Genomic DNA, 68193 nt, shown 5'->3' with positions numbered 1-68193 from the left:
CAGAGAGTGTTTTGCCTATGTTCTCCTCTAGGAGTTTTATAGTTTCTGGTCTTACATTTAGATCTTTAATCCATTTTGAGTTTATTTTTGTGTATGGTGTTAGAAAGTGTTTTAGTTTCATTCTTTTACAAGTGGTTGACCAGTTTTCCCAGCACCACTTGTTAAAGAGGTTGTCTTTTTTCCATTGTATATCCTTGCCTCCTTTGTCAAAGATAAGGTGTCCATAGGTTCGTGGATTTATCTCTGGGCTTTCTATTCTGTTCCATTGGTCTATATTTCTGTCTTTGTGCCAGTACACACTGTCTTGATGACTGTGGCTTTGTAGTAGAGCCTGAAGTCAGGGCAGTGTTGATTCCTCCAGTGCTTTTTAAGAAAATAAATTTTGTTGTATTTTTTGATCACATGGACCATTTTGAGAGTCTTTATTGAATTTTTTTTATAATACTGCTTCTGTTTTATGTTTTGTTTTTTTAGCCATGAGCCCTGTGGGATCTTAGCTCTTCGACCAGGGATGGAACCCACACACCCTCATCAGAAGGCAAGGTCTTAACTGGACTTGCAGGGAGGTCCCCAGTGATTTTATTTTTAATTAGAGGGTAATTACACTACTGTGATGTTTTTGCCATTCATCAACATGAATCAACCTTAGATATACCTGTGTCCCCTCCCTCTTGAACCGCCCCCCTTCCCATCCCTCTCCTCTGGGTTGTCAGAGAGTACTGGCTTTGGTTCCCTGTGTCATACCTCGAATGCCCACTGGCTACCTTTTTTACATATGGTAATGTGTGTTTCCATGCCATTTTCTCATATCATCCGATCCTCTCCTTCCCCCACTGTGTCACAAAATGTCTGTGTCTCCTTTGCTACCATGCCAGTAGGATCGTCAGCACTATCTTTCTAGACTCCAAGTATATGCATTCATTCAGAATGTTTGTCTTTCTCTTTCTGACTTACTTCCCTCTGTGTAATAGGCTGTAGGTTCATCCACCTCATTTGAACTGACTCAAATGTATTCCTTTTTATACCTGAGTAATATTCCATTGTGTGTATGTGCCACATCCAGTGCTTTTTAAAGTTACCTTTCCAAGCAATAATTCCAATTAGCTTTTTTTTCCTACCAAATTGTGACTTAGCATGGAATAACTGACCCATAATTCCAAACAAAATAGGAAAACCACTTTTGTTTGTTTTGTTTGCTTTATTTGCTGACTCAGTATTAGACTGTAGTCTGAGACGATGATTACCAAATGTAGCTCTGTGAGCCCGTGAAGTTTTCCCTAGTCAGTTGCCAAATGAGAAGCACACACACACAGTCTGCTCGTGTAGATGTCTCTTATCAGGGGGGAGAAAATGGTGCTTTATTCTGAGGTGCTCTTCCTCCTTCCACAGTAAGATACTAAAATCTCTTTCCTTAAGTGAAATCATGATGATGGTATATTTTGTTTGTTTTCATACCCTTATTGGACAAACTGAAAAGTAGTGGAAGCTAAAAGTCCCCCCAAATTGTTTATTATATCTAAACATTTTTTGTGGCATGCAAAATCTAATAGTCCAGTAATTCCTGGTCTACAAATTTTTCCTTTCTTCCTAAATAACTCAAGAATTCTATTGGGGGGGGGGGAGAAGCTGGAGAAAACATTTAATTATTTCATTAAATTTTAGTCCTTGATTTAGCAAAGACAGTTCTGCATTAACTTAAAGTAAAATATAAGCTTCCTGGGGGAGGAGATTTTATGTTTTTGTTTTTTTTTTTTTTTTCTCACTGCTAGCTTCAGAGTCGTTCCCAGGTGGCTCAGTGGTGAAGAATCCACTGGCAATGCAGGAGAGGCAGGTTTCATCTCTGGGTTGGGAAGAGCCTCTGGAGAAGAAAATGGCAACCCACTCCAGTGATATTCTTGCCTTTTCATACTGTTCATGGGGTTCTTAAGGCAAGAATACTGAAGTGGTTTGCCACTCCCTTCTCCAATACTTTGGCCACCTAATGCAAAAAGCCGACTCATTGGAAAAGACCCTGCAGCTGGGGAACCCAAGGGCAGAAAGAGAAGGGAGAGCAGAGGATGAGATGGTTGAATGGCGTCACTGACGCAACGGACATGAGTTTGAGCGAGCTCAGGGGACAGGGAAGGACAGGGAGGCCTGGCGTGCAGCGGTCCACGGGGTCGCAGAGAGTCAGCCACAACTAAGTGATGGAATGATAGCAAATCATTTTATCTGATTTAGTGTTTTATATCTTCTGGTGTTACTTTGTCAACAAGTACAATTCATAATCATAGTACCATGTGATATTTATATTACATTCACAATGAACACTTCATAAATACACCTAAAGACTACACAACCAATGCAGAAGCAAAAATAGCTATGCATCCTTTCTAAGAGAATTCACCTCTGTTAGCTCAAAATCATTCAGACATTGTTGTCTTTCCTTCTTGGGGAAAAACTCAAAAGCAGATGCCTTATCAAAGACAACAGAGTTACAAGTATCTCTTTTGGGAATAAAGATGAAGGAATGTGTCTCTTTTCTGTATTATTTAATTTTACTCCAGGGCAGCAAAATTGTACAATAAACACACAGTAACATTACAGTATGATTATAGAGGGAGGCATCAAATCAAGCTTTGAATTTTTCAGATCTTTTAAAACAGTCTATTTGCTTGATTATTTTTGGTTGTGCTGGGTCTTCATTGCTGCTTGTGGACTTTCTCTAGTTGCGGTGCATGGGCTTCTCTCTGTGGTGGCTTCTCTTATTGTGGAGCACAGGTTCTAGAGTGTTCAGGCAAGCAGGGTCTTCCTAGACCAGGGATCAGACCTGTCTCTCCTGCACTGGCAGGCAGGTTCTCAATCACTGGACCACCAGAGAAGTCCCCAAGATCCAAATGTTTGAGAAAATGAAGTGGACTTTTATTTTACTATTTTTTTATTAGGGAATTTTTTTAAAAAAATAATATTTATTGACATGAATCAGCCATGGATTTACATGTGTGACTTTTAAAAATAACCTTTGAAAGTGTTAGTTGCTTAGTCCTGTCCGACTCTTTGCTTCCCTGTGGACTGTCGCCTGCCAGGCTCATCTGTCCATGGGATTCTCCAGGCAAGAATACTGGAGTGGGTAGCCATTCCCTTTTCCAGGGGATCTTCCCAACCCAAGAAATGAACCCAAGTATCCTGAATTGCAAGTGAATTCTTTACCATCTGAGCCACCAGGGAAGTCCCTTATCTAATTATAAAAGTGCTACCTGCATTACTACATTTTAGAAATTTAGAAAATGCAGAACAATACAAAGAAGGAAATAATTGTTATTAATCTTAACACTTAATTTTTGGAGCATTTCTTTCCAGGATTATTTTATGAACATTCACTCTTTCATTCTTCATGTCTTCAACATTCCAGTGCAACTTCTACTTGGAATTAGTTCTCTAACCTCCTCACTCTAATCCTATCATAATGATTGCATCTTGGAGTTTGCAACTTACATCTTCCCCAAGTTACTAGAGAGTTACTTGGCATCTTCCTCAGTAAAACCTCACTTGCATCTTCTAGTTTGTCTATTCTACCTCCAGTCCCGAACCCATCACGTTTCATTGCCCATTCTCTTCCTCCTGCCTTTGTTTCCTCATTCAGATTGGATTTCATGGGGACGAGACTGTAGTCACTCCCTTCCAACAAGCTCAGCTCCCTTCCCCATGCCTGCTTTGCTGTTGTTGGTGTTCAGTTGTGTCCAGCTCTTTGCCACCCCATGGACTGCAGCAGGTCGGGGTTCCCTGTCCTTCATCACCTCCTGGAGTTTGCTCAGACTCTCCGAGCTGGCAATGCCATCCAACCGTCTCATCCCCTGTCGTCCCCTTCTCTTCCTGCCTTCAGCCTTTCCCAGCATCAGCATCTTTTCCAATGAGTTGACTCTTTCCATCAGGTGGCCAAAGTATTGGAGTTTTAGTTTCAGCATCAGTACTTCCAATGAATATTTAGAGTTAATTTCCTTTAGGATTGAATGGTTTGTTGTACTCATACAGAAAAACCCTAGCCATAGCTGAGCCAGACTGTGGCCTTCTCTGGATCTGTCCCTGGTTAGTTAACTTTCCAGATTTCCTCTTTTTTTTTTTTTTCAGATTTCCTCTTAAATTAACAGCAGACATCAAATGGACACTAAATACATTATTTTTATTATTATTTGTATGTGGGTCTCTGTCTGAATCAGGCAGATGAACTAGTCAATGTGTGGGTTTATATAGGATTTTAATAATATAATCAGTGAGCTCAAATATATAGATTGATAAAAGTATGTTCTCTCCAAACAGAGACTATTTAATTACCCATGGCATCTGTGAAACATTTATATCAATCATTAACCTGGGTAAACAAACAACTGAACAAATTCTTCAAAACAGAGATTTTTACAGGGAACGTTCTCCAACCAGAGAAAACGAGCCAAATCCAGGAAGCTGAATGACCCCTCCCATGCAAAAAAAAAGAGTCTTAACTACTTGGGAATTAATGAACAGTCATCGAAATCTCTAAATAAACCATACATTATCTAAGATCTATAGAAATTAATAAAAGTAGTAGTATTTTTATATGTACCATATAAAAATATATGGTACATAGCTAAAGGGGTACTCAGGGAATAATGTATAACTTTAAATTTAGAATTACACAAGTGAAAAGAGAAATATTCAGCCTCAGAAAAACAAAGAAAAAAAAAAACAGCAAAACAATTCAAAGAATGTGTAGAGTTGAAACAGTCAAAGATAAAATGGTTACTAATAAAAAATAAATTAGAAAATAATAAAATAAAACCCAAAACATAGGGATTACCAAGGAAAAACCCAAACTTAATATAGGAACATACATATCCCCCAAAACTTTAAGTATAACTACACATGAGGAGGAAATGGCAACCCACTCCAGTGTTCTTGCCTGGAGAATCCCAGGGACGGGGGAGCCTGGTGGGCTGCCATCTATGGGGTCGCACAGAGTCGGACACGACTGAAGTGACTTAGCAGCAGCAGCAGCAGACATGAGGAAGAGCCAAATTAATTGTGAGAAAATGTTGTATGGTACCCAGTGAAAATACATTTGAAATTCTACAGAAAATATATATTTTAACAAAATACAAATTTCACAACTGATTTAAGAGGAATCTAATACTTTCAAATTGTGGTGATGGAGAAGACTCCTGAGAGTCCTGTGGACAGCAAGGAGATCAAACCAGTCAATCCTAGAGGAAATCAACCCTGAATATACACTGGAACATTGGACGCTGAAGCTCCAATACTTTGGCCACCTGATGCAAAGAGCTTACTCATTGGAAAAGACCCTGATGCTGGGAAAGATTGAAGGCAGGAGGAGAAGGGGACAACAGAGGATGAGATGGTTGGATGGCATCACTGACTTAGTGGACATGAGTTTGAGTAAACTCCGGGAGTTGGTGATGGACAGGGAAGCCTGGTGTGCTGCAGTCCATGGGGTCTCAAAGAGTCGGACACGACTGAGTGACAGAACAACAACAATGGCTCTTAACAAACCAATAAGCAAAGAAGAAGTGGGAAAGTTTTGAAAGAGGTAAATAGATTTTGAGTTAATGATACGGGAATAATCATGTGTTTTTATCATTTCCTTTTCTCATCACTCCAGTGAAACAATGGCAAAGTTTTAAAACATGTAAACTTATGGCAATGAAGAGATCATGAGGGAGCCATCTGTACATTTTGGATTTCAACAAATTTATCTGTCCCATATTTTTAATGTTCCCTTGGTAAGTTTGCTTTCCCATAGAAAGAAAGAAAAGAAAGTGAAGTTGCTCAGTCATGTCTGACTCTTTGCCACCCCACAGACTGTAGCCTACCAGGTTCCTCTGTCCATGGGATTTTCCAGGCATGAATACTGAAGTGGGTTGCCATTTCCTTCTCCAGGAGATCTTCCTGACCCAGGGATTGAACCCGGGTTTCCTGCATTGCAGGCAGACCCCTTACCATCTGAGCCACCAGCTTTCCCATACTAATATAACTAGCTTTATTTTTTTAATTCTTTACTGACAATAGAGAAGCATCGGAGGGAACCACATCTACGTACCTACTTGCATCTGTACTTCTCTTCCTTGGCTCCACTCAGGAAACTGAAAAAAGTGGCCTTCTTCCTATCAAAGATGAATTTATCATTGTGTTCAGAATTCTTTCTTTCTTTCTTTTTTTGTATTTGGAACATGAGTTTTTTTTTGTCTTATGAAAATATAATAACACATTTACAGGAGACTTGGAAAATACAGAGCAAGGTTATGTATCGTTCCACTATATACTAGTTCCTTTTTCCTTGTTTATTTACTAAAACATTGTTTTGGGTTGCATTGGGTCTTTGTTGCTTTGTGCAGTTGTGGTGAGTGGGGGCTGTCTTGGATGCGGTGCTCGGGCTCCTCGATGCGGTGGCTTCCCTTGTTGGGGAGCACAGGCTTTAGGTGCTCGGGTTTCAGTAGTTGCAGCTTGTGGGCTCAGGAGCTGTGGCTGCCTGGCTCTAGAGCTCCAGTTCAGTAGCTGTGGCATGCAGGCTTAGTTGCTCTGCAGCATGTGGGATCTTCCTGGATCAGGGATCAAACCTGTGTCCCCTACATTGGCAGGCAGATTCTTTACCACTGAGCCACCAGAGAAGGACCCAACAAGTGTTTCTTGTAAGAATTACTTAAAACATATGTGAAAGAGCTCTGAAGCTATTAAAAGTCATCAAATGGAAGATGTGCACATTAAGATACTCATGATTTCTAATATCGGTAAATTTTATACTTTATTAATAAAAATTATTAAAATTCCATTTGTTACATTTTCAGTAACTAATGACAGTAAATATATTTAATATTAATCTTTTCATCTATACCCTTCTTGCTGTTCTTTCTCTCTTTTTTCCTTGTTTGTCTTTTTCTACCACTTTAATCTTACCTCTCACATACAATGTCAGTAATAAGGTCATTACATTTTTCTATTAAAATTGGTATCTTGGTCTTAGTTCTGGCCTAATTTAAACACTAACATTATAGATGCATGCTAATTAGTCTGAGTGGCCAAATCTCTCACCAGTTAAGCAAATGGAGACATTTCAGGTTATTTCAGCTACCTGGTGTTAAGGCTAAGAGAAAAATGTGTGTTATTTCATGGTAGGGCTATTTCTTATCATTATGGTATCATGCATTCAACATGTTCCAACTTTTTGCACTCTGAATTTAGATGTTTGTACCATAATTGCCACAAACTCTTTATATTCCACTTTAACATTGAGTTGGGTCTCTGTGAGGGATAATTTTCTTTGTCCAATAATGAGTCAGTTTAATTTAAAAAAAAAGTTGATACTACATGTAGAATAGATAACTAGTGAAAATCCATTGCACAGCTGCCGAGCCCTACTCAGCGCTCTCTGGTCACCTAGGCGGGAAGGAAATCCAAAGAGAGGATATATGCGTGTGTGTGGCTGACTCACTTTGCTGAAGCAGAAGCTGACGCAACTTTGTAAAGCAAGTATCCTCCAGTGAAAATTAATGAAAAACACTCCCTTAGTTCTTTGTATGAACACACATAAAAGCATTTTATGTTAACCCCATCATACAGAGTGTCTTCACTTTCCAGTCTTAAACTTCCAGATGGACTGAGCCCTAAAAGTTCTCCTGTTAATTATCTATCAGTAATCTGGATGTGTTTATCAGTGCGATTAGTGTTATAAAGGGGTTATTACATTCCCAGGCTAGCCCCTCATGTAGTCAAACACAGCTCCGGTGGTATTAATCTAAGTTCTGATTTCTGGAGCAGGAGAAGGAGGAGGAGAGGAACAATGGGGAAGTGGTATAGCTGGGCCAAAGGTAGAAGGTGGCAAGGCAAGAGATAAAAGAGAAGGGCTAGAAGGAGAAAGCTTTCCCTGGATTTAGGCCTTGTTCTCAGCAACAAAAACCCCAATGCACTTGGTTTTTGTGACTTCCAATTTTCATTTCTGCACCCCCCCCCCTCGGGACCCTGGTGTTCTCATTCAGCCCTAAGGTTCCACCATATCGGCCAGGCTCCAACCCTCCCTCCCCACCACCGTCCCCCACTCCCCGCCACTGAACACACTCATGAGACTTCCCTTTCTTAGTGTGAATGTGCTTTATGAGATGTTTGGAAAATACCAGTCTAAGGACCTAATCATTTTGAGGGGCTCCTTGTCCCAAAACCACTGAAGTCTGTCATTCTCTACATAGGGGAATTCCAGCCTATGTAAAAACATGAAGGGGGGGAGAATTGCTTTTTAGCAATGTTTTGAAGGAAAATGCTTTTCTTTTTTTTTTTTGATGTGGACTTTTTTTTTTTTTTTAAGGGTTTCCTTGGTGGCTCAGATGGCAGATGGTAAAGAATCTGCCTGTTACAGGAGGCCCAAGTTTGATCCCTGGGTCGAGAAGATCCCCTGGAGAAAGAAATGGCTACATATTCCAGTGTTCTTGCCTGGAGAAGTCCATGGCTAGAGGAGCCTGGTGGGCTACAGTCCACTGGTCGCAGAGAGTCAGACAGGACTAAGTGACTAACACTTTCAGTTCTCTTTCATTTTTTAAAAGTCTTTATTGAATTTGTTACACATTGCTTCTGTTTTATATTTTGGTTTTTTGGCCATGAGGCATGTGGGATCTTAGTTCCCTGACCAGGGATCGAACTGGCACCCCCTGCATTGACAGGCAAGTCTCAACCACTGCATCACCAGGGAAGTCCTGGAAGACCCTTTCTTTAGGGTTCATCCCCTCTGCTGAGCTCCACTAAGCAGTCCTTGAGGTGCACTGATTTGACACTTCCCTACCCTCCCTTAGTAGCAAAAACCTAGCCTCTAGCTGGCCCCCAACATATGCTTCTAGACTGAATCAAGTAGGTTTTTTTGATTATTTTTATTTTGTTTTCCCAGGGCCAGGCAAGGGTGGAGCAGGCTGGCTCTGTGTGAAAGGAGGCTGGGGGAGAGGTGAAGTTGAGGCTAGGAATACCCATGACCTTGTTCACAGATCCCTTGTTGAGATGATCCAGCAGGTGCCAAAGTCCCTGGAGGATGGGCACAGCTATGATGTTAGTAAATGAACGTGACAACATAGCTTTTGTTGTTTAGAATTGGGAAGGTTTTAAGGTGGGAAAAGTAGGGGAAGTTGTTGGCCAGGCTAGCAGAGTTTGCAACACTGTATGATTTTAAGGTGGACACCCTGTTGAACAGTGCCGTATCTAAGAAGGAGATATACGTACAGGTTTGCCAGCCTTGCTGTAACAACGTGGGCTTCTCTCTGGATTCGCTCTCCCTACCGTCGTGGATGAGTAAACTCTGTTCAGGGGAGGGATGCTTGGCCTCCATGCTGACCCGAAGCCTCTCCAGACCGCAAACAGCCAGGTACTCAGTGGGGAGAGTGTTGGTACTGCATAGGGAAAGCTTCAGGTCCCGGACCAGCGTGAAGTTCAGCAGAAGCCCCAGCGCAGACGTGTCTGTGAACCAGATGGTCAGACGGTCACTGTAGCTCGTTTGCTCGACAGCAAGAGGCAGCATGGTTTTACAGCTGCACATCAGGTTGGCCAAACTGTAGTCACAGTCCCGGACGTCTGCTGAGCAGATGCACTTCCGAATGGTGTTTTCCTTGGTGAAAATGAGTGTGCCGTTCCTCTGAGCCCTGGTGAAGCAGTCAAGTGCAAAGACGCCCAGCGCGCTGATCAGAAAGAAGCTGTGCCCAGAAGGAGGTGCCATTCTCATCTCAGCGTGGGCTGGCCAGGTTCCCCTTCATGAGCCGATTCATCGAAACTCACCTGAAAGAAAATACGCAGTTTTGTTATCACAGCCTCTCCTTAGAAATGAGCAGCTTCTGGGGAAAAAAGGAACCCCCTAAATAACACGTCGTAAAGTTTCTCACTTGCAGTTCCAGCAAAGGCAGGTGATGCTAGGAGCCCAAGCTCAGGGCATGCTCTTTTCTAAGAGCCTGGGGTGGGGGTGGAGGGAGGGCAACAACCAGGCCCCTGAAATCTGAAAAAGTGAGCTGGAAAACTCCCGGTGGTGTCTGTTGGTGGTGAGATAAACATGCCAACAAGCAAGCAAAGAGCAGTTCCCGGGAAAGGAGACTTACTGCATCCTGTCTGTGGACGGAGAATTGGTGTGATTGGAGGCTACACATCCTCCAAACATCCCGTTATCGGTACAGAATGTCTGTCTTACCCACTTAAGCACACATGTTCCCTCCTCCCCCTCAATATCTGACTTCCTGGAATTCAGGAGACAAACGGTTTCTTGTTGGAATCAGCTACCCACATGCTATCTGTTAACAGAGCATGCATACCGATGATGAAACAGTTAATGGTAAACTTCAATTTCTAACTAGACAAACATGCTCCCCTCCCTCTCATCAATCTGTTTATATGACTGTTCATATTTTCCTGGTCTCCGAGACCAGGATTGTAGTCCACATTAACTGTGTCACTAGACAAGGAAAAGACCCATTGCACAGCAATTCATCACAGGGGTCTCAATTTACCGACTCCTTTCCCCCAAACAAACCTCATCAATTGATTTTTAAAATTTTTTGATTTTTCAGTTGCTTGCACTGGGTCTTTGCTGCTGCGTCGGCTTTCTCTAGTTGTGGCTGGTGGTGGATACTCCTCCTTCCAGTGCTCAGGCGTCTTGTTGCCGTGGCTTCACTTGCCAAGCACAGGCTCGAGTTCGCAGGCTCAGTAGTTGCGGCACGTAGGTTTGGTTGCTCAGCGGCATGTGGGCTCTTCCCAGACCAGGGATCAAACCCATGTCCCCTGCATTTGCAGGTGATTTCTATCCACTGTACCTCTAGGGAAGTCCTATGAACTGATTTCTCCAAAATGAGAAACACTATGTAAACACTGTTAAATGATCTAAATAAGGTAGGAATGCAAGCTGAATTGAAAGAGCAACCCCGATGTCCAATTTGGGTGAAAATGCCCTATGGGTGCCTGGCGTTTAATTGATGTGTGTGTGGTCTTCTTTTATGGTGTGATTGAAATGACACGTTGTGAAATAGGACACCAGATTTCAGGTTTTCAAAAATTAGTAAATTTCCCCTGACTTAGCTGATGACCAAAGAGAGAAAACAATATAATTCAGTGCATATATACATATGGCGGTGGGCACGGCAAAAGGCTGGGAATGAGACCTCTGAACAGGATCTGGTGACGGCTCCCGCAGGAAGAGTGCTAAGGAGACACCGATGGGAAGTCAGTGCCCGGTGGGGGGTGGGTGTTAAACATGTGTCCAGAGAAGATGGTGACAGCAGGAAGGGAGCTAGGCTGACCCGCACCCCTTAGGGAGCAAGATGAAGCTACAAGAAGGCAGCGCAGGTCAGTGTGAAATCCAAGGGGGACAGAGCTAGAAATGCCAGGGCAGGTTCACAGGCAGCACAAGTCCATCAGCAGGAGCTGGAATGAGGGTGAGGAGATAACAAATCGTCTCAGCCAAGTAAACCTGAACCAGAGGCGAGACATTGGTTCACAGCAGTCATGATGTCATCCATCCGTCCATCCAACAATTGCTCACGGGGAGTTTCCCAGGTGGCAGGCACTTTGCTAGCCCTGGGGATACAGCACAGAATGAGAAAATGAGCAAAGAGTTCTATGGGACTTGATTCTGCTTCCAATGCCCAAGGTGGGCCCGGCCTGCGTGTGAGGACCAAAGGATAGGAAAGGGAAGGAGGCAAAGGCAGGGGTCAAGTAAGGCCAAGCAGAAGATGCAAAAAGAAGCATGACCTGGGTCTTGCCCCCAAGGGCTCCTATGCAAAAGAGGAAGACAAAGAAGGCTGAACTAAGGAAGTCACTCCTTGGAAGGAAAGTTATGACCAACCTAGTCAGTCAGTCAGTGAAGTTGCTCAGTCGTGTCCGACTCTTTGCAATCCCGTGAACTGTAGCCTACCAGGCTCCTCCATCCATGTAATTTTCCAGGCAAGAGTACTGGAGTGGGTTGCCATTTCCTTCTCCATGGGAACTTCCCAACCCAGGGATCAACTGAGCTAGCAGGGAAGCTAGTAGACAGCATATTAAAAAGCAGAGACCTTTGTCACCAAAGGTCTGTCTAGTCAAGGTTATGGTTTTCCCAGTGGTCATGTATGGATGTGAGAGTTGGACTATAAAGAAAGCTGAGCACAGAAGAATTGATGCTTTTGAACTGTGGAGTTGAAGACTCTTGAGACTCCCTTGGACTGAAAGGAGATCCAACCAGTCCATCCTAAAGTAAATCAGTCTTGGGTGTTCATTGCAAGGACTGATGCTGAAGGTGAAAGTCCAATACTTTGGCCACCAGATGTGAAAAACTGACTCCTTGGAAAAGACCCTGATGCTAAGAAAGATTGAAGGCAGGAGGAGAAGGGGACGACAGAGGATGAATTGGTTGGATGGCATCACCGACTCAACGGACATGGGTTTGGGTGGACTCCGGGAGTTAGTGATGGACAGGGAGGCCTGGCGTGCTGCAGTCCATGGGGTCGCAAAGAGTCGGACATGACTGAGCGACTGAACTGAACTCCTGAAGATACACACAGATGTAGGATCATAGCAGACAGGCAAGCTAAGAGTCCATTCAGGAAACCAGATAAGACATGTGATAGTGCTTTGTGTTTATTTTGAAGTTGGCACAGAATTTGAGTCTTACTTTTTTTAAAAGTATAAGAGTGTTTTTCTCCTTTCTAAAAGTGGATTTTTCAAACATTTTTTAAAATTAACTTTGACTGGACTTTAGTTGATTTGCAATGTTGGGTTAGTTTCTGCTGTATAGAAACGTGACTCAGTCATGCTTGTGCATGTATCCACTCTTGTTTAGATTCTATTCCCATATAGGTCATTACAGAGTGCTGGGAAGTGTTCCCTGTGCTGTAAAGTAGGTCCTTATTAACTACATGTTTCATGTGTAATAGTGTATAAATGTCGATCCCAATATCCCAAATTATCCCTCCCTCACGCCTTAGTCATCATGTTTGTTTTGTACATCTGTGACTCTATTCCTGCTTTGTAAATGGGTTCGTTTATACCATTTTTTTAGATTCCACATATAAGCGATATCATATATTTGTCTTTCTCTAACTTACTTCACTCAGTACACCATTCTCTGAAAGTAAGTGAAAGTCACTCAGTTGTGTCTGACTCTTTGCTACCCATGGACTACACAGTCCATGGAATTCTCCAGGCCAGAATACTGGAATGGGTAGCCTTTCCCTTCTCCAGGGGATCTTCCCAACTCAGGGACTGAGCCCAGGTCTCCCTCATTGCAGGTAGATTCTTTACCGGCTTAGCCACCAGGGAAGCCCAAGAACACTGGAGTGGGTAGCCTATCCCTTCTCCTGCAGATCTTCCTGACCCAGGAATCAAACCAGGGTCTCCTGAATTGCAGGTGGATTCTTTACCAGCTTAGCTACCAGGGAAGCCCCACATCAGTCTCTAGGTCCATCCACGTTGCTGCGAATGGCATTATTTCATTCTTTTTTTTATGGCTGAGTAATATGTTTAATACACAGATTCAACATACTCTTGTTAACTGTGTCCCTTCTGCCATTTTACCTTGTGGATCACCAGACTCTCCTTGTGTGCATGCACCTTACACATGCATCCATATCAGAGTATGTTGTTTTACTGCAAGTTCTCAGACCTGTTTTCTGCCTGTTTACATCGTTTCAATTCAGTTCATTTCAGTCGCTCAGTCCTGTCCGACTCTTTGGGACCGCATGAATCGCAGCAGGAGTAGTATCTATATTTCACATGGTTTTCTTAAAGGATTTATTCGTTAGTTCATTTTGTAGCAAAAGAAAGAGTTTGAGCAATGTGTAGAGCCACAATTCTCCCTGAACAAGAAGCTTAACGGTTTTAAACTGTGTTGCAATGTGATGGTAAGTACCCCACTTAGTAAGGAACAGTGCATAATTTATTAATTACAAGACAATTTTAGATGATGATCTGTCCCAGATTCCACTGCAGGTTTCTAGGACTTCATGTTCCAGAAACCCCGTCATCCCTGGACTAGGAATGCTGACGCCAGCACCACTGGCCTGCTTTGCTCCCAGCCTTGGAGGGAAAGGAAGGGAGGGGCATTGATCCATCAGCTGAAACCTGGCGACAAAGTATCGACATCATTCTTTTAAGTGTTGATACTGATCAGAGGCAGCCCTGGAAAAAGACAGGGGTAAGAACTGACTGATTTGAAAAGTCCCTGATTCTGGGAAAGATTGAAGGTGGGAGGAGAAGGGGACAACAGAGGTTGAGATGGTTGGATGGCATCATCGACTTGATGGACATGAGTTTGAGTAAACTCTGGGAGTTGGTAATGGACAGGGAGGCCTGGCATGCTGCAGTCCATGGGGTCGCAGAGTCAGACACGACTGAGTGACTGAACTGAACTGAACTGAAGACAGGAGAAGAACATGGATTTCCCGGAACGAGTTGGGCTGGAGATCCCCAAAGGGATTTGTAAGCAACTTCCCAGCAGTCAAGGACCTGGCCAGGCCTCAGCAGGGGCCCTGCCTTCTGGAGATCAGGGAGCTTGAAGGCCAGACCAAGGAGGCCAGATGCATGGGGCCTCATGAAGGGGCACAGAGTGGGCCAAGTGTCCCTGGTAGCGGGTTTACATGGATTCCTCAAAGATGCTATGTGGACATTGTTCTTCTTCAGTCTTACCATGGGTTTCTTTCTTTAGGTTTCTTGGCTGTGGATTGTGAGCACCCGACTTTCACTGTGTATTATTATCTATTTGTGTGTGCTCAGTCGCTCAGTCGTGTCTGACTCTTTGTGACCCCTTGCACTGCGGCCTGCCAGGCTCCTCTGTCCTTGGGATTCTCCAGGCAAGAATACTGGAGTGAGTTGCCATGCCCTCCTCCAGGGGATCTTCCCAACCCAGGAACTGAACCCTCGTCTGCGGCATTGCAGGCAGACTCTTTTCCACTATTAATTTGGGGGTAGGTTCCAGACTGGCATGAGTTGAATGGGGGCAAGTGTGTCCCATCGCCCTGCCCCTGCCCTTTGACATTTATTTATGTTCCTGTGCCAGGTCTTAGTTGCCACCTGTGGGGTCTGGTTCCCTGACCGGGGATCGAACCTGGTCCCCCTGCACCGGAAGTGCAGAGTCTTAGCCACTGGACCTGCCGACAAGTCCCTACCCCTGCCGCTTGATCTGCCTCTACTCATAGTGGAGGTGGCACTGTGGGAAGGATGGTTTTCTCTGCAGGCTGCTGAACTTGTAGAAGGGAACCATGGATCTATTGGCAACTGCCAAGTGTCCAGAAGGGGTGAGCTTGAGAGTGAAGCCAACCCAGAGAAAAACAGAGATAAGAAGTGGAAAGAAAAAAAAAAAAAAAGAAGTGGAAAGATATTCCTAACAATCTTTTTTTTTTTTTCCCAGCACCCAGATCAAGCCATGCCTGACATTCTTTCTTTTTTAAAAATACGCTTTATTTTATTTTCGGCTGCGGTAGGCTTCGTTGTGCACAGCGGCTTTCTCCGGATGCAGAGGACAGGGCGGCTCTCTAGTTGCAGCACGTAGGCATCTCACTTTGACGGCGTCTCTTGCGGAGGGGCACAGGCTCCAGCTGCGTGGACTCAGTCGTTGCAGCTCAGGGGCTCCAGAGCACTGACTCAGTAGGTGTGGCACATGGGATAGTGACATTCTTTCTTGATGTTTTAGAAAAAGATGTGAGCCACACTTTTTTCCTATTCAAGCCAGCCTGAATTGGGATTTCTATATAAGCAGTTGAAGGAGTCTTGGTGCACTGACATTCGATAAACTATGCTTTCTTTTTTCGTTCGCTCAATAAACATGTGTTGAGCACTTGCTTTGTGCTGGCACTGTGCTAGAAGTGGAGAAAATAAAGCCAATATGAGCTCTGTCAAGGGGTTACACCCTAGTCAAGGACACCCTGAACCAACAGTCACAGTGTCATGTGATAATAATTATAACCACAGTTTTTATGGGATACTCAGTCTGCACTGGGACTCCCTGGGGGTGGCTGAATTCATAGGGGAGGTAATATCTGATTAGAGGAATATTTCTTGAATGGAAAAGATAAAAGGAAAATTATCAATGTAATTAGCATAGGGTGATCAGGACTTTTATAATCCAAAAGTAGGATAGAGAGATGGACAGTTTATGAAGACGGCAGGAGTAGCAGTCAGTTCAGTTCAGTTCAGTCGCTCAGTCGTGTCCAACTCTTTGTGACCCCATGCACTGCAGCACGCCAGGCTTCCCTGTCTTTCACCATCTCCCGGAGCTTGCTCAAACTCATGTCCATTGAGTCGGTGATGCCATCCAGCCATCTAATCCTCTGTTGTCCCCTTCTCCTCCTGCCTTCACTCTTTCCCAGCACTAGGGTCTTTTCCAATGAGTCAGTTCTTTGCATCAGGTGGCCAAAGTATTGGAGCTTCAGCATCAGTCCTTCCGATGAGTATTCAGGACTGATCTCCTTTAGGGTGGTCTGATTGGATCTCCTTGCAGTCCAAGGGACTCTCAAGAGTCTTCTCCAATACCACAGTTCAAAAGCATCAATTCTTCAGTGCTCATGGTCCACCCTCACATCCAAACATGACCACTGGAGAAACCACAGCCTTGACCAGACGGCAGGAGGAAACTCGGGCAGCAGTAGGAGAGGGCGGTGAGGGGTCCTGTGGGGCTGGAGTCCTCTGACTTGTTCTGACACATCACTTTCTCAGTGTCCCAGCCTTTCCCGTGCTCACTGCATCGCTGAGACTTGCCTGCTGTCTCCTGACATGAACCCCCTCCACAACCCTAGGGGCAGGGACATAGGGAGGGTGGGGGCATGGGATCTATTTGTGCCCATCTTTTTATGCCATGCTAGAATCTGCCCACAAATGAACAAATGCATGGTGAAACCAGAATAAAGGTTAATTTCTTCCTTACATTACAGTCTAATGCCATTAAAGGCATAAGGAGGGTTTACTTGGCTCCACACAGTCATTCAGGGACTCAGGCTTTATTTCTTTTTAATGCTAACTTCTAGGGTCCACAGGTCCTCCACAGTATTTTCTGCCCACATTTCATGGGCCAGAACTGAGCCACATGGGCCAGAACTGAGCCACCTGACTGTATGCAGCTTGGAAATGATGCCCAGCACTGTGCCGGGAAGGGAGAGGAGAATATGGGTATTGGTGGGCACTAAAAGTTACTAAAAGTTACTGACCACACCTAGGTTGTAAGACACAAAGAAAGACTTTATGCAACCATGACAAAAGCTCAGGAGGTGTCAGTCCACCTAAACCTTTCAGGCAAGAGGCTGAAAACCATGTATGACCATTAACGCTTTGATCATGGAATCACTGAACATGTCCAGAAACCAGAGCTCCTATTCAGACTTCATGCAAATATCATTTTTATATTGCAGTTGGAGAAATCCTGAGTGCAATTAATATGAACAGCTAGATGCACGAAAGCAAAGACTCCTGAATTGAGCAGATACAGACATCAGTAACTTCAAAACAAATTCCACAGAGATTCCTCCTCAATCTAGGATTACACCCAAAATTTAGATAATGTTTATACTTGGCTCCAAAAGGAACGTTTCAAACTGGACTAGTTTTGTTTATACGAAAATATTACTAGTAAGGAGATAGTGTGTCAGTGGGAGGATAGCATTGGACCATTTTCCTGAAAACAGATTTGAAATGTCATGAATAACGATGTTTTGAATTCTATAGTCTTAACAAACACAAAAGACAAGAAAAATGACTGTGGGAATGCAGAGTAATGTTCTCCAAATCCTTACAGCAATTAAAACTGAAGAGTGATCTCAAATTTTAATTCAGAAGTAAGTTTAATTTGAAATTAGGAGTGGTTTTTTTTTTTTTAAGCGGAAAGGCAACTTAAGAAAAAGACTCAATTGAAGAAACTGGAGAAGCAGGAGAACCAGACACAGATGAGATGCTCCAGTAAGAAGCAGACGGCCTGAAATATGAATCTGAATGGCAGCATGGCAGAGAGATCCAGTGTCTGGGTGTCCAAAGAAAACCACTTGGATGCAGGACTTGGAGATCTAGGCAAGGATGTTTGTCCCGAATGCCATCCCTAGAGGGTGTCCCTGCAAAAATCCTCTAAGATTTGAAGGTGGTGAAAATGAGAAAAATTCCAGAAAAGGAGACACTTTGGAATCTTGGGTGTGTCCCATAAAGGGAGAGATGTACCCACACTCTGGAGTTGTTTTATCAGAAGGGTGCCCACTGCTGACACAGACAGTGGCAAGATGGCCTCACTTACCACAGGGGCTTAATGGGTTCCTCAAGGAACATTGCATGTACTATGGGAACAAACAGCTGGGAAACTAACTGTAAAGTGAAGTGACTGGTGAGTGCTAATTAAAAACACAGATCAAGTGTTGGGCAGGAAGAAATGGTGATGTCTGGACTGAGAAGAGAGAGGCTGGCATAACAAAAGCTGAGATGATGAAGACAGAAAAGTAATTTCAGCAAAATCTCAGTCTAGAGTACTTGGCGTGTCTTTAGGTCATGAGGCTAGGAATGAGGCTGGGACTGTGCCAACCAAGCTAACGGGTTTGGTCTCCAAACTCTTCTGATCTTCATTCCTTCAATAAGAACCCTTCCCGACAGATAATAATTTTTAAAGATTTTAGAAATACCACACTTACATTATTTACATTGTAAACAATACACAAAAAGAATGGACTTTTACATGTTTGAGATGAAAAATGAAAATGGCTTCCCCGGTGGCCCAGTCAGTAAAGAATCTGCCTGCAATGCAGGAGACCTGAGTTTGATCCTTGAGTCAGGAAGATCCCCTGGAGAACAACATGACGACCCACTCCAGTATTCTTGCCTGAAGAATTCCACAGATAGAGGAACGTAGTGGGCTACAGTACACGGGGTCACAAAGAGTCTGATATGATTGAATGATTAACACTTTCACCTCACTGGCTTGTATATATACACACCCTCTTTGGAGGTCCTTGCAAGCAACAAAAGTGAGAAGCTGAGGGTTTGTGAGCAGGGGCGACCTGGGTAGATCTGTGTTTATGGAAGTTCGTGGAGGTGCCAGGTGGAGACTGAATTACGAAAGCAGAGATGAGAGGACAATGAGTTCTACGTGAAAAACACATTTCACTTGTGTTTTCTTTGATGGTTTATCTCTCTCCATTTGCTGACTCCTTCTAACTCCAAGCTCTCCAGGTAAATTTATTTCAATATCTGGAGTCCTTGAGGGGTAGAGAGAACCAAGAGGGTGGGGTTGAGGAGGTGGGGAGGAGGCCGAGGCTCCCGCCCTGCTGTCCCCTTGCTGTGCCTTCATCTTGATTCCTGTCCATCCACTCTTTCCAGGTTCAGTTCAGTCGCTCAGTCGTATCCGACTCTTTGCGATCCCATGGACTGCAGTACGCCAGGCCTCCCTATCCATCACCAACTCCCGGAGTTTACTCAAACTCAAGTGCCCGGTGCTAAAAACCAACTCTCATATAAGGGTCGAAAATCATTTTGTTGGTGTTCACTCCCTAAGCTGTGTCTGACTCTTTGCAATCCCATGGACCGCAGCACTCCAGGTAAGTCTTAATATAGATTCAAATAAACACATTCTTGCTCAAGGGGATGGCGCTTTAAGCCTTATCCCTACCTTGCTCCTTGTTAGAGGGAGAGCAAGGGATAAATAGCAGCACAGGAGAAGTGTGGGGTGAGACTCTTGTCTAGAACCCCGTGGCCACCTGATCTCAGGCCCACTTCCCACTTGTTTGTGGCTGTGACTCCACTCTGCCCATGGAGGCCAGAGGGGAAATGTTGGCTGCTGTGTGATAAGTGGATGAGATTCTCACAGAGATGCTGGATGAAGGCTTTAGGTGAAGAACCTTGGGAAGGAGTTTTTGGGAAAAAAAAAAAAAGATTTTCAGCATTTTCCTTTCCCTTGGCTCTGGTCCACAAGTGCAGTGCAGGAAGCAGGTTAGAGATAAACACTATGTAAACACGATGTAAGATGGTATCAGACAGAGGAATGATATGCTTAGTGTTTAATATCTCAAAGCTTACAATGTTGAAGGTCATTTGGGTTTCTCCCCAATGTTTCCTTACTGGGATAAGTGTTGCCTCTTCTTCTTCACATTCTACCACGGCACACACCCTGTCCGTCGGACGAGTCACTCAGTTTTCACACGTCCTCCCAAGTGATTCTGAAGTCACCACCTTGTACGGTCTCTGTTGACAAAAATCATTTCCCTTCCACGGAGGTTTACATAGCTCATCATGAGGGCCAGAAGACTGGGTCACTGTGACTCTGACGGGACCGGTTTCTCTTTAGGATTATACAGTAGGACCTCAACTATTGCTGACTGGTTTGATTCCTTTCAGTCCAAGGGACTCTCAAGAGTCTTCTCCAGCACCCCAGTTTGAAAGCATCAATTCTTTCATGCTCAGTCTTCTTAACCCAGACTAGTTAAAGCCGTGGGCTGAGTCCAGTGGAGCTGTAGGCAGATGTTGCCTGGACAGCTCTCAAGAGCTCTGAGATGTGGGGCATAGAGGCGGGGGACAGGGGCATTCTCCCCACTTCTGCACTGAGGGTAGCCCAGGTCTGGCATGGTGAGGGGTGAGGGGCAGGCAGCATCATGTGGCCCCTCCTGGAAGGCTCACTGGGATGCTCCTGGACTCTGCTCTCTGGGAAGTGAATCAGCAGGGAGCCCCTTGGCAGCAGCATGGGACAGTTAACAGCCAACAGTGACAGAAGCACATGAAAGGACCATTTGGGAACACAGGCAAGGCAATCCTGGGGACCCCAAGAAGTGATTAGAGGAGACTTCATTGTGTAGACATGGTGGTGGGAAGGAGGTAAGGACCTGTATCAGGAAGGTGGGAACATAAGCCAATCAAATATAAGCAATTAGTGTTAATTTAGCCTTATTTGTGCCCACTGGTTGGTGAAGCCAGGATCTCTTCAAGTATCACTTGGATTGCTGCTTTCAGATAAATGTGTTTAATGATAGAAATGAACTAATGTTCTCAAAAGCTTTTGCTGCTGCTGCTGCTGCTGCTAAGTCGCTTCAGTTGTGTCTGACTCTGTGCGACCCCACAGACGGCAGCCCACCAGGCTTCTCCATCCCTGAGATTCTCCAGCAAAAGCTTCTAGTCTGAGATAATTAAGAGCTAACTGAAAATAGGCATTTTATGTTTTGAAAGCACTGAGCTTAACTGAATGTTGATTTCACCCACGCTTTGCCTGTTAAATGCTGGACCCATCGCTATTGGTATGTTGTGTAAGTCAGATCTCTGATGTGACAAAGCCCTGGTCTTCTGGTTGACCTTGGTTTCCCAATCCCTGGTGCCTGACACTTGGAGGCCCTCCACAAACACTTGTATTATTCAAGTGCATCCCTACATTAGCCAAGTCAGAGTGCATGTATTCATCCTTTGCTTCCTCTTTTACCTTTGCCTCCTAGAATTGTGGAGTGTAGCATATGATCAAATCAGCAAGCAAAGTCCATCTCAGAGTGAATTTCAGTGTATGGCCCAGCCATGACAGAGGAAGCATGATGAACTTTTGTGTATTAGTGAAAGAGTGGGTGTAGTTGAGCTCAATATCCTATGTCTTGCCTCTGAGTCTCCTTGAAGGCCATCGAATGACATCTGGAATAAGTCCCAACAGGCAACCCCAACCTCTTGCGACTTTACCAGGAAGCATCCTCTAGGTTTGCAGTTGCCTTGGAACATTTCTGTGAATCTGATGGAGACACAGGACAAAACACAGTCACCTCAGATGGGGATCATGAGCCCCAAACCAGGGCCCCAGATCGCTACCCTTCCACCTCACTCCACAGACCAAAGGGAAACATGAGTAGAGTCAGCGTTGAGTATATATTGATCTCATAGATATTTGTGGGCATCAGAAACTATTGCCTTAATTGCTTTTGGTTGAAGGATTATAAGAAGCCTGTTGCAAACTTCCCCACAATCTAACATTTAAGCATCCAGTCTTGTAAAACTAACATGGGAAGAGCTTTGCTCAAATTACCGGGCCTGTATTATATGAGCAGGAGGTTGCCAGGAAAATAAGTCAGAGTAATCCCTTTGCTAGGAGATGAGAAACAAACAATGCTGGTAGACCTTTAATATTTTAATTACCTGCTTCCAGAACAGTAAAAAGGGATTCAGGGCTTTCAGTTAACAGTTGTACATTATTATAGCCCCATAAAATATTTTAAACTATCTCCTTAAAAGCCTTAAGCTTTTTCCTTTCATCTGCATTCAATGATTAGATTTCAGAAAAGTTAAGGGTTAAATTTTTCCTTCAGTGGTTTTAGTTACAAATATTGGAACCAATGGCAATTTGAAATTTGTTGCTTTCTTGGAAGATTTTAAAGAGTTTTTACATGTCTACAACTAAAGGTAATGTGAGATCCTGGAACAGAAAAAGGACATTGGATATTTTAAAAAATCTGAATAAAATATGGATGTTAGTTAATAATAATGCATTAATATTGGTTCATTAATGGTGACAAATGTATACCACAGCAGTGTAAGATGCTAATAAAAGGGGAGACTGGTCGTTGGGTACATGGGAACTCTGTGCTAGCATCACAACTTCCCTGTAAGTCTAAAACACTTCTAAAATGAGACTTTTATATGAAAAGAATGCCTACTGATCTCATTGATGACTCACGGAAGATTATTTTTGTGACAAGAACAGGGCTCCAGTGGATAGACTGGGCAACACAATTTGGGTCAAACAGAACATCCATGAAATGGTGACTCAGCATCACTCCAAAGGGCTCCTAAAGAGCTCCTGGCCTTGGAGAAGATCCTGGCTTCCTTACTGACCTGGGAGACCAGGCGTTTCAGAGACGCAAATGAGAAGCGGTCCTTTAATGGGAAACAGGTCACACATGGAAAGAAGAGGCATTGGGGAAAACCGTTAGAACAAGTCCTGACGTGTGTGCGTAGGTGTGTGCGTGCGCGCGCGCGTGTGTGTGTGTGTGTGTGTGTGTGTGTGATGCTACCTCATACTGCTTATGATGCCCCGTGTCAGAAGTGCTCTCTATTTCTTATCTGCTGATGGTGGCTCAGTGGTAAAGTATCTGCCTGCTGATGGAGGAGATGCAGGAGATATGGGTTCTATCCCTGGGTTGGAAAGATCCCCTGGAGAAGGAAGTGGCTGCCCACTCCAGTATTCTTGTCTGGGAAATCCCATGGACAGAGGAGCCTGACAGGCTACAGTCCACAGGGTGGCAAAGAGCTGGACACGACTGAGTGCACGCACGCACACACACACACACACACATGAAACCACCCTCATCTCTTGAACTGTCTTCACGTCTTTCACGAATCTTTGGTGGACTAGATTCACAGATGACAGTCCTTGCCTGCCTCCAGCCTCTTACAGGTCTACCTCAGTAAACCACAGAGGAGACACCCAGCTTGTACAAGCAAATCATAGTCACACAGAAGGCTCAGGGCTTGTTTGTCAGGCTTTAAGGCACCCTAATCAGGCTGGCCTTAGGGAGACCCCACTGAAACGGTTGTCATCAGGTTCCCAATGACGCCCATTCCCCAATCTGTCAAAGCCAATGGTTAATTTCCTCGTCTCGTTTTGCCTGACTGCTCACTAGCATTTGATATGGTTGCCCACTCCCTCCTTCCTGGGCAAAGACCCTTCTGTTCTTCCTTTCTGTTGCATGCCCCTGTTTTTCTTGCCACCTCGACAGTCACTCCTTCTCAGTACCTGGCTAGCATCTTCTTTCCTTCCATGATATTGTTGCATACCCCTCGCTCAGTACCTGGCTCTCTTCTCTATGTATATCCACTCCCTTGGAGATTGCATGCTGACCCCTGACCCCTGATTTCAGTATTATCTATATACTGATCATTATCCAGCTCCCAAATCCTCCCTTGAGCTTCACGCTTATGTATCCAGCCTCTTAACTTGATAGCTCTACCTGAATATCTAACAGACACCTCAAATTTAACTCTTCAAATGTATGCTACTTGACTCCTAAGGAAGTCCAGACTGCTAGATGAAGAAGAGATGTTATTACTAACATTTTACTACACAAAACTTTGGGCTTCCTGGGTGGTGCAGTGGTAAAGAATCTGCCTGCCAGTGCAAGGGATGCAGGAGACACAGGTTTGATCCCTGGATGGGGAAGATCCCCTGGAGAAGGAAATGGCAACCCACCCCAGTATCTTGCTTGGAGAATCCCATGGACAGAGGAGCCTGGTGGGCTATAGTCCATGCGGTCGCAGAGTTGGACATGACTGAGTGACTGACATGCACACACAAACCTTTACTGCCCCTCAGCCCTGTGTCCCCAGGGTTAAACTAGCTAAATACAGAAAACGGTCATTGATAAGAGGCAATGTACTTTCAAATAAGAAATGTGGGAGTTACATGTTGTTGAAAAATGACTGAAATTAGGAACTACATGTTTCCTTAATATTAATATTAATAATAATAATAAGTGCTTCTTTTGGTGCCAGGTACTGTTTGAAGTATTATTGCATGTCTCATATCATTTGATCCTTGCAATAATCTTAAAAGTAGATATTATGACCCTATTTTCATTATCAGAAACACAGAGAGGTTACATAGCATGGTCAAAGTCACAGAGACAGAAGGAAATAGCTAAGATTTGAACCCAGAGAGCCACATATACTCTAGGGAGTCATGATGGAAATGACAGTCCTATTTTCCATCCCAGGGTCAAGTTCCTACTCACATGACATCCCGTACCTCAGATTCCATTCCTAGATTCTGTGGCCTTTAACCTCAAGTGTGTATAGAAACCTCAAGCTAAATGAATGGGAAACAAAAGGAAAAAAGAGAGTTCCATTATGCACAAGCATCAGAACACTTTTTTTTTTTTTAAGAAGACACTTGTAAATTAGATCTTTAAGTTAAAGGTCAATGTTGGTTGAATGCTACTTCTTCTGACATGGTTAGGGAACATGGGACAAAGACTTCTAGAGAGTGAGCCAATAGGCAGTCTTAACTAAAATATGCAGTTTTCTAATTGACACAGGTTCTTGTGAGAGTTAATTAACCAACGGTTGCAAACCCCTCAAGCCTTTCCTGTAAATGGCTTGGTATGCCTGTATGCGTGGTAAGTCGCTTCTGTCGTGTCTGACTCTCTGTGATGCTATGGACTATGGCCTGCCAGGGTCCTCTGTCCATGGGATTCTCCAGGCAAGGATACTGGAGTGGGTGGCCATGTCCTCCTCCAGGAGGTCTTTCCTGACCCAGGATCGAACCCCTGTCTCTTACATCTCCTGCATTGACAGGTGGGTTCTTTACCAACGGTGCCACCTGGGTGGCCCAAATGACTTGGTGTGCACTCAGCTAATCTGATCGCTGTGCTTCAGCTCAGCGCCTCTGGGCCCTGATCACAGAGCCATGGGAAACTGGGGGATGGTCTCTTCCGACCACGGACACAGAGGCACGATCCACTGCAGCCTGACTTGTTTCTTCTGTCCACACCACATGGCTTGTGGGATCTTGGTTCCCCAACCAGGGGTTGAACCCAGGCCCCTGGCAGTGAGAGGGCCAAGTCTTAATTAACCACTGAACCACCAGGAAATTCCACAGACCCTGAATTTTAAAGGTAGATAGTATACTGGGTTTAAGAAATTAAAATACTGATGTGAAAAAGAAGATATGAGAGATCCACACCAGCTGTTGAGAAGCATTCATTTCCACAGATGCTTCATTGGACCTGTTCTTGTCAGAAAATGCCCAATTTCTGTCAAAAATATGATGTGAAATCTTTTTTCCCTTTCAAACATTATTTTAAATAATGCATTACATTGAATCATTTGGTATAAAAATAAAAGTTAAAAAACTTCCCAAAGATCACTCTTTTCATTAAAAAAAAAAAAATTCAAGCAAAAGAGGTCTGATATTTTTGGTAGTTTTTAAGGACAGGTTTTTATGAATATTATGCCCAGTTCTTTTGAAACATTTCCTTTCCTCAATATGCACCAACACACGTTTTGCTAAGAAACTCCCCCAAACATATTTATGAAACAACAAAATATATGTAGAACTGTGTAAGGATTACTGGTTTTGACTAAGACATCCCTGTAAGCCTGTTGCCTTTTGCTATAGTATTTATCATGTTTGTTTCACTTTTGAATACAGGGACCAATTTTTTAAAAAGTTAACCGATCTAAATGTTGAGGCTCATCTAAATTCGATTTCTTCTTGTCTTCCTATGTTTTCTAATGAATAGTGTGTAAATAAACAGTAAATATAACACCATTAGATAAATATAACATTATTAGATAAAAACAGAGCAAAGAAAATAAAAACCAATGTTTTGAGAGTTCCCAGTTCTGCTTGTGATCACGATAAGGAAAGGCGATATAACACATACCTCTTTCACTGAGTTCTTATTTAGCATTAAAGAGCAACAGGAAATATAGCTGGATTTTTTTGTTGTTCATTTTTTTTTTTTAATTTTCGCCAGATCTTAAAAATAGAAACAAGAAGCCCAGATTCCACGGAGATATCTGTTACATAATATTGACCTAAGTGAGTCTATCTATTTAGGGAATAATGAGAAGACCATTTCATTCTTTGCTTGATGTTCTGAAAACATTTCCTTTGAAACGAAAGAGAATCTCAGTAAAAAGCAATTCACATGCCCGGAAGCTTAAAGGAGTTTCACGGTGAAAGTGACTCATAAGTGTGCGTTATATTCAGGAAACTCAAACACTGCAGAAAAAGGTGGTGCTGATGGTGGCTCTTCAAACGTTACAGAACTTGCCTGCCATGCAGCAGAAATCTGAAGCTGTTAAAAACTGTTAAGCTAGATAGGCTTTTCAAAAAAGAGCAGAGAAAGGACTTACATCTCAGAGTTCCAGGGCCAGGTTGTCGCCTCCACGCCCGGACTGATCCTTCACTCAGGCTTGACAGCTGGTGTAATCTGCCGGGCAGGAAGCACGGAATGCCTCTTCTTGCACTTGCTGTTCTTTTCCGTTTTCGGAAGGCCAGTGGCCCTGGTCATTTCCATGGCAACCAGAAGCACGCGGCCAGCCTTCCAGTTTCATGAGCCACACAGCAGAAGAGAACCCGTCTTGGTCACTGCTGGCCACTCTTTGGGAGTTCCAAAGTGGGAAGTCTGCAGAAGAGATAAAGGAGACTGCTGCTCTGTGCTGACCTGAAGGGCTGACAGCGATGCGAGGAATTCTACTTTAGCAGGAAATTGAATGGATTAGACGTAGAGCGTGGAAGACTCCTTGATGCTTTTACTATTATGATCATGCTTTGTTCCACTCTTTTTGGCCCAGTGAATTCTTACTTATGGCAAATACCCAAACTAGTATAAAAATTGTCCCAGTGTAGTTGTTCCAAAGAGAAAATGAACTCATTTTCACTCCAAAGACGTAGTCCTGCTGAGAGATTATTACACTATGTGAAGTAAGTCAGACAGAGAAAGACAAAGATCATATGATATCACTTATCTGTGGAATCTAAAATCTGATGCAATTTTAGTATATGTGCTGCCAAAGCTAGCGCTAAAATACAGTACAAATGAACTTATTTACAAAACAGAAACAGACTCACACACATAGAAAACAAACTTATGGTTACCGGGGACTTCCCTGGCGGTCCAGTGGTTAAGACTCTGAGCTTCCCACGCACAGTAGGTTCAATCCCTGGTGGGGGAACTAAGATTCCACACTCCGTGCTGCATGCCCCCTCCCCAAAATAGCATCATGCAAATTTATGGTTACTACAAGGGGAAGGGGAGGGGGAGGAATAAATTAGAAGCTTGTAATTAGCAGGTATAAACTATTGTATGTAAAACAGATGAACAACAAGGTCCTACTGTGTAACACAGGGAGCTATACTCTACATCTTATAATAACCTATAATGGAAAAGAGTATGTAAAAGAATATATATGTATGTATCTGTGTATATCACTTTGCTTACACCAGAAACTAACACAACATTGTCAATCAACCATACTTCAACAACAACAACAAAAAAAAAAACCAAAGATATACTCCTGCTCTTTATTCAGTTCCGTCACTCAGTCATGTCTGACTCTTTGCGACCCCATGGACTGCAGCACGCCAGCCTCCCTGTCCATCACCAATTCCTGGAGCTTACTCAAACTCATATCCAATGAGTCAGTGATGCCATCCGGCCATCTCATCCTCTGCTGTCCCCTTCTCCTTCTGCCTTCAATCTTTCCCAGCATCAGGGTCTTTCCAATGAGTCAGTTCTTCACATCAGGTGGCCAAAATATTGGAGCTTCAGCTTCAGCATCAGTCCTTCCAGTGAATATTCAGGACTGATCTCCTTTAGGATGGACTGGTTGGATCTCCTTGCAGTCCAAGGGACTCTCAAGAGTCCAATACCACAGTTCAAAAGCATCAATTTTTCAGCACTCAGCTTTCTTTATAGTCCAACTCTCACATCCATACATGACTACTGGAAAAGCCATAGCTTTGACTAGACGGATCTTTGTTGGCAAAGTAATGTCTCTGCTTTTTAATAAGCTGTCTAGGTTGGTCAGAACTTTTCTTCCAAGGAGCAAGCTCTCTCTTAAGTTCATTTGAAAAATGTTAAAAACAAATAAACATGCAAAATATTCTGTTACATTAACTGATGAGGGCTTATTATGGGAGAAACCAGATGGATGGTGGTGATGGAGAAAAGTTTTGCTACTTAAAAACCTTAGAATACTAGAGCAATTGAATTTATCATTCCCCGGATACAGATGAGCCAATACGCTACAGAAGAGAGCAGCTCCCTGGGGAAGTTTATTCATTTCTCCATCATCATCCAATGAGTCCTCTCCACACCCCTGCACTGTGCCAGAAGCTTAAAAGAACAATAGAGATGAAGGTCATCATTCTTGTCTTCGAAGAAGTTGCAATACGAACAGGGTGGTAATATATGTTGATTGTGGGAAATGTTTGAGGGGCGGCACAAAGAAAATATGTGGGAGAGTTGGAAAAAAATAGGACTACGTTTTGGCGGGAAGACTGGGGAAGTGTTGGTGGAGAAGTGCTTGATGTGGGGCTGAAAGGGTGGCTGGATATGAGTAGAACAATGTTCTGGAAAGGACAGTGTCTCGTGGGATGACTCTTAGGATTCTGATGGATACTGTTTCTCCTTTCTCACCTCACACAGTCCTGATACACATGCCACTGAGCTTCTCAGGTGGTCCACAGGATCAAGCTACTCAAGGAATTAAGAAAACCGCTGGATGCCATGACAGTTCTGGGGCCAAGTATCAGAAGACCAAAAAGTGGGCTGTGACCCAGTTCCTGGAAATCCCCGCCCCTTCTCTGAAATAGTTGGAACAATCCTCCTACCCATTAGTCAATGAAATTAACTAACCATGCCATATTTTGAGGCTACACTCTCCCGAGATGGCCCGCACTCTGTGGCGTGTGTTTCTCTCTAAATAAATCCCACTTCTTACCTGTTAAAAAAAATAACAAAACCAAGGAAGAAAATTGTTGAAGCAAGGTTTGGGGACCAGAGAGCACCTGGTCTCTACAGCTCTTTGAAAGCCAGGGATTCATAATCAGAACAAAGGAATTAAGAATAACGTGGTGTTTAGTTTCAACAAAGCAAGCATGTAAATTCTACCACATGAGGATAGTGGAACGTGAACTTTAGTTCAAAAATCTGGATTCTGCTACCTTCTGGAATATTATTACTTTAAATGTTTTTATTTGTTGCAGTTTGTTGATTTGCAACATTGCATTAGTTTCAGGTGTGTAACATAGTGATTCAGTTATTGTTTGCAGGTTATATTCCATTATAGGTTATGAAAGATGTTGAACATTATTATTTAAACTTTATGAGCCTCTGCTTCCTTGCCTATAAAGTGAAAGCTTGAGATAGGATTAAATGAGATGATATATGTGGCAAGGATGCCTCAAATGGAATAAGGGAAGGATGACTGTGCCTATATCAGCTTTCCCAACTTTCAGAACAATTGTGGCTAATATTGGGTTGGCCAAAAGTTCATTCAAGTTTTTCTGTAACAGCTTACAATACAATGGCCTGTCACATTCAGCCTCCATTCCTACACTTTTCTCTCTTTCTTGCCTCAGCTACAGAGATTAGAAAACCAAAACACTCAACTTGCAGAGTCCTCAACTACCATAGCAGCTGGAACTCCATGCATGAATTTAGTTTTATTGATCATTTTTTTTCTTGATTCAGAACTAAGTCACATGGAGAGAGGACCATGAGCATTTGTTTGGGATTTGAATTCAGTGGGGAGCAAGAGAAGAGTTTTGAGCATCTCTTGCTTGGCCTGGGTCTCGGCAGAACTGGCCTAGTCTGGGAGCGAGTGCTGGAAGGGTGTTTTCTGATTGACTTGCTTCCTGGTTGTCGTGGGTGCCTTGAGCTCATGACTGGCACTGGCTTCCTGTCGGAGGAGGTGGCCTCTTAATTCAGCCACTGTCTGTTTATGGAAGAGGCAGCAGCTCCCTTGATGGCCCAGTTCTATGGTGGCTTCCTGAGTTTGGCTGAAGTCTTTTCAGCCCTCCCCAATGATTTAAGACTTTCTGTATAACTTAAGGAACCCCTTGCTGTTTAAACCAGCTGAAGTGGACTCTGTTGTCTGTGATCGACATGATCCCTGGAACGGTACACGAGTTCTGGGCAATACAAGATAAATGGAGCCTTGCTGGTACTACCTCTTCTGCTGCTTCTTCCTGCTTGAACACAGACACAGACTGGGGGGCGGTGTGTGTGTGTGTGTGTGTGTGTGTGTGTGTGTAAATCCTATCACTAAAGAGGGCAGAGCAGAAGCATGAAGGAGCCTTGTGCCCCGAGGACACTGCTGAATCCCTCAGCAGCCCTGTACCTCCCAGTCTTCAAAATAGAGTTAATATCACCCACTCACAGTTGTTTTAATGACTAACTAGGATAAACTATATAGAGTATTGAGCCTAAACCATGCACAAAGAAGGCATTCAATCATGGTAGCTATTATGATCATTACTTGCTGTCACCTTCTCTGTGTGTGACATGGATGCCTTCCGGGACCTCTTGTCGAGTGGGCAGTTGGGATGAAGGCACAGACGGAGTGGGGTATACTCCTTCCTGGAAACCTGAAGGGCAAAAAAAAAAACCCAACTGCCAATAACATGTGGCTGGATCTCTGTGTGTGGCATGTTAAACATTTACCCCAGGTTATATATCTCTCCATCTTTCTGAAGTACTTCCCTTTGTTCTTTGTGTTAATGGGGTCACATGGTTTAAGTTGATTTCATGAAGATGAATGTTGGGAAGCATAATGAAACCATCCCACTGCCTGTTCTGTTCAGCTGTGGAGTCAAGGGTGGTGGACAAGTGTTTGTTTTCTGTGGGCTTGAATTCTATTTTTGGCCTTGACTAATTTTGTCCCTTTCATTCTTTTTCATTACAAGAGCTGTGCAGGCTTCTGCTGGCACATTCAAATAATACCCAGTGTGTTAAGTAAAAGTGGAAATCTCCACCCATCTCTCCAGTACACCCTAAAGAAACAGAGCTCGTGACAGCCTTCACTGAAGCAAATCTTGCTTTGTTTTCAAACTTCAGCAGCTGCCTTGATTGCTCATTAATACGCTGGCTCCTTAAACTCTTATGATGAAATCTCAAAACACACTGGTTCCAACAGGCTTCCTCTATGTACTCTCATCTGGAGCCTCTAGTGCCACTGTCTTATTATTGCTGATGTTCAGTTGCCAAGACATGTCTGACTCTCTGCGACCCCATGGACTGCAGCAAGCCAGGCCTCCCTGTCCCTTACCATCTCTCAGACTTTGCGCAAGTTCACATCTATCAACTCAGTGATGCCATCCAACTATCTCATCCTCTGTTGCTCTTTTCTTCTGCCTTCTATCTTCCCCAGCATCAGGTCTTTTCCAGTGAGTCAACTGTTCACATCAGGCAGCCAAAGTATTGGAGCTCCAGCTTCAGTGTCCACCATCTTAACCACCTCCAAATCATTATCAGTATCATCTAATACCATTTATTCTGTCCCAGGCAACTTCAGGGACCACGTCAGTCTCCTCATTTCCTTCTCAGCTCCTTCTATGGCACCGTCTGCAACCATATTACTCAATTTCCTGCAGGACCGAGACTCTCACGTCCTCGCCTCACAGCACTGCGTGTACTCTAGACTTCGTCATCAGCAGAGGGCTCTGTTCCGCCTTCACGATGCCTCCTTTCCTTGCATTCATTTATTACTGTGGCGCTGTCACACGGCTTGTGGGATCTTAGTTCCCAGACCAGAAACTGAACCAGGCCCTCAGCCCTGAAAGTGCAGAGTCTTAACCGCTGGACCACCAGGGAAATTCCGCTCCGCTCACACTCGCACAGACACCCGTCTGCGTGGGTACCCTGACCCCCCTCTACGTGGGTACCTTGGCTTTACTTTGTCATATCCACTCTTTGTTCTCTGATCAGCTGCTTCTGTGCTGCCTTCCCCACCACTCTGATGACCTTCCCATCCAAACTCTGCAGGATGCCCCATACCAGCCCACCCCTGGATTACCAGCAGATCCTGCTTTTAGGGTGACGGCACTCTTCAGAAAATGCAAAGAATTACAAGTCCATAATGCTTGGCATCAGAGGAACCTACTACCCCACCATTCTTTCTGTCTGCCCTTCCCAGTAGTTTTGACAGCTCTTCTCTGCTTATATCAAATACTTATTCCTAACACAGCATCCTCATTCCTATAAGAGCACCCGGCACCTTTGTTCCGTTAGAGGAGCCAGGACCTGGTCTGAGTTTTCTTATCATTCTGCTCATACCAGCATACACCTTCTTACACCATGAACATCTTGGGTCAGGCACTGCCCATTCACCACTTCAGACTTTTCTTCCAGCCTCCACTTGTGTTTTGTTCCGGCCACCACTGTGGTGACCAGTTCTCTCAGGGGTCCAGCCGGTGGCACATGGAGACAATCTGCCAGCCCCTCCTGCCTCCCATCCTAGAACTTACCTCTTTTCACTATGGCTTGGGACCCTGCAGGCACCCCTCAGGATCCTCACAAGTACATCCCAGAGTGCTGGGGTGTTCAGGCCTCCTGGGGTGTTTTCTGACTAGTGGCGGATGCCAGCTGATGAATAAATGCTTCCTCCCTTCTCACCCTGCACTGGCCATCCCAAGATGCCCATTATATGGATTATCAAGAGGTCCATGGGATCAAGCAACCCAATAAGTCACCGTGTGCAGCTTCTCACTGCTTCACTCTTTTACCCCTCCTTCTTCAGATTATAGTCCCCAATAAAGTACATGCAGACACTATTTTTCTGATGTCTGCTCTCTGGGGAAATCAGTCTGAGACATCAGACTTTATTCTTCTTTCCAAATTCTGCTTTCTCTAGGCTCAAATTCTTGTTTCTTTAGGCTAAAAACCAGCTGTCTCATTTCTTGAGAGAACTTTCTTCTATAATGATGTCTCACCTCTTCCAATAATCAGAATCTTAATAATTTTAAGAAATGTGCCCTGAGAGCTTCAAAAATCACACTGCTGTATCACTCACATATGATTACCTTCAAAAAATGGAAAGAATATCCGAAACCTTATGGTGATGTTTTCAGACACTTTGGTTTCATAAAGTACAGTTAACCCTTAAACAACATGGTTTGAACAGCATGGGTCCACTTACACATGGATTTTTTTTTTACATTAGTAAATAATATAGCCCTACATGATCCATGGTTGATGGAATCTATGGGTGTGGAATTACGATATGGAGGAACTGCAGATACCAAAGGTCCACTTAAATTATATTAAGATTTTCTACTTCAAGGAGTGTTGGTGCCTCTAAACCCCATTGTTCAAGGGTCAACTGAACTAAAGTAATTTGTCATCGTACTTCAGCTTAATAGCAACATTATCCATGAAACTTGCCTGGAGCTATGAAGGAGAGTTCCTGCCACTTGATGACAGTCACACTGTTCAGAGATTAGTAGAGAATAACAAAGCCACGATGTGATACAGACGTTGGACAGCTGGCCAGGCTTGCTCTCCAGATAAATGACTCACGCCTGCCCAGAAGTTTCACAGCAGATACGATTCCAGTGCATGCGCTGGGAACACTTAAAGATCACTGCCTGCCTTGGATCACGGGTCACTGACAAACGGGCAGAACCATGACTGCCAAAGTTACAAGTGCCAGGATCTACTGTACTTTCTATCTCGAAATCTCTACTGCCTGGACTTTGACATTTGAATGTGCACAACCTGAAATGAATAAGCCATCACCTGACTCACTCACTCACAGTGTCACTCAACTATGACTCTATCGTCAAATAGATATACTGGACTTTCAGTCTCCAGGTCCTCCGAGGACTTTATTTTTGAATCTAGTGACTCTTTCTAAGCGTCACTCTTACTTACCTTCCCTGTTTCACCTGACTACTAACCAACCTGTCTTTGGGCCTCCATGATCGTCATGGGTCTGTGATTTTTTCCTGGTGTTTAATTCATCATTTGAATTATATCTTTCTCTTCTTTTGACTTCTCTTTCTCCTTCCTTTGAGTACTACCCAAAGTCCATCCTTGACTCTAATCTTCTTTTACATTTCTTCTTCATGAATCCCAGCCCCTTGTTTCAACTATACTAAGGTCATTTGGAGAACAAATAGTTAGCACAGACTATTAGAAATAGGAGGGCTGTCATCTTGATAATCCACCCTCACTTGAATACCTCCAGAAATGAAGGGTTTACCTCCTTACACAGCAGTTTTGTTTTGTTTTTTTTTCATTTCTGAGAGCTCTACTATGTGAAATAGTTTAGTATGAATGGCTGAATCTATCTCCTTGTAATTTTGAGACATTGACTGTTTTTCTGTCCTCCAAAGTAACAATGAAAAAAATTCCCCCTTCTTTTTGATAGCCCTTAGCAATACTCTGTCAGCTTATATTAAGCTCCTCTTAGTCACCAGCCCCAGAATCTCAGAAATACTTTTGATTCTTCCTTCTCCTTTAATTCATGGAAAAAACAGTTACTGATTACTCAAGTCTTGTTTTGAAGTTTCTCCAGCAGAAATTACATGTTTCAAGGTAGAAGAATTAAGTATTGTAAAAATGATAATTTCAAGTAACCTATAGAGCTAATGCAATAGTGATAAAACACCACTGGGCTTTTTTCCAAAGGAATAAATATAAGTTTTCTGAAGTTAACTGAGATAATAAACAAAGAACATTTCAAAAATGAAGAATGATAAGGAGAGATTAGTTATATCAGCCATTAAAACAAAGTTTACAGCCTTTAAGGTTATGCTCAAAATCCTTCAAGCTAGGCTTTAGCAGTATTTTAAATGAGAACTTCCAGATGTATGAGCTGGGTTTGGAAAAGGCAGAGGAGCCAGAGATCAAATTGCCAGCATTCGCTGGATCACAGAGAAAGCAAAGGAATTCCAGAAAAACATCTACTTCTGCTTCTTTGACTACACTAAAGCCTTTGACTGTGTGGATCACAACAAACTGTGGAAAGTTCTTAAAGACACTGGAAGACCTTCTCTTGAAGAGAAGGGAATACCACCTTACCTGTCTCCTGAGAAACATAGACACCCTCTTCTCCTTCTTTCCTCTTTTCTGTTTTCCCAGCATCAGGGACTTTCCCAATGAGTCAGTTGTTCACATCCAATGACCAAAATACTGGAGTTTCAGCTTAAGCATGAGTCCTTCCAATTACTCATTGGAAGTCATTCAGGGTTGATTTCTCTTAAGATTGATGGTTTGATCTCCTTGCTATCCAAGGGACTCTCGAGTCTTTTCCAGCACCACAGTTTGAAGGCATCAATTCTTCGGCCCTCAGCCTTCTTGAAGATCCAACTCTCACAACCATACGTGACCACTGGGAAGACCGTAGCCTTGACTATATGGACGTTTGTTGGCAGAGTAATGTCTCTGCTTTTCAACACACTGTCTAGAGTTGTCATAGCTTTCCTGCCAAGAAGCAAACATCTGATTTCATGGCTGCAGTCACCATCCACAGTGATTTCAGAGCCCAAGAAGAGGAAATCAGTCACTACTTCCACTTTTTCCCCTTCTATTTTCCACGAAGTAATGGGGCTGGATGTCACGATCTTAGTTTTTTTTAATATTTAGTTTTAAGCTGGCTCTTTCACTCTCCTCCTTCACACTCATGAAGAAGCTCTTTAGTTCCTCTTCACTTTCTGCCATTGAATGGTATCATCCTCCTATCTGAGGTTGTTGATGTTTCTCTGCCTATCTAGATTCCAGCTTGTAACTCCTCCAGCCCGGCATCTCTCATGATGTGCTCAGCATACAGATTAAACAAACAGGGTGACAACAGAGAGCCCTGTTGGACTCCTTTCTCAATCTTGAACCAATCGGTTGTTCCATACAAGGTTCTAACTGTTGCTTCTTGACCTGCATACAGGTTTCTCAGGAGACAGGTAAAATGGTCTGATATTCCCATCTCTTTAAGAGCTTTCTACAGTTTATTATGATCCACACAGTCAAAGGCTTTGGTGTAGTCAATGAAACAGAGGTAGATGTTTGTCTAGAATTCCCTAGTTTTCTCTATGATCCTGCAAATGTTAGCAATTTGATCTCTGGTTCCTCGGCTTTTTCTAAACCTAGCTGGGACATCTGGAATTTCTTGGTTCATATAATGCTGAAGCCTAGCATTAGTTATATGGAATTTTCCAGGCAAGAATACTGGAATGGGTAGCCATTTCCTTCTCCAGGGGATCTTGCTGACCCAGGGATTGAACCTGGATCTCTTGTGTCTCCTCCACTGGCAGGCAGATTCTTTACCACTAGCACCACCTGGGAAGCCCCTAGCATGTGTTATAGTGGAGAGTTCTGACAAAACATGATCCACTGGAGGAGGGAATGGCAAAGCAACCCAGTATACTTGCTGTGAGAACCTCATGAACTGTATAAGAGGATAAGCAAGTTAGAATGATTGTTTATTAAATACAAAAATATGATATATAAAAGATGGGAATACATATCAATGAGGATATTAAAGATTATTCAGCAATGTTTCTGGAATCACTGGCAAGGAATTTGGAGGAAAATTTCAAATGTATTGAATGAAGCTCATATGAGATTAGTGAATGTGAAATGTAAAATCATAGAAAAATAAGAATAAAAGTAATTGAAGTTTGATTAACCCTCTGGAACATTGAAAAACTTCTCAGATATGAAGTCATTGATGGTGCAGCCACATTGGAAAACAGTCTGAAAATCCCCTCAAGGATTAAATACAGAGTTGCCATATGACCCAACAATTTCACTGTTAGGTATATATCCAAGAAAAATGAAAACACACACTCACACAAAATCCTATACACAAAGATTTGTAACAGCATTATACATAATACCCCAAAACTGAAGCAACCTGCATTTTCTTTGCACATCAACTGACAAATATTAATAGATAAATAAAATGTGGTATATTTATACTGGAATATTATTTGGCAATAAAAAAGGAATGAAGTACTGATACATGCTGCAATATGGATAAATCTTAAAAACATTACCTAAGTGAAATAAGCTAGTTCAAAAGAACTGTATTTTATCATTCTATTGATATAAAATGTCTAGAGTAAACAAATCTTTGGAGACAAAAAGATTTGTCATTGCCTACGTCTAGGGGGTGGTGGTGGTGGTTTAGTCTCTAAGTCATGCCTAGCTCTTGTGACCCCATGGACTGTAGCCTGCCAGGCTCCTCTGTCCATGGGATTCTCCAGGCAAGAATATTGGAGTGGGCTGCCTTTTCCTTCTCCAGGGAATCTTCCCAACCCAGGAATCAAACCCAGGTCTCCTGCATTGCAGGCAAGATTCTTTACTGACTGAGCAGAGGCTTGGGGTTAAATAGGGAGTGATTGCTAATGGGTGTGGGTTTCTTTATGAGATGATGAAAAGTTTCTAAAGTTGACAATGGTGATGGAATCACAATTCTGTGAATATATTAATACTAAAACCATCGAACTTTGCCCTTTAAATGAGTATATTTCCACCTGACAATGCAGGAGCCACAGGTTTGATCCCTGGGTTGGGAGGATCTTGTGGAGTAGGAAATGGCAACCCACTCCAGTATTCTTGCTTGGAAAATTCCACGGACAGAGGAGGCTGGCGGGCTACAGTTCGTGGAATCTGAAAGAGTCGGACACAAGGGAGCAGAGGGCAGATTGTACAGCATATGAACTATATCTCAATAAAACTGCTTGAAAAAGCAATTGAAAAAGTCAGAAAATACTCATATCAACCTACTACCCTCCAAAATGTGTAACCTCACCCTAAGTCCTTTCTTTTTTAAAATTTGCATTTATGTATTCTTGGCCATGCTGTATCTTCGTTGCTGAGCGTGCTTTCCTCTCCCTGCAATGAGCAGGGGCTACTGTTCCTTGCAGCGCATGCGCTTCTCATTGCGGTGGCTTCTCTTGTTGCAGAGAACAGGTTCTAGGGTGCGAGGGCTTCAGTAATTGGGGCATGTGAGCGCAATAGTCACGGCTCCTGGGCTCTAGAGTATTGACTCAATACTTGTGGTGCATGAGCCTATTAAATAGTTGCTCCGCAGCCTGTGGGATCTTCCCAGATCAGGGATCAAACCTGTGTCTCCTGCATTGGCAGGTGAATTCTTTACCACTGAGCCACCAGGAGTAGCCCCTCAGTCCTTTCTTAAATGAGATAGAGGTATTACATGGTGTTCAAAAGGGCAGAGAGATCAAATGAAGTCAGGACTGAATTTTTTCTACTGGTTTTCTTTTTTTTTCATTCATTAATTGTGGTGAAAGACATTAAAATGTTCTGTAGCCAGATTTCACAATAGCTTACCTCAATTCAGTCTTCACATTTCTCCATGAAGTCTCCACCTCATTACACACCCTTCCCAGAAATCACCCTTTACCAGGAACCCAATGGAGACCTCCCAAGATCAACCTCTTCATTTCTGAGTGAACCCACTAGCTGCTAATACTGTGCTATAAGGAAAAATGATCCCAACTCAAATAGTTAGAAAAGAAATAACACTTCCGCAAAAGGTGCTCTAAGAGGTGATTTCTGCTTACGGACAGAAACCAGTGAGTCCTCTAAGAATAAGAAAGGAGAGTATTTTACAGTTAAGCACATGATTTGGAAAGAAGAATTCAGATGTTGCTGTTTTGCTGATCCAGGCTGATCTCTGCTGGGCTTTCCCGTGGGGCCCCCTTCCTTCACTAGGAATCATAAAGCTTCATCCTTGGCACAAAGGTGCTACACTGCTAATACTCTTTGTTCTCCTGGCAAATCAATTCAATATTCCTTAGCTTTCCAAAGCAGAAACCCTTTGCTTCTCCAATTTGTTCGCTGTTGTGGGTCACTGACCTGCTGCGTTGATTTCACTGCTTTACTATACCCGTTGCCTAAACCAAGATGCTTTTCTCCCAGACAGAACCCCTACTAGTAATTGTGTCTAAATGGGTCTCCAAGGAGCTGCTGCCTCTGTATAGTCACCAAGTCATGTCTGACTCTTTGTGACCCTATGGACTATAGCCTGCCAGGTTCCTCTGTCCCTGAGTTTCCCCAGGCAAGAATACTGGAGTTTTACCATTAATATAGGTTACCATTTCCTCCTCCAGGGCCTCTTGTCCACCCAGAGATTGAACCTGAGTCTCCTGTGTCTCCTGCATTTGCAGGGGGATTCTTTACCACTGTGACCCCCTGAGAAGCCCCTGAGGAGCTGCACTGCTGTTCATTCAAACTGTAATAGCAAGGGAACATGCTCTTGGTATATCCTGACCTTGTCTAGCACCTACAGTAAGGCCATGGTCTTTCCCACCGTACTTGCATCAAATTTTTCTTGAACTACTGAACAAATTTAAAAAAGACTTGAAACTGTCTCTCAATGAATTGTCCACGAGAATTATTTGTGAACATCCATTCTCTTAAGACCTGCTTGTATTGTAATATATTAAATCTGGTTATACTCATGATTTGGCTTAGTTTGGGATTTCCCTTTCTTCAAGGCAACATAACCAGGGAACAGCATTCCATTCATTAACAGTCAGCAGCCTCCACGTACAATGGTTCCATCTTTGTTGGGACCAATAACAGAGACTCATGCATTCAAGCCAGAATCACCTCTTATTGGAAGCAGATTCAAAACTGGAATATGATAATGGAAGGACACCCTTTATGCTGTGAATATAATGATACTTTAGAGATGCCACAGAAGTGGATGGTGGCATTTAGAAGGTCATCAGGGATCAGGATCTAGTCTAATTTTGAGGCACCAGAAATTCCAGTTTTTGGGAAATGGTTATGTTACTCTAGCCTCAGAAGACTGAAGTATGAACCTGGTGGGCATTTGATTGCCTGGAGTAGGGTACAGCTAATGAGGGGCAGGGTAAAAAGGGAGAAAGGGATGGACAGTATTAGTCTGTTTATTAATGTATAGAGAGACCAGGTAATGAAATCTATGTCTATGAGGGAGGGGACTCTTAGGAAACCTAGAAGACCAGTTGGCCCAGGTTTAAACCAACCAGTGTGATGTAATGGGGAGGTTCACATGTCTCAGATGAGGGAATTTGCTGGGCTTACTTCCTGCATCCCCGCTAGGCCTGTGCCTTCAATTATGCTGGGGATTTGCTGGCTGCCTGCTGAAAGGCAAGTGGCTGGAATCCATGAACAGCTAAATGGACCAGAGACTGGGCTCCTTTTTCTTAGAAGAAAAACTATGACAAACCTAGGCAGAGTAATCTAAAGCAGAGACATACTTTGCCGACAAACGTCCATCTAGTCAAAGCTATGGTTTTTCCAGTAGTCACGTACGGAAGTGAGAGTTGGACCATAGAAAAGCCAAGCACTGAAATATTTATGCTTTTGAACTGTGATGCTGGAGAAGACTCTTGAGAGTCCCTTGGACTGCAAGGAGATCCAACCAGTCCATCCTAAAGGAAATCAGTCCTGAATATTCATTGGAAGGACTTATACTGAAGCTGAAGCTCCAATACTTTGGCCACCTGATGCAAAGAACTGACTCATTTGAAAAGATCCCAACGCTGTGAAAGACTGCAGGCAGGAGGAGAAGGGGACAACAGAGGATCAGATGGTTGGATGGCATCACTGACTCAGTGGACATGAGTTTGAGTAAACTCCAGGAGTTGGTGATGGACAGGGAGGCCTGGCATGCTCCAGTCCATGGGGTCACAAAGAATTGGACATGACTGAGCGACTGAACTGAACTGAGACGTTTGGATGGCATCACTGACTCAATGGACATGAGCTTGAACAAGCTCCCAAAGATGGTGAAGGACAGGGAAGGCTGGCGTGCTGCAGTCCACAGGGTCGCAAAGAGTCTGGCATGACTGAGTGACTGAACAACCACCTAAGAGAGAGTGCTTGTGCACTCAAAGTGGGGACTGTGCCAGCTCAGTGGTGCCATCTTCACTTACATCCCACATATTGAGCTAGTCTGCTGCTTCAGCCATTAACTACCCACTTCCTGTTATTTTTTGAACCGTTGGGACCACGAGCATCACCTCTGTTTCTGCTTCCAGCGTTTGTAGCTCAGTCTGTAACTTTCTCCATACGTGCCCGCAACCTATGGATTTCCGACCAAGTATGCCACCTAGTTTATTGTGATCCACACAGTCGAAGGCTTTGGCGTAGTCAATAAAGCAGAAATAGGTGTTTTTCTGGAACTCTCTTGCTTTTTCGATGATCCAGTGGATATTGGCAATTTGGTCTCTGGTTCCTCTGACTTTTCTAAAACCAGCTTGAACATCTGGAAGTTCACAGTTCACGTATTGCTGAAGCCTGGCTTGGAGAATTTTGAACATTACTTTACTAGCATGTGAGATGAGTGCAATTGTGCAGTAGTTTCAGCATTCTTTGGGACTGCCTTTCTTAAAGATTGGGATGACTGGTTCCAAATAGGAAAAGGAGTACGTCAAGGTTGTATATTGTCACCCTGCTTATTTAACTTATATGCAGAGTACATCATGAGAAACGTTGGGCTGGAAGAAGCACAAGCTGGAATCAAGATTGCTGGGAGAAATATCAATAACCTCAGATATGCAGATAACACCACCCTTATGGCAGAAAGTGAAGAGGAACTAAAAAGCCTCTTGATGAAAGTGAAGGAGGAGAGTGAAAAAGTTGGCCTAAAGCTGAACATTCAGAAAACTAAGATCATGGCATCTGGTCCCATCACCTCATGGGAAATAGATGGGGAGACAGTGGAAACAGTGTCAGACTTTATTTTTTTGGGCTCCAAAATCACTGTGGATGGTGACTGCAGCCACGAAATTAAAAGACGCTTACTCCTTGGAAGGAAAGTTATGACCAACCTAGATAGCATATTAAAAAGCAGAGACATTACTTTGCCAACAAAGGTCTGTCTGGTCAAGGTTATGGTTTTTCCAGTGGTCATGTATGGATGTGAGAGTTGGACTGTGAAGAAAGCCGAGCAGTGAAAAATCAATGCTTTTGAACTGTGGTGTTGGAGAAGACTCTTGAGAGTCTCTTGGACTGCAAGGAGATCCAAGCAGTCCATCTTAAAGGAGATTAGTCCGGGGTGTTCATTGGAAAGACTGATGCTGAAGCTGGAACTCCAATACTTAGGCCACCTGATGTGAAGAGCTGACTCATTTGAAAAGACCCTGATGCTGGGAAGGATTGGGGGCAGGAGGAGAAGGGGACGACAGAGGATGAGATGGCTGGATGGCATCACCGACTCGATGGGCATGAGTTTGAGTAAGCTCCGGGAGTTGGTGACGGACAGGGAGGCCTGGCGTGCTGCAGTCCATGTGGTCGCAGAGTCGGACAGTACTGAACGACTGAACTGAACTGAACTGACGCCACCTAGTGGTGACACTGGACTCTGGCGGAATCAGACCTTAAACCCTCCAGTCAGAGGTTTATCAGCAACACCTTAACGAACTCTGTCTTATAGAGTGTACTCACACTCATTTGACCTCATGTCTTCTAGAAGTTTCAAACTATGGGCAAAAAGTTAATGTCTGTTAGAGATGCTATTGGCCTCTCAGGGGGCGCTAGTGGTAAAGAACCGGCATGTCAATGCAGGAGACATAAGAGATGTGGGTTAGATCCCTGGGTGGGGAAGATCCCCTGGAGGAGGGCATGACAACCCACTCTAGTGTTCTTGCTCTTTGTGACTCCGTGGACTGTAGCCCACCAGGCTCCTCTGTCCATGGGATTTTTCAGGCAAGAATACTGGAGTGGGTTGCTGTTTCCTTCTCCAGGGGATCTTCCCAACCCAGGGATCAAACCCAGGTCTCCCGTGTTGCAGGCAGATTCAGGCAGATGCTTTAACCTCTGAGCCACCAGGGAATCCCCAAAATGGTTAGTAGAGTAGTTCAATTCATTTATATGTGCTTGTGTTGGCTTTTGATAGGAGTGGATCACGGTCCCTTAACTTGTCCTCCTCCATTTTTTTTATTGCTTTTTCTTCTTCTTTGCTACCCTCCACTATTGACTATCAAGCACACACACACACACATTTTCCCTTAGTTACTAAAATCGCTGAACTTTCTTAGGTCAGTCTGAGCATATGCATTGTCCCTTGTAACTGCGTGTAGCTACTTCTACAACAACGATGAACAACAAGAACAAAAACCTATATAGCACTTCCTAAGTGTCAAGCAGTTTTCAACACTTGTAAGCATATTACTCATGGAATCCTCTCAACATAATATATACGGTGGAGGCTACTAGTATCCTTATTTTTTAGTTGTGGAAACTAAAGAACAGAGAGGAACTTGCCCAGGATCTCACAGCGAGTGCTCCTAAAGCTGAGATTGGAAGTGAGGGGCCAGACCCACTGGTAGTGGTTTAGTCACTCAGTCATGTCTGACTCTGCAACCCCATGGACTGGAGCCCATCAGGCGCCTCTGTCCATGGGATTCTCCAAGCAAGAATGCTGGAGTGGGTTGCCATGCCCTCCTCCAGGGGATCTTCCCGACCCAGGAATTAAACTGATGGATTCTTTATTGACTGAGCCACCAGGGAACCCTTCCCTAATCTGAAGTTAGATTTTTTTGGTCTAGCGTATCTTTATCCCTCATTCCTTTATTCATCATCACTATTCTCGTATTTATACATTTTGGATTTACCTTTTGTTAATAGAATATAGCTAAAATTTTAACCTAGACGGTTTTTATGGGATGATTTGAACCATTAATATTATTATTGGTATATTAAATTGGTTTTTATCATTTTTCTCCATGATGGATTTATTTATTTTTATCCCAATCACATCCTCTGTCTTTACTGCATGTACTTTAGAGTTTGCTTTGCTGAGGTCTACAGGGCACACCTGATAATGCTTATCATCCTCAATTTGGATGACATAAATGTTAAGCCTTTACTCTGAGTTTTAGATCATCAGTTTCATGGAGCTTCCCAGGTGGCACTAATTGTGAAGAACCCACTTGTCAATGCAGGTAGATGTAAGAGATGTGGGTTTGATTCCTGGGTTGAGAAGATCCCCTGGAGGAGGGCATGGCAACCCACTCCAGTATTCTTGCTTGGAGAACCCCGTGGACAGGGGAGCCTGGCGGGCCAGTCCATGGGGTGGCAGAGAGTTTGACATGACCAAGGTGACTTGCATGCACACATACCAAGGTCACAGGTATAGAGCCTTGTACACAGGCCGTGGAGCCCTGTACCAAGATCATCTTTGGAGCAGACCGAGTCCCTAGTGACTGTTGCCATGAGCCCCCTGTCCTAAACCAGCTAGCTCCCTGACCCCATGTTAGGTAAAAAATACCCACCCTATAGCCTACTAACCCATCAGCAGGTGCCAGTCTTCCAGCAGGGACTTTTTATTGTCCTGAGGCTGTAAAAATTGACCACTAGCCCATAAAAGCGTCGGCTCTGCCTTGAGTTGGCCCCCTATTCTAACAGTGTCTCCTGCTCTAATAAACTCTATTCTCTCGTTCTGCCTTGTGTCTGGAAATTCTTGTCCAACCTGTGCACAGACCAAAATAAGTTTCTCTCTCTCTCCCTTTTTTTTTTTTTGGCCAAGCTACATCACATGTGGGATCTTAGTTCCATCCCCAGGGATGGAACCCATGCCCCATGTAGTGGAAGCGTGGAGTCCTAAGCACTGGACTGACCGGGAATTCTGGTTTGTCTATTTTGAAAGTCATTTCTTAATGGCACCAAGAAGTGTTGCTATATGAACATATATGTAATCTGAGTCCATGGGGCTGGATCAGGTGAAGCTTCTGAAAAAGGAGTCATAGCATGTACACAAGCAGGAAAAGTGCCAGCAATGAAGAGGGAGACAGCACACTGATCATGGACTGAAGCTGCCTTTATTCTCTCCTCATCCGCTTTCCTGTCTCGCTCAGGCTTCTGGTGATTTCCATAGGAAAGAAGTGCCCAGTTATGTGTTTTCTTCAATTCACTGAAGTACATGTTTGAGGGTAGAAAGATGATCAAATGTTTTCCTGGGAAAATTTAAACGTGATTCAGCATAAAAGTGAGATGGTGCAAGCAATATTTTATCCACCATGAGCTCAAGAAAATGAATGGGAACATTGCTTTTTCTGGCACTAGATGGCAGTCTGTCTCTGCAAACCAAACCGGATGGACAGGCTCTCTGACAAGCTGGCTGACTTCCCCTAGGAGGTGCCCAAGCTCTCTTAGCAGCTTTCCTGACTGAAGAAGCCAAATTAGAAGTGGTCAGTTCAGTTCAGTCACTCAGTCATTTCTGACTCTTTTCGACCCATGGACTGCAGCACGCCAGGCCTCCCTATCCATCACCAACCCCCAGAGCTAACTCAAACTCATGTCCATTGAGTCCGTGATGCCATCCAACCATCTCATCCTCTCCCATTTCCTTCTCCTCCCACCTTCAATCCTTCCCAGCATCAGGGTGTTTTCCAATGAGTCTGTTCTTCTCATCAGGTGGCCAAAGTGTTGGAGTTTCAGCTTCAGCGTCAGTCCTTCCAATGAATATTCAGGACTGATTTCCTTTGAGATTGACTGGTTGGATTTCCTTGCAGTCCAAGGGACTCTCAAGAATCTTCTCCAACACCACAGTTCAAAAGCATCTTCTATTTATTGAGGAAGGAACGATACTGATGGTCCCCTGAGACTTGTGGCTGAGTTAGAATTAGGGGAGGGAAGAGAGTGGGTGAAAGAGAAGACAGGGTATGGTTAATTATAGCAAACACTTCAGTGAAGGCAGCAGAAAGCAAATGCCTTTCTGAGGAAGTAACTTTGGACCTAACTTTGGATTTGAGAACAAATCTTGCTTGCCTTCTTTTTGATATTCTGTATTCACAGGCTTTCTTCCTCCAGTTGTCTTGGAAAGAACCTGAATAATAGACAGTGCAGCTTTAGGTTTTAATAGGACTGAGGTAGGAATCAATTCACCTTTCAAGGTGCTTACCATATGTCCTTGTGCCTCCTAATTAAAAAAAAAAAAATCCCAAAAACATTTCTCTTAGTATTGCCACTTTTCATCAATAGACATTTATGGAGATAACTCTATATTTAAAAAATTTTGCTAGCACTTTGGTAGATACAAAGAAGTCCTCAATAGGCCCTGAGGAAGTACTGTTACCTGGGTCTCCTGCATTACAGGCAGATTCTTTACTGTCTGAGCCACCAGGGAAACCCAGGGGTAAGTTTATTGGGAGGCGAGAATTCTACCATTGAACCACCAATGCTGTATAAGCATATTGAATCATCAAAAATGGTGCAACCAGCCACCTCTCCAGAGAGGGCTGTGTTTTCATATTTTTGAAACTTAAAATGCATTTTCTGCTTAAGGTGTCTTATTGCATGACTGTTAGTTGACTCTCGAGAGTCCCTTGGACTGCAAGGAGATCCAACCAGTCAGTCCTAAAGGAAATCAGTCCTGAATATTCATTGGAAGGACTGACACTGAAGCTGAAGCTCCAATACTTTGGCCACCTGATGCAAAGAGCTGACTCATTGGAAAAGACGCTGATGCTGGGAAAGATTGAAGGTGGGAGGAGAAGAGGACAACAGAGGATGAGATGGTTGGATGGCATCCCCGTCTCCGTGGACATTAGTTTGAGTAAACTCTGGGAGCTGGTGATGGACAGGGAAGCCTGGTGTGTTGCAGTCCATGGGGTCGCAAAGAGCAGGACATGACTGAGCGACTGAACTGAACTGAATTTTCCAAATTAACCCATAATATTACTACATTATATATTTTTAAAATAATTTTCCTTTACTATTAGAGTAACCTATGATTATTTTTGGACCCCCTTGTGGCTTAGCTGGTAAAGAATCTGTCTGCAATGGGGTAGACCTGGGTCCAACCCCTGGGTTGGGAAGAGCCCCTGGAGCAGGGAATGGCTACCCACTCCGTTATTCTGGCCTGGAGAATTCCATGGACTGTATAGTCCATGGGGTTGCAAAGAACCAGACACGACTGAGTGACTTTCACTTCACTTTATGATTATTTTTTAAAATATAAAAAATTAAAATATTGTAATCATCCTAAATTCCATCCACAGACATAGCCACTGTTAACATTTTGATGTCAATATTTTTCTCTGTTAATTAAAACAAATTGTCATAATTATTAATTATCAGGCGCATTTCCCTTCATCTGCTAAAATTCTTCAAACATGTGGACTCTGGGGAGAGACTGCCTGATGTGGTTTCTGGAACTAACACTGAACTTGGTCTTTTCACCCACAAAGTGGGAGTAACGAGAGTCCTTCCAACACAGAATTATCTATAAATGAGACAGTGCAGGCAATGTGTCCGGCACCTAAGAGACGCGCAGTAAGGACTTCCTGGCAGTCCAGTGGCTAAGACTCTGAGCTCCCAGTGCAGGGCGCCTGGTTCAACCTCTGGTCAGGGAACTAGATCCCACAAGGAGGATCAAAGTTCCCACGTGCTGCAGCTAAAACCCGGAGCAACCAAATAAATAAAGAAATTAAAAATTAAAAAAGAAATGTCCAATAAATACTAGCTTTGATGCTGCTATGACCATTATTACATAAAGTTTTCTCCTATTATAAAATCATGATAAAATGTTTAGCAAAGTCAAAGGAGTGTAACTAAGAACACAAAAATCATGTATAGTCTCATGACACAGAGATGGTCATTGTTAATCTAATTCTTTTTTAATAGTTTTCTTTGAAAAATCCAAATAGGGATCCTGATGTGTGGTTTTGTTTGCTGCTGTCTGACTTACTATCTCACCAAGAGAACCCTGATTTTATTGGCTGCAAAATAGTCTATTGTATGGAAGTTTCAGAAGTATGTATCGTAATTAACTATTTCCCTATGTTTGCGGGCCTTCCAGCTGTTTGGTATTATAAACAATGATGTGATGAATATTCTAGATATAAAATCTTGTTTGCATTTGGCTTATTTATCTAGATTAATGTTATAGAAGTAGAATTATTGAGTTGATGTATATGAACTGTTTTTTAATTCTTGATATACACTGGCTAAATTCTTTTTAGAACATTTCAACTGACTTATATTTCTTCCAACTTCAGTGCCTGTTACTTTAAGTACTCTCATATTTTGAATTTTGGCTAATTTGAAAAGTACAGTCTCGTCTTACTTGGCATTAATTTGGTGGATGATGGGGTAAGACTTTTTTTTCATATTATCATCCATTCTGTGAAATCTTTTTCCTTTGTCCATTTTCTTATTGTGGTTTTACTTTTAAAAGTCAATTTATGTCAACTTTTTATATAATACTTACACACATGCTAAGTTGCTTTAGTCATGTCTGACTCTTTGCAACCCCATGGACTGTAGCCCTTCAGTCTCCTCCGTCCATGGAATTTTCCAGGCAAGAATACTGGAGTGGGTTGCCATTTCCTCCTCCAGGGGATCTTCCCGACCCAGGGATTGAACCCATGTCTCTTACATCTCCTGCATTGGCAGGCACGTTTTTTTTTTTTTTTTTTTTACCACTAGCACCACCTTGAAAGCCCATGTAATACATAGACTAACTCATTTCTATATTCAGTTTTAGAAATTTGCAGTTTACTTTTTAATCAGGCTTATGGTGGAATTTTCTTGAGGGAAAGAAAATTTCAATTTGTGTGAAATCAGACCTGTTTAATTTGTGTGTATTTAAGGGGGTGGATTTCTTCTTTTGATTTTATGCTGGAAAACATCATTCCTTACCCACAGATCAAGTTAAATTTTATTCCATAACTAAAAAGTAATCTGTGGGATGAAACTTTGAGTCTGTGTGACTCTCCTGTTCCCCCAACAAACTCTGGCACACTGGCTCTTTTAATCCAATGATAATTCTTGCCTGAGTCAATTATTTCATTGATGATTGCAGCATACAGTTAATTCCTTAAAAATTAACTATTTTAATCCACCTGGGCTTCCCCGATGGTTCAGCAGTAAAGAATCTGCCTGCAATGCAGGAGATATGGGCTTGGTCCCTGGGTCAGGAAAGATCCCCTGGAGGAGGAAATGGCAACCCACTCCAGTATTCTTGCCTTGAAAAGATCCCATGGACAGAGGATCCTAGTGGCCACAGTCCATGTGGTCTCACAGAGTTGGACTCTACTGAGTGACTAAACTTGTGCTGACTTTTGTTTGAATACAGTATGAGAGGAAATATTAAACTGACTTAATTCCTCCCAAGTGTGGATATTTACTTTTTATTAGTTTATTTTTTTAACTGAGAAAGTAACATGTGAGATAAAAATGCAAACAGTAAAAGAGGAAACACAATAAAAGTAAGTTCTCCTCCTATAGTCTTGGTGGGAATGTAAATTGGTTTAGCCACTTTATGGAGAACAGTATGAAGGTTTCTTAAAAAGCTTAAAATAAAGTTACCATATGATCCACCAATCCTACTCCTGGACATGTATCTGGAGAAAACCATAATTCAAAAAGATACACAGCCTCCAGTGTTCATTGCAGCACTATTTACAACAGCCAGGATGTGGAAGCTAAATGTCTGTCAACAGAGGAATGGATAAAGACGATGAGGCGTATATAGTCACGCGTCTGACTCTTTTGTGACCCCGTGGACTGTCTCCCACCAGGCTCCCCTGTCCGTGGGCTTCCCCAGAAAGAATACTGGAGTGGTTTGCCATTCCCTTCTTCAGGGGACCGTCCCAACCCATGGATCAAACCCGTGTCACCTGCATTGACAGGTGGAGTCTTTACCACTGAGCCATCAGGGACGCCCAATTGGAGTACTACTCAGCCATAAAAAGACTGAAATAATGCCATTTTCAGCAACATGGATGGATCTAGACGTTGTCATACTAAGTGAAGTAAGCCAGACAAAGACATACTTATGATGTCACATAGATGGAATCTAAACTGTGGTAAAAGTGAACTTATTAAAAAAAACAGAAACAGACTCAGATATAGAGAAGAAACTTGTGGTTACCAAAGGGGAAAGGAGGGAAGGGATGAATTAGTGGTTTGGGATCACCAGATACAAGTATAAAATAGAAGAACACAGAGGTCCTACTGTATAGCACAGGGAACTATATTCAGTATCTCAATCCATGATGGAAAAGAACAGATACATACGTTTAACTGAATCATTTTGCTGTACATCTGAAACTGACTCAACATTGTAAGTCAGATATACTCCAATTTAAAAAAAAGTTTTCTTCTCTTCTTACTCTGGACTTTTCAGTTCCTCTCTTCAGAGTCAATCTGTGCTTCTTATTTCTTGTATAACTCTCCAAAGACATTTTAATATACAAATTCATGCATGCCTGTGTGTATCTTTGTGTGTATGTCCACGCTGCATAATGGAAACATACTAGCTGTTGTGTCCATGGATTCTTTCTTTTCTTTTTTAATTGGAGGATAATTGCTTGTAGGTCAAAGCTGTGGTTTTTCCAGTGGTCATGTATGAATGTGAGAGTTGGGCCATAAAGAAAACTGAGTGCCAAAGAACTGATGCTTTTGAACTGTGGTGTTGGAGAAGACTCTTGAGAGTCGCTTGGAAAGCAAGGAGATCAAACCAGTCCATCCTAAAGAAAATCAACCCTGAATATTCATTAGCAGGACTGAGGCTAAAGCTGAAGCTGCAATACTTTGGCCACCTGATGAGAAGAGCTGACTCACTGGAAAGGATCCTGATAGTGTGAAAGACTGAGGACAGGAGAAGGGGATGGCAGAGGATGAGATGGTTGGATGGCATCACCGGCTCAATGGACATGAGTTTGAGCAAACTCTGGGAGATGGTGAAGGACAGAGAAGCCTGGTGCGCTGCTGTCCATGAGGTCACAAAGAGTCAGACATGACTGAGCGACTGAACAACAATAACTGTTTTACTATGTCCTGGATTCTTAGCGTTTCTTAAGTCCATTTCTTACGAGTACACAAACGGCTACCTCAGTCTTTTTCTAAAAAGAGAGTTATATTTGAAAGAGGTATGGTTTATTTGGGGCTTCCTGGTGGCTTAGTGATAAATCTGTCTGCCAATGCAAGAGACTTGGGTTTGATCCTTGGGTTGGGAAGATCCTCTCTAGAAGGAAATGGCAACCCTCTCTAGTATTCTTGCCTGGGAAATTCCATGGACAGAGGAGCCTGGCAGACTACATTCCATGGGGTTGCAAAGAGTCGGACACGACTGAGCGACTCGACAACAACAACAATAGTTAATGTGACCGATTTCTAACTTCAAAGTTGACTTTGATGAGCTGGATTGGGAAGGTGTGAGAACAGACGTGCTGTCACCAACGGCCCCCAGGGCATTTCCAACCCCTGTTAGTAGGTAAGCTCATTGATGGCATTGGTTTGCTTCTTCTCTACTGCATTCCTGGTGTCTGTCACTGGGGTATAAATTAATCCCATGTGCTCTCATAATCTTCTACTTTTTAGTATATGTGCTGCCGAAGTGAGTACAATCTTCTACTTTTTAGCTCTAACACTTTGGCCACCTGATGCAAAGAGCCGACTGATTGGAAAAGACTCCAATGCTAGGAAACATTGAAGGCAGGAGGAGAAGGGGACGACAGAGCTAAACAGCAATCAGCTAAACTGCTCATGCCAGCAGTTGGATGGCATCACCTACTCAATGGATGTGAGTTTGAGCAAACTCCGGGAGATGGTGAGGGACAGGGAAGCCTGGAATACTGCAGTCCATGGGGTTGCAAAGAGTCGGACACAACAGAGCGACTGAACAACAGCAAGGTGGAGACTATTATGTTTAGAATGGATAAACAACAAAGTCCTACTGTATAGCACAGAGAACTACATTCAGTATCCTGTGATAGACCATAATGGGAAAGAATGTAAAGAAGAAGGTCTGTATGTGTGTATCTGAGTAACTTTGCTGCATAGCAGAGATGGGCACAGCACTGTAAATTGACTATAGTACAATACAATTGTTTTTAAAAAGCAGTCTTTGCCCTAGCTGTTATGATTCTCAGAATTGGAGAGTTCAGAAGGAGCTGAAAAGGCCATTTAGTCCACACTCTTCCTTTTGTCCACGTGGGCCAGGCCTGTGTGATCACGGCCCATATGTCATCACCTGCTGTTTTATGGTTTCCTCTCAGGGCTGCAGTTCTAAACATCACGGAGCCCACGCCAAGTGATTTTTGTTTAGCTCAGTACAGGGAGGCATTGACTCCACCAGGTGGCTGGGTGCAGCCAAGGGCCTGGTGCCACCCTAGCGCTGTGCCCTCACTGGACTGACAGTCAGTCACCAGGCCCGTGACCTTGCCTACCTCAAGGCTGAAAGTTGAAGGCCCAACCAGTTGGCCCCTGGAGGCCCCTGCAGCTTTGAGACCTGGGACTTAGCAGGCCTGGTTACCTGGGCCTGTGGCCCATAACTGTTCTCTTACTTTTGTGAGAGAACTGTAACTTCTAACGCTCCCCATATATTTCAGAGGTAAGGTTTCAGATTTAATACAGGTATTTGTTTTTATTTATGTATTTGGCTGTGCCGGGTCTCAGTTGCAGCAGGCAGGATCTTCACTGGAGCATGGGGATCTTTAGTTGTGGCATGCAGGATCTAGTTCCCTGACCAGGGATCAAACCGGGGCCCCTCCGCATAGGGAGTACGGAGTCTTAATCGCTGGATGACCAGGGAAGTCCCTCAGATTTAAAAAGAAGAAGCAACCCGACTACTTCAATTGACAGGAGGGTGTAAATATGGTTATCAGACCTTTAACCAAGAGCTGAGACTAAGAAGGAGCACAAAGAATGAGAAAAGAGGAGGCTACGTGCATTCAAGATAAACGGGGCACTCACCGATGCTTGCCTGTTGCACGCGATCTTTCAGCCCTTCTGTTCCCAGCTCTGAAGCTCAAGTAGGAAACGTGGGCAAAGCCAAGTGCCCCTTGGCAGATGGTGCTGGGCTCCAGACCTTGGCGTCCTAACGAGCCTGGAGGAGCTGGGGCCTGGTATGGGGAGACTGCCCTTTCTTGGGCTCTGATTTCCCCCAGGAGAGTTGTGTGGCTCTCTAGTATTTTATTTTTGTCACCAGCCTTATGCGCCAATGCTGTCAATGTGGTTATGAGTAGCAAACAATCACAAATAAACACTCACATCCATTTTTCCTTAGGAACCATAGCCGTCAGCCACACACTCGCATGAGCCCAGCCAGTTAAATACGAATGTCAATTTTTTTTTTAAATTGTTCATACAAAACCACACATCTTTGCAGAATATTGTTATTATTCTCTTTGTAATTTCACAGCTGTTGAAATATGGGAAAAATATTTTGAAACTCCAGAAATTAGTTGTTTCAAAAATTTAAAATATTTCCAAATCAAAGGATTTGCAAGGGTGCTAAATGAAGGTTACAAAGACCCGCATTTTGCAGCTCTAGAGACCACAGTCCTATCCTCTGCTATTCATGTAAATTCTCTCCCTCTTATAGTGGAAAATGCAGAAGATTTGTTTCAACATTGTGCCATGACATGTTTTCCCAGGGAAAATTTAATTCTGTAAATTGTTCTTTACCACATTCAACATACACTAATCATCCACAGTTCAAGGTCAGATTGCATTTTGTAACTTGGTCTATTAATGCAACAAATTTGTGCTTCAGTTGATTTCAAAATCATCTCTGGTTGTAACAGACATTTTTTTTGCATATGGTTATGGTATAGTCACTCCGTTGTGTCAGGCCCTTTGCGACCCCACGGATAGTAGCCCGCCAGTTTCCTCTGTTTGTGGGATCCTCTAGGCCAGACTGCTGGAGTGGGTTTCCATTGCCTTCCCTATGGGATCTTCCCGACCCAGGGATTGAACCCAGGTCTCCTGCACTGCAGGCAGATTCTTTACCATCTGAGCTACAGGAAAGATCAGTATATATATATATATATACACACACACTTGAATCTTATGCAAAAAAAAAATGTATATATATATTTTTGCATAAGATTCAAGTAATAATACATATGGAGAAATGGCATAATTTAAAAAAATAATTTTTATTGATGTATAGATTTACCATATTGTGTTAATTTCAGCAATAGCACACATTTTTAAAGCCATCAAACTGTAAATAAAATGAAAACACAATGTAAACAGATTTCAAATTAATTTGCTATAATATGATGCTAATTTAATATGACTGTGATTTCCTTTAGTCACTAGAAACTACATTTTATTAGCATCTGTTTCAATATGGGAGGACTATCAGTTTAATTATAATTAAAAAAATTAAACTTTATGAAAAGATTGTGAGTTTTAAAAATATTAAATGTTTACCTAGAATCATTTGCAATGATCATTACTCAAACATAGCTTAATATTTGTACTGGATGCTAAGGAATGAAATGAAAGTCAATAACAAAGCATATTATTTTTAATTCAGATGATTAATACAATCATAATGATGTCTCAGCAGGTAAAGAATCTGCCTACAATGCAGGAGACATGTGTTCGGTCCTAGTTATATTCCCACTGACACTTTCTTAGCCAGAAATAGGTTGGGGGCCATTATCACATGTTGAAAATTGAAAATCCTGTTGCTCAAACTTTATTGAGGAGGTTAGGAAGATCCCCCTGAGGAGGAAATGGCAACCTACTCCAGTATTCTTCTCTGAAAAATCTCATGACAGAAGAACCTGATGAGCTACATACAGTCCATGGGGTTGAAAAGAGCTAGGTATGACTGAGCCACTGAGCACACACAGTGCTATATTTCCTGAGAAAAGAAGGAATGCAAACTAATAGGAAATTGTGTGAGAATAACACAAAAGCCTTCTTGATAAAGCACATATTTTACTTTATCTTATTTTTTAATTTTTTATTTTATGTTGGGGTGGAGTTGATTGAAAATACTGCGATAGTTTCAGGTGTACACTGATTCAGTCATGCACATACACGCATCTATTCCTTTTCCTTTCGGGCTGTTACAGAGCTGTGAGCAAGTCCCCTGTGCCGTACAGCGGGCCCTTGCTGGTTACCCATGTTACATAGAGCAGTGTGCACATGCTCATCCCAAATTCCCTACCTGTCCCTTCCCCCAACACCCCCCCATCTCCCCCCCAGCATCATACATTCCTTCTTTAAGTCTGTGAGTCTGATAAACCACCCATTTAGAAAAGCAGAACTCTAGACCTGAAGAATAAATTCTCTCTGTTTAAATAAGGTGAGAGAAACGTTTTCACTGTTTGAAAACTGTTTACCTGAAAGATAAACTTTCTTTATTTAAATAAAGTGAGAGAAGCATTTTCATTCTTACTTGAAAATTTTACTTGGTTAATGGTTACTTTTCTCCGTTAGGATTTCACAAGGTACAAGGCAAAAACCAAAGAAAGAGAAACTTGCATTAGTAAACCTGTTTATCAACAAACTAGGAGAAGGCAATGGCACCCCACTCCAGTACTCTTGCCTGGAGAATCCCATGGACGCAGGAGCCTGGTAGGCTGCAGTCCATGGGGTCGCTAAGAGCGGGACATGGCTGAGTGACCTCACTTTCACTTTTCACCTTCATGCATTGGAGAGGGAAATAGCAACCCACTCCAGTATTCTTGCCTGGAGAATCCCTGGGACGGGGGAGCCTGGTGGGCTGCCATCTGTGGGGTTGCACAGAGTCAGACACGACTGACGTGACTTAGCAGCAGCAGCAACAAACTGGTTATTATAGTGCATTGTTTGTGTGTGTCTTAAGGTTTAGGAAAAGAAAGAGATTTGCTACCTTGAGCAAGCAAACAATGTGTTTTTACTGGTTACCTCTAATGGCAAAGAATTTCTTTTGGTTATGGTTCATCTTCATGGCCTGCCCCAAATGACATGGTAAGTCCTGGAGTTTTGGTCTCTTTTTCATTGATGTGCCATGAAGATGGGAGCACACATTTCAGAACCAAACCACTGCTTGGTCAAGCCCTAGGTGAATGCTGTGGGTCTCTGTGGCTCCCGGCCCACTCTGCTTTTCTGCAGAGTCACAGCACCCCTGCCTCAGATGGGTCCAGCAGCTGTCTGACTCTCCCCCACATCCGCAGTGTGGATCCGTCATCTCCCGGGGAGACTGGCAGTGTCATGGAACGGGCACAGCCTTTTGGAGTCAGACCGACTTTGGCTCATCCTGCTCTGCCTTCAGCAGCCTGGGCAACTTTACCTCCCTGATCCTCAGTGCCATCCTATGAGCCAGGGCTAAGGAGGACTGACTCCTCGTCTGGGGAGGTGAGAGGAACTGCGAGAGATGATGTAAGTAAACAGGAGCTTGCCACATACTCAGGAGACACAATAAAATACCATCTGATGTACACTTCCAGGCTTCAAGTGGGTTTAACTTGGCTCCTGTGACCCTAGGCAATTCACATGACTTCTCTGAACCACAATGTTTTCATCAGTAAAATGAGTCCATAGGGTTCAGCTGGGCTTTGTGGGTGGGGCTAGTGGAAAAGAATCTGCCTGCCAATGCAGGAGAGGTAAGAGACCTGGGTTTGAGTCAGGCCTGAGTCAGGATCCCCTGGAAGAGGGCATGGCTACCCACTCCAATATTCTCACCTGGAGAATCCCATGGACAGAGCAGCCTGGCAGGCTATGGTCCAAAGAGTCACAGAGTCAAACATGACTGAAGCGACTTAGCATGCACGCACGCACTAATACTCACTTGTTATAAGATTAATACAAAAAAAAAGAAAAAAGAAAAAAAAGATTAATACATATTCAAAGAATATACTATAGGATCAATATTCACATATTATAGAGCCATACTCAAATATTATTCTAATATACTAATACTCAAGTATTATAACACCATACTCAAATATCATGCCATCATATTCACACATGTATTGTAATTACAATACTATCATTTGAGCTTTCTTATAGTTATCTCTTTGTTTCGTGGTTTGCTGTTTATGTACAGGTTCTGACTCTGTGAACACCCATCTCTTGGGGAACTCTGAAAGCTCCCCCTGGACAGGACAGCTGGGCACCGAGGCTAGGCACCACGTGCTCTGGTTGGACCAGCTCCTCATATCTCTGTTCTGCTGTCACTGATCCGAGGCAGGGCAATTTTGCCTTCTCTCTCAAGACTTTCCTGAAAGCCCACTCCAGGCTACATGGTCTCCCCATTTCCTGATCTCCTGAGATTCATGGAGGCAACATCTTCAGATTCCGTAGGCAACACTCTGCAGAAAGGACCAAAGATTCAGCATCAGGCGTCAGATGTGGATAAACCATGGTGGAGGGCTGCATTTCAAAAAAATCTTTGAAACTTGGGTCCTTGGTTTTTGAGAGCTCACTGACCACAGAATCCTGCAAATATGCCTATACATAAGTGATATTTTAAAGCTCAAGTTGGTTTCTCTACATGCTATAGTCTCTCTCTCAATACCAGGGGAAATTTGGTCATGTATAAATAGATAAGTAGTCATACACATGAGGAATTATCTTTCATAAAGGAAGACATGAAAAATGTTCAGATTTCACCAGTAGTCCAAAATGGAAATGACAACTTACACAATTAGCCAGTGTGTTTTAAAATGAAAATTTGCTGTGTCCATGAGGCCTTGGCAAAACGCTACCTCCACGTGCAGACAGTTACAATGGAAATTGGTTCAAAGCATTTGAAAATCAGGCAGCCATTCAGATCTGAGATCTAACAACGTGAATAAAACTGTTCATATTTTTTGATCCAGTAATCAGACTTCTTGGAATCCCTCTTAGGCAAGGAATTCAAAAGAAGTTGAACGTTATGTGTTTAAAAATGTTTGCTGTAGTCTTTATTGTGAAGATTCAACATTTGGAAACAAGCTAATAATAACTACCACTTGTATGGGCTCTGCAGCTCAGAAACAACTTTCATACACTTCATCTCCTTTGATTTTTCAGTGGCCCTGGGAAATAGAATGCTGTTATCCTCAAGTCATAGATGAAGAAACTCATGTTCAGAGTCGTTAGGGTATACAGATCACACTGCTGGAAAAAGGCAGGCCAGGGCTGAATCCATCTCGCCTACAGTTTTATATCCCTTTGTGTGCATGCGTGCTAAGTTGTTCAGTCATGTCCGACTCTTTGTGACCCTATAGATTGCAGCCCTCCAAGCTCCTCTGTCCATGGGACTCTCCAGGCAAGAATCCTGAAGTGGGTTGCCATGCCTTCCTGACCCAGGAATTGAACCTTGTTTCTTATTTCTCCTGCATTAGCAGGCCAGTTCTTTACCACTAGTGCCAACCGGGTATATCCCTTTATATACATATCCATGTGACAGGTGGACTATAAAGAAAGCTGAGAACCAAAGAATTGATGCTTTTGAACTGTGGTGTTAGAGAAGACACTTGAGAGTCTCTTGGACTGCAAGGAGATCCAACCAGTCCATCCTAAAGGAAATCAGTCCTGAATATTCATTGGAAGGATTGATGCTGAAGCTGAAACTCCAATACTTTGGCCACCTGATGTGAAGAGCTGACTCATTTGAAAAGACTCTAATACTGGGAAAGATTGAAGGCAGGAGAAGAAGGGGACGACAGAGGATGAGATGGTTGGATGGCATCACCGACTCGATGGACATGAGTTTGAGTAAACTCTGGGAGTTGGTGATGGACAGGGAGGCCTGGTGTGCTGCGGTTCATGGGGGTCGCAAAGAGTCAGACACGACTGAGTGACTGAACTGAACGGAACTGAGTAGAAGGTATCAAGAACCAACATTTCAGAAATGCTACAGGGACTCTGGGGCAGGGGAAAAGACACGTGGTGTGACAGCCACCTCCTGGCCATGGCTCTGGTCTCACCTTCTGCCTGTGGCCATCACTCGGTGGTTTTCTTGTGCTGAGGGATATGAGGAACAACTTTCACCCCACTTTTTCACCCCTTTATTGACCAAGAATGTTGTGTCATATGACACATCTTAGCCTAGCTAGTTTTCTACCTTTTTTAGACAAGACGTTTTGTGCCTGGCAGTGTCACCTGTAGTCTCTTTAGCAAACTGATTTGTGATGACATTTGGTACTTAGTTCTCCCTTGTAACTGTGGGCACCCACATAGGATCTGTCAGGATGCCATCACACTAACTTAGGATCTTGGGCTAAGCTTAATATTCTCTCAGTCTACATAGTGGGTCTTAGTAGGACGGACAGATATTAAATAAATATTTAACAAATTAAATGCTAAAAGGTAAGGGAGAAAGATTTATGAAAATACTGCCTAGACTAAAGGGATATAAACATTAGATTCATTACTTAGGCCTAACTATTTATTTGCTTTTCTTTTTTTAAAGGAAAGTCTATTATGTAGTGCCTTCAAAATAGGAGGCACTCAGTAAGTATATGTTGCTGTTGTTTAGTCACTAAGTCGTGTCTGACTTTTTGCAACTCCATGGACTGTAGCCCTCCAGACTCCTCTGTCCATGGGATTTCCCAGGCAAGAATCCTGAAGTGGGTTGCCATTTCCTTCTCCAGGGGATCTTTCTGACCCAGGGATTGACCCTAGGTCTCCTGTATTGGCAAGTGGATTCTTTACCACTGAGCCAGCTGGGCAGCCCAAGTACATGTTACAGTTGAATAAATGAGTGACTTAGTGAATCAAAGCATAATTTCTCTTGACAAATTGTCTGGACCTTGTCACTTACTACCTGTGTGACGTTGAACAAGTTACTTAAGCTCAGTTTCCTCATCCGAAAAACAAAGATGATGATGATGATGGCGGCAGTACTTTCTTTACAGAGCTGCTCTGAGGATTGAAGGCATTGTGGCGGTTGTTGTTCAGTTGCTAAGTCATGTCATGCTCAAACTCATGTCCATCGGGTCAGTGATGCCACACAACCATCTCATTCTCTGTCACTCCCTTCTTCTCCTGCCCTCAATCTTTCCCAGCATAAGGGTATTAATACATGCAAAGCTGTTAGATTAGCATCTGTCACAGACTATATGCTACATAAGTGTGAACTACATTATTATTATTCTTTGCTTTCAGCAAAAAAATTCTAGAGCTGTGTTAACAGCATCCCCTTTCCTACAGTGTCCAAGAGAATAGAAACCTCAGTATTGAGAAGAATAACACTGTATCTTTTTATTGTATATCCTTAGATCAATTCTAAAAGAAGATGTTAGCATATAAAAGTCAGTTTATTAAAATGCAAAAATTATAAGAATTCAAGGATAGTTTGAAATTATGAAATATGATATCAAATTCACCATATTAATAGATCATAGGGCAAAGCCCCTATAATTATGATCTTGGTGGCCAAAAGAGCTTTTTATCAAAATTTAACAGTCATTTTTTATTTAAAAATTTTAATTGGGAAGAGATGCTGCACACAGTGGAAAAAAAACATTTTCCCATTGTCAGAGAGAAGACAACATTGACCACTATGGAAACTGTTACTTAATGTTTTCTGGAAGTACTAGCCAATGCAATAAGAAAAGAGAAGCCAAGAGAAACAAACAACAAAAATACCCCTCTTCTTACAGGGAAGGAATTATTTGTAAATCATATTATTATGTATTTCTAAGGTTCATAAAAATCAGTTGAAAAGCTGTTAGAAACAAGATAAGTAACTAGAGTGCCTGGTTACAGTTAGTTATATAAAATTTAACAGGTTTTCTATAAGTAAATACAGTGGGATGAAATTGATCACTTCAGAGTCTGATAGGCTATGCTACTTTTTGCCTCAGCAAACCAGGCTTCATTCTGCCTCTGAGCAGTGGGCTGTGACAGGATGAATTTCTGTTGGGTCAAATGAAGTGATGCCTTGGACAACAAGACAACTCTCCATCAAGAGACACCTTTTTGTTGCTTATGATTACCTGCCGGCAGGAACTGAGTTTGTCTGTTATATGTGTGCCATGTGTATCAAGTCAGAGTCTTTGAAGTTTTTCAGATAAAGAGGATTAGTCACAGTTCTAGGGAGACACAAAGAGTAAGCCGAAGACACAGAGTTCATATGGCTTCATGCATCGTTAACCTGGCTTTGACACACTGCCTTGATGTAGCATGGGTATTTTATGCACTGTTTGCCTTGAAATGGTCACAGATTTAATCATTCTTTATTGTACATCACAAAGATGTACAAAGATGATGTCCATCAGTATCTTAACAGCACATCTAACACAGAGTTAGTACAGTGCAATCAGGAAGCTATTTCTCAGATCATTACATCTATACATAAACTCCAAACACCATATATAGCTTTTAAGTTTATTTTCTGATCTCCAGCTGTCAAAGCTGACTTATAGCTTTATTATTTATTATGATTAGCTCTATAAAAGAGCTTACTTTTTTCCCTCTAAAATCTGTTCTAAGGCTGAGGCTGTTTCAATAACATTTTTGAAGTTATGTGACCTATTCTTATTTACTCAACGCTGTCAAATACACGTTTCAAAGATGTTTTCTCATTTTCAAATGCTAACTAGCTGGGGAACATAAAACTCGGTAAATGGTATAAAGCTTTGTTCATAAATCTCAAATGCTAATATTGCATGCCCACTTCATCCATAGTACATGCTATGTTGCCTCAGTCATGTCCAACTCTTTGTGGTGGACATGTCTCTTTCATCTCCTGCGATGGTAGGCAGGTTCTTTACCACTAGAGACATCTGGGAAGCCATAGTATTAGAGGAAGCTGGCTTCTCTGCTGGCTGTGTGGTAAAGAATCTGCCTGCAATGCAGGAAACACAGAGACTCGGGTCTGATCCCTGGGTCAGGAAGATCCTCCCGAGGAGAGCACCGAAACCCACTCCAGTGTTCTTGCCTGGAGAATCCCATGGACAGAAGAGCCTGGTGGACTACAGTCCATAGAGTCTCAAAGAGTCAGACACGACTAAAGCGACTGAGCACATATGCACATATATAACATATATGCTGAAAAAAACAGAGGTGCTTGCATACGTTTGTTAAGCTTCCCTGGTAGCTCAGTCAGTAAAGAATCTTTCTGTACTGCAGGAGACCTGGGTTCGATCCCTGGGTAGGGAAGATCCCCTGGAGAAAGAAATGGCAACCCACTCCAGTATTCTTGCCTGGAGAATCCCATGGACAGAGGAGCCTGGCAGGCCACAGTCCATGGGTCGCAAGAGCTGGATACAACTTAACGACTAAACCATGAAGTTTTTAATTTAGAAAATTTTAATCATTTAGAAAAGATCTAAAGACTTACTTTAAAAATCAGCTTAAAGACTTCTGATTATTTATTATTTTGACAATAGATACTTGGTAAATATGTAAAAGGCAAAAATAATTATAAAATACAGCCCTATTCAGCTTTGTGCTCCCTCTGTATATATCACCATGTAAACAAAGGGAAATGAGACTTAACTTTAAAGATTCATTTCTTTGTTTCATTATAGGAGCCACACCAAAAAATTGATTCTTTAAATAGCAATCTCCTTTAGGATAACTAAAATATTTAATTTACAAAAATTAAAAATACATACATATTCTTAAAAGCCCATCCAATAATTCTTTGGGGTAAAAAATTTCTGGCAGATATATCTTTGTTTCCCTGATTTCTACCTCCTTGTTTATTGGTTTGTAATCAACTTTGAAATCCATTATAAAATAAAAATATACAGCATAAATATTTAACATTTATACATGTTTAATTTTGAAGTTCTTTCTTTCAAAAAAGATGAAAGATGAAACACCTACCATGGCCAGGTATATGTATCCTGGGTTATAATAATGAATAAAATTCCTGTCCTTATGGAGCTTCTATTCTGATTCTGGCAGAGATAAGAAACTGATGACTTTAAAATATTTTTAAATCTATCAGTGCTGGTAGACTCTTGAAAAAGAAAAGAGAAAAGAAAAGAAAGCTCAGGTCAATACATGTATCTGGATAAGCTGAATCCTGGCCCAGGGATTGAACTATAGCAAATCCTTCTTAGAAACAGGTAAGGTACTTATCCTTCAATTATCCACCATTTGGGCATTCTAGGTGCTTCCCTGGTGGCTCAGATGTTAAAGAATTCGCCTGCAATGCTGGAGACCTGGGTTTGATCCCTGGGTTGGGAGGATTCCCTGGAAAAGGGAAGGGCAACCCACTCCAGTATTCTTGCCTGGAGAATCCCACGGACAGAGGGCCTTGGTGGGCTACCGTCCATGGGGTTGCAAAGAGTTGGACATGACTGAGCAAATAACACTTTCACTTTCATTCTGGGATGAATCATTTAACAGTTTCATATAGTCAAGTGTCATCCTGGGAAGAATATTTACTTTGATGTCAAAGGAGCCCACCTTCAGATCTCACCTCTTACTAAGACATTAGGCCAGTTACTTGATTTCTCTGAACTCACTTTTTAACTGGGTAAGTGGATATATTAATCCTCCCTCAAAGGAATATCATTCAGATTAAAGAAATAATCAGTGGAGTGTGCTGGGCAGGTAGGAATTATCTTACCCAAGGTCCCCATTTAGTGGCAGAACTGGGATTAGAACCCACTTCACTCTGTCTTGTGTCATGTTCGCATTTAGGAACCGCTGGTGATTTTACGCACCTGACAAGACAGTACATCTAGTCATCCTTTAAGAGGACCCAAGTCCCATGTTGTGCTTCTCAAGGACCCCACTGCATCTCATCTTCCACTTACATAAGATGAGGAAGTTGGATGACATAGTCGTTGGGGGTCTCTCTCCACCATGCCCCTCTGTGTCTCCAAGTAGGGTGGCCAACTGTCCTGGTCTGTCTGGGACTGAGAGGTTTCCCTGGGCATTGGACTTCTAGTGCTGAAACTGGCTGCAGGCAAACAGGAATGAGTTGACTCCAAACTCAGGCTTCCTCTCTCCTTGGTTATCACCATCACCCTTTCTGCACACTTAGAACATAATCCTACAAAAGAATTTGAGCATAAAGTTAGCAGAACATACTCCAGCCATGGGGCCTTTCCATCTCTCCACTCATTCTTTCTTCCCCTTTAGCAGTTTCCTAGCTGAAAGCTGGTTTGAGATTGATAGTTTTAGTCACTCAGTCGTGTCCGACTCTTTGCGATTCCATGGACTGTAGCCCGCCAGGCTCCTCCATCCATGAAATTCTCCAGGCAAGAATACTGGAGTGGGTTGCCATTCCCTTCTCCAGAGGATCTATTTGACCCAGGAATTGAACCCCGGTCTCCCACAATTCAGGCCAGATTCTTTACTGTCTGAGCCACCAGGTAAGCATGAAACCTTTTTTCATCATCTTCTGCTGTGGTTTTAGTTTTGCTAGCTAGTAGCTCTTAAGTCGAGAAGGCAATGGCACCCCACTCCAGTACTCTTGCCTGGAAAATCCCATGGATGGAGGAGCCTGGTAGGCTGCAGTCCATGGGGTTGCTACCAGTCGGACACGACTGAGCGACTTCACTTTCACTTTCATGCATTGGAGAAGGAAATGGCAACCCACTCCAGTGTTCTTGCCTGGAGAATCCCAGGGACGGGGGAGCCTGGGGGACTGCCGTCTATGGGGTCGCACAGAGTCGGACACGACTGAAACGACTTAGCAGCAGCAGCAGCAGCAGCTCTTAAGTGGTTGACCAGTTATCTCCGCTGACTGAGGTTCAGTCCAAGAGCCTTTCTTTTCTGCCAGGTTGAAGTCTTTGCTTACCTTGGTGGCAAGAAACCAGTATTTCCAGAACACCATCACCAGGCCTCATCAGAAATGTTCCCTAGTGAGTGTAAACACAAGTTTTGTCTCCTGCTGCTCTTTCTCTTCTTTATTTTTATTCTCCTCATTATTATCATTACAACTAAAAGGCAGTCACCTCTACGGGAACCACAGCAGAAAGGGAGCACTTGGAGCACGATGTTTTGATTTCTGCCTGGAGGCTGCACACCTTTGGGCTTATCCCTAATGGGGACACCGGCTCTGCCAGCCCCAGCTGAGATATCACTTAACGGTGCCAGCCTTCAGGGGCAGGATCGGCTCAACATGTTTACAAGATGTGTAGCTATTAGCAACATCTTACAGCTCACGCTAATTAATGGGGAGAGCGGCTGAGGCAGCCTGGCTCTGAAGAGGGCCAAATTGCATCAGTGTTTGGCCTTTAAATTGATACCAAAGAATCACTCATCACAGGTGTGTTTTGAGTAGCTACTTCCCCAGCAGGTTGGTTGTTTGCTATGCTTCAGCTGCAGTAGATCCCAAAGTGGCCGTAACACCAGGGTAACGAGTTTATTAAGATCGTTTAAATTGGTAAAGCCTATCTATTATTTCAGATGAGTGAAAAGGGCTCTGCATGTACACCAGGCCCCACGAATCCCACACCAGGAGCCACCTGGTCACTAGATCCCGCCTCGTCCTGGTTGGGGGCATAGATTTGTGTTGTGTTCTCAGGCTCATAATGGGGGAACCACTCCCCGCTCAGACACACACGCCCCTGTTATTCCAGCCAGGGCACAATGTTTCCATGACATTTATAATGAACTCTCTCCATGCTGAATGTTTTAAATCAGACCTGTAGATGAGTTTTAGTTCTCAATAAAATCATCCTTTTACATTATGAGTCGCTCTTTTGCCAGGCAATGACCTCAATGATGGTTCTTTCAGCTTCTGTCTATTTAAAGTTTTAAAGGTTTCATTTGGTTAAGGAAAAAAGCTTGGAGTTTTGAGGTCACTAAAATAGCCACTATCCTGGATTCTGTTGTCCTGAATACCTAGTTATTTATTGCCCCATGGTAGGAAGGAACTGGGTTTTATCATGTCTGTTTCATGAAGGGTAAACTAGCACCCCTATGATCCTCCCAGAGTTTAAAAAAGTTATCAAGATAAAAGTCAGTATCTCCCAACTTCCAGCATGAAAGCCTATATTATTTGTGAGATATTCCCACCAGGGTGAAGTTACAGTGGCATTTTTGCCTCCTTCTCAGCATCTCAGAGGAGATTCCAACAGCTACCGGGAAATTCATTGGGCACCGTCTAAGATCCCTTTCAAAATACAGAACATACCAGTAACGGTGGTACCCTTGAGCAGAGGGAGGAGGTTGGTCAGAAGGATGGTCAGTTGATAAGATTTTCACTTTTTATTTTATCTTCTACAGTGTATTTCCAAAAGTTAAAAAAAAATCATTTCTTATTTTTCAATAATCAAAAAAAAAAAAAAAAAGATTTGTTTTTCGGGCTGTGAGTCAAAGATTGCCTACCTGCTTGGTTGTATTTGTCTCTGAAGAGACACAGAAGGGGTTACAGACTTGGGGCTGCCCCTAGGGGTGGTGGGCAACTGTATGGTGGAGGTGATGGTGGTTTAGTCGCTAAGTCCTGTCTGACTTTCGTGATCCCATGGACTGTAGCCCACCAGGCTCCTCTGTCCATGGGATTTCCCAGGCAAGAGTACTAGAGTGTGTTGCCATTTCCTTCTCCAGAGGATCTTCCCAATCCAGGGATAGAACCCGGGTCTCCTGCATTGCAGGCAGATTCTTTACTGACTGAGCCACCAGGGAAGCCCCACTCTATGGTGAGAGGTGGCAAAGGGCAACACACAAACGAGGAGGTAGGAAGTGACCCATGGTAGTCTTTTCTCCCCCCAGTTTTATTGAAATGTAATTGACAAACACCTCTGAATTAATTAAAGGTGTACTGCAGAATGATTTGACACACTCCATGGCTATTTGAATATAAACCCTGTACCCAAGTTGGTTAAGTTCTTTTATTTTGGGGTGCTTTGAGTGGAGGGTGGGGAAAAGAGTTGCAATTTGCAGAGAGGAAGATGGTTTTGGCACCAACCCATGCAGGGCTCACAGGGACTCTATGAGGAGAGGTGGTGGTTCAGTTGCTAAGTCGTGGACCCCGTGGAGTGTAGCCCTCCAGGCTCCTCTATCCATGGGATTTCCCAGGCAGGAATACTGGAGTGGGTTGCCATTTCCTTCTCCAGAGGGTCTTCCCAACCCAGGGATGGAACCCGAGTCTCTTGCCTTGCAGGCCGCCTCCTGCATAGGAAGCAGATTCTCTATTGCCGAGCCACAGGGAAGCCCTCTGTGAGGACTGCTCTTTGCTAATTACCCTTAGGTGAGTGTTCATGGTCCTTGGAGGAAAGGCCAGTCACATCAGTGCAAAATAACAACCAAAAACATTGCTCCTAACGTTGACTTTTCTCTTGAAATTCAAGGGAAAAGCCTCACCTTTCAGTGGCCTATAAACTGCCTCTTATAAAGTCTGAAGGTTCCACTGAACCCACCAGAGGCTGACAAAGCTGCCCCGAGGCTGGCTTTTCCACACAACACCATCCCCCACTCTCTCCTGATCATTAAAGAAAATCTTCTCCCTTTCAGCACGTCTTTACCTGCATGTAATTATTCCTATCTGGATTCTAAAACCTAACCCCTGTCTGCCATGCCTAATAGAGAGGACCAAAAAATAGATCTCTGAGAGCTCCACATGCCTCCACGTGGCGGGTCTGGGAACAGACCTCTTCTCTGCCATGACGGCTGCCACCGGGATGGGCAAACAGGAAAAGATGGACAGTTGATTACCTCCTGCTAACCTGATTCCGTCTCCTCCCCTTCACGTCTCACACCCCGGTTGCGCTTCGGACAACAGCAAACCTGCAATTAGAAGCAACTACTTTTATGAGACGTTGTTTTGCAAAAGCAAATACCCTCAATGCGTTGATTTAGAAGGTTTCAGGGAGGCGGGGGGAGCCACGATGGGGCCGTTCGTGCGATGCCAGGCTAACCACTTTTGAAAGAGGGCCATATGTTGCCTTTACAACATCCCTTTGGTGTTTAATTTGATGAAACAAGTGCCGTAATCAGCGCCGAGGACAGCAGTGGTGGCGGATGGAGAGGCACTCACTGGTGGGCTCTGATTTCAGTATCACCACGCTAATCCCATCATGCGCTTGAGTTGGCTTGTTTCGGGCTACCTTAAAAAGTTATTTCTTTAATGGTCAAATTGCCTTGAGGTCTGGAAGACTGAATGTATCATAAAACTCATTAAATAACGAGCCTGGCAACCCCTACTGCTGGGTAGTGTTCT

The 68193-nt window shown here is 43.2% G+C and overlaps 1 protein-coding gene across 4 annotated transcripts; it reads right to left on the bottom strand.

Moving 5' to 3' along the window:
• Positions 1-8540: 8540 nt before the first annotated feature.
• Positions 8541-35523, bottom strand: C27H21orf62 (chromosome 27 C21orf62 homolog). 4 transcript variants are annotated; one of them, XM_043448872.1, is made up of 4 exons: positions 35469-35523; positions 26794-27336; positions 24666-24739; positions 8552-9774 (listed from the first exon to the last, which is right to left on the bottom strand). In XM_043448872.1, the coding sequence occupies exon 4, from the start codon at positions 9719-9721 to the stop codon at positions 9056-9058; it is 666 nt and encodes a 221-aa protein (XP_043304807.1). In that variant the 5' UTR covers positions 9722-9774; positions 24666-24739; positions 26794-27336; positions 35469-35523; the 3' UTR covers positions 8552-9055. The 4 variants fall into 4 exon arrangements, with proteins under 4 accessions (XP_043304808.1, XP_043304807.1, XP_043304806.1 ...); XM_043448873.1 differs by lacking the exon at positions 24666-24739 and having other exon boundaries at positions 8541-9774; XM_043448871.1 differs by lacking the exons at positions 24666-24739; positions 26794-27336; positions 35469-35523 and adding an exon at positions 10089-10214.
• Between the last annotated feature and the right edge of the window lie 32670 nt (positions 35524-68193).

The sequence above is a fragment of the Cervus canadensis genome, chromosome 27, assembly GCF_019320065.1.
Source record: "Cervus canadensis isolate Bull #8, Minnesota chromosome 27, ASM1932006v1, whole genome shotgun sequence".
Lineage (NCBI taxonomy): Eukaryota > Metazoa > Chordata > Mammalia > Artiodactyla > Cervidae > Cervus > Cervus canadensis.
Note: the sequence above shows the minus strand (reverse complement) of the source record. Positions and strands in the feature narration are given on the sequence as shown.

Coding starts and splice junctions, on each gene's coding strand:
- C27H21orf62 (XM_043448873.1), bottom strand. CDS start 9,721: ATGAGAATGGCACCTCCTTCTGGGCACAGCTTCTTTCTGATCAGCGCG.